Source organism: Silene latifolia, chromosome 1 (genome assembly GCF_048544455.1).
Source record: "Silene latifolia isolate original U9 population chromosome 1, ASM4854445v1, whole genome shotgun sequence".
Taxonomy (NCBI): Eukaryota; Viridiplantae; Streptophyta; class Magnoliopsida; order Caryophyllales; family Caryophyllaceae; genus Silene; species Silene latifolia.
In genome coordinates, this window is record NC_133526.1 from 154,905,359 (window position 1) to 154,977,447 (window position 72,089).

The 72,089-nt window shown below is 39.4% G+C and overlaps 1 protein-coding gene and 2 non-coding genes across 3 annotated transcripts; 1 reads left to right on the forward strand and 2 right to left on the reverse strand.

Annotated features, from left to right (window-relative positions):
- Positions 1-20,744: 20,744 nt before the first annotated feature.
- LOC141625113 (small nucleolar RNA R71) lies at positions 20,745-20,851 on the reverse strand. The gene has a single exon (XR_012534913.1). It is a non-coding gene; the product is annotated as a small nucleolar RNA R71 (small nucleolar RNA).
- A 15,930-nt stretch (positions 20,852-36,781) lies between these two features.
- LOC141620606 (small nucleolar RNA R71) lies at positions 36,782-36,888 on the reverse strand. Its single transcript, XR_012532003.1, has one exon. It is a non-coding gene; the product is annotated as a small nucleolar RNA R71 (small nucleolar RNA).
- Positions 36,889-41,420: 4,532 nt separating this feature from the next.
- LOC141658672 (uncharacterized) lies at positions 41,421-41,993 on the forward strand. Its single transcript, XM_074465561.1, has 2 exons — positions 41,421-41,792; positions 41,904-41,993. Exons 1-2 carry the CDS (start codon positions 41,421-41,423, stop codon positions 41,991-41,993), a joined length of 462 nt encoding a protein of 153 aa, XP_074321662.1.
- Positions 41,994-72,089: the final 30,096 nt, after the last annotated feature.

Sequence of the window (72,089 nt, forward strand, 5' to 3'; positions counted from 1 at the left end):
ATAGGGAAAATAGTAGCATAAACTACACAATTGAGCTCTGAAATGCGTGTGAAATGGGGTGTAAAACATCATATAAATGACACGCATCAATAGGAATGGTTGTAGGTGTTGAGGTTATAGTGGGTTATCGTTGTCATGCGGTAGTTATGAGGATTATGGGAGGTATAGCAAAGGACCTAGTATTAGTGAGTTACGAGGACGTAAAATTTATCTTACGAGGAGTAGGATGCGACAAAGAGAGTTTGATGGTTGTACATGTTATGGTACAATTGGAAGTTTGAGTGTTGGTGTAGAGTAAGGAATGGATTCATGTTGTGGTTGATTTTATTACAGTTAATGGTAATGCTTGAAGTAGTATGATGTTTAGGAGTGTGAGTAACGGATTGTGTGAGGATGTTTATGTGCGTGAGTAAACTTCGAGGACGAAGTTTGTTTTAAGGATGGTAGAATGTAACATTCCGTTTTGATGGTTGATCTTATTTTGTGGATTATCTTGGTATTGAGTTGCTAGTGAGTGTTATGGAAGTGAGACAAGGTTGGCAACATTATATTATGGTTATTCGGTAATATTATGGAGTCAGTATTAGGAGGCTATGTTGTAGTTCAGATGTTATCGTAAGCCGTGTTGTGGAAGTAAGCGTGGTTGGTGCACTTAGTGTTAGGTGTCCAGGTTTTATAGGTGTCCGCGGTTTTGATTAAAATGATTAGAGGTTATATATTATCGTTCGTCAGTTTCTAAAGCCATTTTTCTTCCAAAACATAAACTACGTTTCATTCTCTTCTAATAATCTTCATCAATTCCAAGGCAAAGGTCGTCGATTATGGGTTCTAGCATCTTATTCCGTGTCGATCGTCGTAGTAAGTGTCTTATCCTTATTGATCTATTGTCGTTCTTATAAGTTAGTAAACCCTAGTTTGGGTAATTTGGGGGTTTAGGGTTTGGTCATCATATGTGTGTTGATTGTTGAGTATCATTGTTGTAGGTGACTATGTAGTATTTGTTATGCATATTGTATGATTGATTGCGGCATAGAGGATTGTGAAAAGGTAGGGTTTCTCCTACTCAGTACTGTTAATTGATTGAGATTGCATATGTTTTATAATTGTTGTTATCTGCTGATCATCGGAGGTTGGGTGTTGTGGTGACGGTGTTGGTGTGGTTGTGTTGTGACGGTTGTGGTGTTGTGACAGCTGTGATGCTGTGTGTGTGATTGTGGTGGAGTCACTTGCGCGAGTGGCTTCACACCCTAGTTCGCCCTCCGTGGAACCCGTCACGGGAGGGGATGTGCACATTAAGGGACAGGGATTGTTAGTCGCTCATTGATGAGCCGGACTAGGTGGGGATGGGCTGCGGTCACCCACTGGCAGCGAGGATTACCTGTTACGATGGGTAATCTGGTAGGGATACATACTTCGGTGTGTAGTCGGTTACTGTGTGAGAGCGGGAGACCGGGGATGGAGGATGATCAGCTGGTTATAATGTTTGTTGTCTTATATTGATTGAGTAGTACTGATCCCGTGTTGTTGTTTTGTAAAACCTGCGGTGATCCATTCGGGGTTGGTGAGCAGATTATGATAGGTAATGGAGATGTTTAGCTTTGGGACAGTCATGGGGAGTCATCACTCCAGTCTAGCTTCCACCATCAAGAGACTTAGCTTACATTCTTTGTAGTTGTTAGACCTTTCACAGTTATACTTTGGTTTGGTTTTGGAAACATGTAATCACTAACTCTTTATACTTTAATAAAGGTTGTTTGGAATTGGTAACTTTGATATGCTAACCTCGGGAAACCGAGATGGTAACAGCCTTTCATACTAGGGTAGTCCTTGGTAAGGTACCTTGGTGTGAGGGGGTGTTACAGCAGGGGTTGACACCACTGTAGTAACAGCAGCAACAGCAGTAGTAGCCGCGGTGGTGACAGTGGCGGTGGTAACAGAAGGGACCATCGTCTGAGAAACAGACGGAGTAGTAGCAGAAGTAGAAGCGGAATTTTTTGATATACTACTATCTATCCTACAATAAAAAAACAAGTTCCAAATCAACATACAATCAACTAATTCGGATTTTTTCCCCAAATCAATTTTTCACAACCCTAATTCGCAAAAACTAAGGTAAAAATCACAATTAAACATTAAATAAAAGAGGAAGGAACTTACTTGAATAATTACTCAGCAAAAAGATCAATTAAAACTAACAAGAACACAAATTAATCGAAATAATTCAATTTTTCGTAACCCTAACTTCGCAAATAGCCTCAAATTAGTTGAAAATTAATGAAGCAAATAAGGGTGAATGACTTAATTGATGATTGAAAGTGTATTTTGGTAAATTAATTGGTAAATTTGGGGAAGAAAGTAAAATTTGAGGTTGGGGAATGGGGAATGTCGAAGGGAAATTGGGGGTGATTGAAGAAAATAAAACAAATGAACAAAAGTAAAGTAAGAATAGACCCCCTCGTGTAATATGCGTCCAAATTGCTCGATCGAGTGGTTTTAATTTGCTCGATCGAGAGCTTTTCCCTTCATTTGCTCGATCGAGAGCTTTTGTTACTCGATCGAGAGCCCCTCAAATTTGCTTGTTCGATCGAGAGCTTTAAACTATTCGATCAAGGCCTTTTTCTTGGACATTTGCTCGATCGAGCACAAAAAGTGTTCGATCGAGGGCTTTTCTTCTGGCACGCTTCCGAATGATCATAATCTTCCCAAAACCTGCATAAAACGCAAAAATACTTCCCGCAAAAATACCAAATCCACAGTACACAGTCCATATTCTGTCTTAAGCTAACTAAAACTAATTAAGCTATTACTATTGTCGAAACGCAATAAAGAAGTCTAACAAATCCAAAATACAAATTGTTTTTACAAGCCGAATAGCACTACGGCTCATCTTCCAAAACACTTGAATGGACTGAAAGAGGGCTTCTGACTGGAGGAGGTCCCCTCAGCGTTGGCGACTTCCATCTTCAACTTCCAAACAACTGATCCGTCACAATGAGAATAGCACATCTCATAGTTTGTAGCCTTCCTCTTTACTTTGTCCGGCTTCTTCCTTTCATGGCCTTTGTCTTTGGCATCATCTTTAGCATTGAGCTCAAATTTCATAGTACTCTCATCACCGGGATCTCCAATGTCCAACCCGCCAAGACCTATATCAACAGAAATGACAGAATGGTCCTCCATATTGCTCCCAATCTGGGGCGGAGGTGTTAACATCGTAGCACATGATTCTATATTGGTATTTGGAGATTCCGTATCAGGGTCTGTAGAGGGAATAACATTGCAAGGCTTGACCAACATAGGGGCTCTACGAACACTAGATTGGTAAAAGGTCAATTCCTCATCACCTACCTAAAAAGTCAAAGTCTGCCCCCGACATCTATTACTGCATGAACAGTAAATAGAAATGGTCGTCCTAAAATAATAGGAGTATACGAGTCTTCGGGGATATCTAAGACTACAAAGTCAACGGGAATGAAGAACTTCCCGATCTTGACAGTTATGTTGATGTGACTCTTAATTGCGTACATTTAGTCCCTTAATTGAAGCTATTTTGCATACTATTAGAACATTTGATGGTCATTTTATCCGTCAAATATTTTCTATTTTGCTTTCCTAGTGCATTTTATATGTCTTATAGGAAAGGAGATAATGAGGCGGAATTCCCGTCTCTCGCGCATATTTGGAAGCTTGTTGACGATCTTAGGTGGACTAAGTATGAAGAGGAGGCAAGAATGATGACCAAGGAAGTAGGAATAAAGAGTATATAGAAGCATCATAGGCCTAAAAGCAAGAAAAAGGGAAACAACAACTCAACCCGCGCGGGTCAAGCTTAAGTAGAGCGGGATACAGCTGAACCCGCTCAGGACAGAAACAACCCGCTCGGGTAGAGGCTCAGGTTGCGCGTTTTTCGCTCGGGACGAGCGGATTGTTGGACAAAATGCTTTTCCTTGCTACGTGATCCGCGCATTTCCCTCAGGACTTGCATTTCTCTACTCAACACTTAGCATTATTTACTAATCTACCCTTGCTTAACCTAATGATGTACCACTATATATACCCCATTGTATTACCTAGCTAATCACTAAGGTTTTAGATTAGATTAGGAGTAGATTAGAATAGATTTTCCTTTAATCTTTCCATAAAATTACACATTAATCTTTCCTTAATTATTGTTCAAGTTTATTATTGAGTAATTGAAGATTATTGGGTAATTGAAGATTATTGGGTTATTATTGGAGAATTGACAACTCTTCATCAATCAATCAAGTTTTCTTCTATTATTCTTTCCTTCATTATTTGGAATCATCTTCATAGGTATAATTCTCTTTACCCTTGTTTAATTATTGTTAATCACTTTCATTTATTCAGCATGTTTTGCTTTGTTAATATGATTGACAACCTTATTAGCATGTTGAACTTGATAATGAGTGAGTAGTCTTCTAGCTAGGATTAATGGGGAATTAGGGGAAACAAACATGGGGAATGATTCATGCTTAATCTAATATGTTTTCATAATTTATTTGATTGCTTGTTGTGATTTTAACTTATGCACATGTTATGTTTGATGAAATGCGAGCCTATGAATCCTTGCATTTTCTGATCCATCACCTATCTTTTCAATGAGGCTTGTAAGCATATAAACCAACTCGAGCCTCATTAGACCATGCATAATGTTGAATAGGAAGGATTAAGTCGACTTGTAGGTGTTGTATAATCTAATCGATTCGGCTCCGGGACCCAAACCTTCTTACGGATTGTAAGCTTATACACCAACTTGATCCCATCACAACAATAAGTGCTTGCATATTATTCAGAACATGTTTGTATGATCAACTCCCATGAATCCCCTATGAACCCATGATATCCTAGCATTTTTAGTCATTTGTTTACATCCTTTCTTTTGTTTCTTGTTTACTTTCCATTGCTCTTATTAGATTAGAATCATCAACCCATTTTAATTGTGACAACCCCATGCACAACTATAATTAGATTGAACAATTTGAGTACCCTCGTCCCGTGGATCGACCCCGACTTGCTTGCTATGCTAGTAGTTGGGTATAAATGTGTTTGATGGCGGACAATGATCCGCTACATCAAAATGGCGCCGTTGCCGGGGACGGTGTTGTGTATTTGAATCGTTCTTTTGTCTAGTTTTAGTTGTGCTTCTTTTTTCTTGAGTTTTATTGTACTTGTTTTATTTCATTTGATCAACATGTCTACATTCACCTTTTGGCAATATGAAAATGAGTCTTTTGATAAGTATATTACAAGATTTGAAGATCATATGACTCATGCTTGGCATCATGGTTTTACTCTTTCAAATTATGAAGCATGTTGTGTTGTTTATAATGGCATCAACTTTGAAACCCGCAACTTAGCATTTCACTTGAGTGGTGGTAGGATTTGTGAGATGAGTTGTAAGGAATTTTGGGAATTTGTTGAGTTCATGACCATCCATTGTCTTAAGAAAATTGTACATGACATCTTTGGGAGTGCCAAGGAAGGTATGAAAGCGATAAATGCCACATTTCAAAAATTTATTGAGGTAAAGTATGAAAATGAGATTTGTGAGGATGAGACACGTTCTTATAACCTTGAGCCAACCTACTATACCCACAAATTTACCCCTCCTTGGGAAGATGGAATGCTAGATGAAGAGAGTGATGATGAGGAGGAGTACATTCTTGATTGTGAAACCAATGCTTGGATACCGTCACCCTACTCTTCTTGTGTAACAATGAACCCAACTTCTATGGAATTTGATGTTAATGGGCAAAGAGAGAATGAGATGGATGTGAGCTTAAGTGAAAATTCACCCTTCGAGGATTACATTTTAGAGGGAGATAATTGTGTTGAGCTTGGTGAGCCTTGTTACGACAACCCCTTTGATAATGGACCTTGTTGGGATGAAGAATATGAGGATATTTGGGAACCGCAAATAGACACCCTTGAAATCACCTTAGATGATAATGAGAGTACTTGCATTGAATGTGGTGATTTTGACTATTTGGAGGAAGAGTTGAGTGAATTGCCAACCAACTACCCATTTCATGTTCCTACCATCCATCACATCTCTTATGATTTTTGTCATAGTATTCTTGACATGCTTGTTCGGTCTATTACTTGGGCATTATTTCATTGCATAATCTTGTGTTGTTACCCATGCCTATTTATATCTCACTCCCAAGAATTTGACCGACTTCTACGTGCTTTGAGTGCTAGTGATAATTTTCTATGAAATTGTTAATTGATAATCTTTGGTTTGATGGAGTTCCTCAATAATCATTAATTTGTATATATGCATTTAGTATAATTCTGCATTCATTCATTTAATGAATTGCATGAGAGATGAAAGGAAGGGATCTCATATTTTTAATTGAGCTTTTTGAAGGAAATTGATGAAATTGGGAAGGTAGCAAATGTAAAGAAATGAAGAAAATGGAAAATTTGGGCTTGTGAGCACCTTTGTTATCATTAAAAAGGTGTTGGGTCGAAATTTCTTGAAAACTGCGCATCCTGAGTCCAACCCGCGCGGATTGAAAGACAAGAAAAAAAAGAAAAAGCTCTCTGACCATGAATCTGCGCGGATTCTGAAGAAAACCTGCATCCTAGCCCCCAACCCGCGCGGGTTCATACCAACCCGAGCGTGTCCAGTGCCAACCCGAGCGTGTCATTTCTATCTCGAGCGGGTTCAGCTCAAGTTTGTAGAATATGTTCAGGAATCCGGGCAGATCACTTCTAACCCACTCGTGTTCAGCTACTAACCCATTATAGCCACAACTTTACTCTACACTCAAATCTCACCTACCATCTTCATCTTCTACCTTCAAGCTCAAACCCAACTCATAAAAATCACTCAAATGTCCATCAAATCCAACCAAATCACCATCAAATTTCTCTAAAAATCATTCTAATCCATTTCTACACAATAAAGACCAACTTTCCAACCTTCTACATACTCAAAATCACCCATTTGCATCACTTTAAAATTTGGAGGTCCCAAAATCCGTGAGCTGCATCTTGTCTTTCGGGTTTTATTTTTGCCTTCTAGCTTCACTTCAATGCTTCTAGTATTCTAATAAGGCATCTTCAAGGTTGTTTGGCTCTTATTTGTGAAGATTTGAAGCATTCTTGAGTAGTGATACTTGGTGGATTTTAAGACTAAAACAATGAGTTTTTGGGGCAAGAGTAAGACTACTACTAATAAGGGATCAAAGAGGAGAAAAGGAAGTAATTCTAATGCTCCACCGGAGTTCAAAATGCAAGAAGAGGAGCTAGTACCGGAGATTGAGCAACTTGATGATTTCCCGGAGGTAGTATTCATCAAAAATGAGCATAGGAGGCGATTTATGAAAGTACTAGGTAAGGAATTCGAACCTACCCGTTTCATTTGTCGTCAAATTTTGGATAAGCTTGGTATTGAAGGACAAACCGAGTCCTTCTTTAGAGGAATGGGTCTTGAGACTTTATTTAATATGCATGAGGAAACATATCTTAGCCTCACCCTGGAATTCTTGTGTCGTCTCAAAGTCTTTGAAGGAGAAAGATATGAGGTGTCTTTGGAATTTAGGTTTTGTAATGAGACCCACCAAATACATTTGGGTACCTTTCGTGAAATTTTTGGACTTGTGATACCCGAGACTGACCTTGAGAAACCCGTGGGGTTCACGGAGTCACACTTGTGGAGAGCGATCACCCGGTTGGAATTAAATGGTTTTAAGAGGTGTCATGCCTTTTACATTCATCACCCGGTTATTAGAGTGTGGCATCAATTCATAGCGGCGACTATCATTTGTAGGAGTGACACGGGAAGTATGAGTCAACTTGACATGACTTTTCTCGAGTCATATTTGAATGTCCAAGGTTTGCCAAAATACAACTTTAATCCCGCACTTGAATTACTTGTCCGGTTTCAAAATCTAGCAAAGGGTGCAACAAAGTCAAAGGGAATTGTGATGGGTGGTCTTATGACTAGGAAGGCCAATGTTTTATGTCCGGGGTTTAATGATAATGAGAGGTATGTGGCTCTACCCCGAGATACTTTCCTTGATGAGAAGGCTATCTTTAGGCATCACAAATGGTGCAAGTATAATGATTTGGGAAGCATTGATTGGTTCACAAAGGGGAGCACTACATTCACCCTTCCTTGTTGGGACCTTCCTACTACTATGCCTAGGTCGAGCTACCTTGCACCTGATACATGCATTTTATATAGTCCTTTTAGGCCTTTTTATGCACGTATTTCTATGCTATTATCGTAGTTTTATGCTACGAAATGCCCCGAATTGTCTACTTTGATTTGTCTTGTATTATTTGCAGGTATGAACCAGAAAGGAGTATAATCAAGCCTAAAACATGTCCCTATACATGCATTGTTTCTGACTGACTGGAGCGGCTATATGATCTACTGTTAAGAGCTTTGAGTTGCTTTGATTCTGACTGTCTGGAGCGGCTGTTGAAGAAAAAAAGGTTGAGCTGGGACCTGTTTAATAATGTGTCTTCTCAATCGAGTGCCCTACTTTCTCGATCGACCACTATTCTTCTTCGATCGAGCAGTTTAAGACGCCCTTTGCTTGGATTAGCTTCCTGTGACGATGTTCTGCAGCTATTGGCGACCTCCTACGTTGCTGGCTGGTTTGGGGAGGTCCCTTATTTGCGTACTCTTGTGGGTTTTCCGCATTTACTCTCTCTCTTTTAGTTTGCATTTCCTTTCCATGTTTTGGTACAATGAGGGTATTGTACGGTTTGGTTTGGGGAGGTTATGCATCCATATCTGTGTCTGCATGTTGTTTTTATTGCATTTCTGTTATCACGTTTAATTTCTGTATGCATTACATTGTTATTTCCATAAAATTCAAAAAATCTCATAAAAATTGAAAAATTAGAAAAAATTCAAAGAATTCACGTTTATTTTTGCATATAGGTTGAGTCGGAACGGTCGATTTCGATGATGAAATTGCACTATATTTGTCCTTTTGCTTAAGCCTTGCTGTAAACTAATTATCTTTTTAGCTTTGTCTTTTGCATATCTACGAGTTAATGTTAAATTTAGCCGAATGAATAGACTTGACCTGAAATTTTGGCAACCTATTTATAATTTCTAAGGAATTAGAGCCATATAAACTGGTATCATTTATGACCAGTTTCATGTAGGATTGTGAGTAGTTACTCCTTGCATAACCTGTATCATTAATTTGCACGTATATGAAATTCAATTGCTTTTTGCCTGCATACATTCGGGTTAGTGGTTGGTGTCACATGCAGGGAGGCGCTTACAATTTTCCTTTCTTTCATTTTTACCCATTTAACTCCACATTAGCCAAATTTGCCTGTTGACCCTTAGGTACATTCCAAATTTAGCCTGCCTTGCCAAGCTAGTTTAGTGTATGTTTTTGCGGTATATAATTTATCGTGCCAAGTTTGGCTTGTTTTATATTGATTCAGAGTTGGTAATTTATGAAAACAAGGAGGATGATGAAAAAAAGACGTGAAAAGAAAAAGAAGAAAAAGAAAAGAATTGAAAAAAAAAGGCGAAAAATGATGAAAGAAAGAAACCGAAAAAAAATAGAAAAAGAAAGAAAAAAAAAGATGTTGTTTGATGAGACGGTTTCTGCTCCTATGCTTTATTTAGATTTATTGAGGAGTATTTTCAGTTCGGTTTGGTGAGTTTGTGCCAAATGAAGGGCATATGCGCCTAATTCTATAATTGAGTTGGAAATGGATGTTGTCATGTGGTTTTCTTTAGGTACTAGCTTGGCCGCCTATACCTCCATATTCCCATAACATGTTTTGCCTTTTCTTCCCTTTATTATGTCTAGCTAATTTCTCTCTTCTAGGATTAGGGGATTCGATGAATGTTTGTTAATTGCTAATTAGGTTTACAGATCGTTTATTGTGGTTATGTCTATGCTGTTAATCGCTACAATTAATTGTTTCTGTCTAATTGAGTCGACGCAATTAGTCATCTTATCGTAGTAAACCTTGACCTGGACCGGAAGGTTGGAAAGGGTGAGACTCGTAGCGAACATTAGGGCACCGTAGTGAGGGCGAAAGCTAAGCTATTTGTACTTTAGGGCGAATTAAGACCGGAAGGAGATATTCACTGCCTCTTAGACCGACACATTGGCCAATCTGTGACCTTAACTGCGATTGACTGACGTTCATTGATGACCCGAAATCCGAGTTCCCTCTCTCTTTCTTGCTAATTCCTCTTATCCTTAATTCTCTTCCTTAATCTCATTTAGTTTAGTTCAAACAAATTAAAACCCCCATCCCGTGACCTTAGACAGACCGAATAGACAAGTAGATAATGACCGCCTCCCTATGGAGATCGACCCTACTTACCGCTGACTTCTGTTAGTAGTAGCTAGGTATTTATTTTTGGTACTGAAACGATGGTATCAGCACCTATGCCAAGCTACCTCCTCCCCATTGAGAGGATTGCGGCTCCACCACCTAGGAGACGTGAGGAGGCACCTTCTACTCCTTCCCATGCACCATCACCATCCCAAGGTCCAAGCCTTGGATTTCCACCGTTCCTTCATGGTGTTCGACCCTCTTATGCGGAGATACCTCCATACCCCCATGTCTACCGACCCTACTCACCTCCTCCTCCTCCTCCTCCCGGCACCCCGCCATCGGCCATGGATATCTTGATGGGTATGATGAGCAACATGGATTTTAGGATCCACTAAGGGAAACAAGACAACTATTTGGCCCTTTATCCTCAATACTACCATATGGCGCAACAAGGGTTTATTGATCCTAATGGTCCTAGGCGTTCTTGGGTGCAACCTCACCTTGTGTTCCAAAACCAAGGCTTGAATGAAGATGACCAAAGAGGAGGAAAGGAAGAAGAAGAAGAAAGTGAACATGATGATAGCCTTAATGATGAAGGCTTTGATTGAGATCGTGATTGTAAGACCCCTTCTTTCCCTATCCCTTATGTATAGTTGCATTGCATTTTAAATTACCTCGCATTTAGTTTACAACTCACTTGTATTTGTATTATATCTCATATCGCATTTACATTAGTTAGTTCATATTGTATAGTTGCATTATAATATATCTCACATGATTCGTATAGTTAGTTGCATATAGATTAGAGTTCATGCACAATCACTAATGACGAATCCTATTCTTTTCTACACTAGAAATAGTGTTTAAATCGGTTTGGGGAGGTTTGATCATAGGTGACTTAAGCATTAATCATGCATCATTTAGTGTAGTTTAGATTGCATTCATTTGTTATATATGTCATATAGAATTGCATTTAGTTAGAGCATGCATTCATTCATATCATATCATTGCATTTGTACTTCATTTCCATAAAATCAAAAATACAAAAACATGTATTTCTTTTTTTTCCTACTCCTACATGTACATTGAGGACAATGTCCAAAATAAAGTGGGAGATGGGAATTTATATTCCAAAATACAAAAAAATTGAAAAGGTTTCGAAAAATTCAAAAAATATGTTCTTTAATTTAGTAGTGTAGTTTTGTATATACTTGTGTTCTTGTTCTCTTCTCATATAGATACAACACTACATTTGAGGCATTGTCAAGGGAATGTGAAGACCGCTTGGTATGATCACTAATCTCTATTTCCCTCCATTTATTTTCATTATTCATATGGCATAATAGTTGATAGAAGCATATGAATTAGAGTTGTATATATGTTAGTTGCATCATGGCATGTAGTTGCATGGTAGAAAATTTTGTAAAATTGTCTATTTTGGAAGCTTGACAAGTGTATATAAGGCCCTTGTAGATAATTTTTCTCCTTGAGACTTTGTTTGCTAGAATACCTCTAAGACAACCTAGGATGTGTCATACTAGTATCTTTTGACCCATGGACTAAGGTCTAGTCAAGAGTACCTTGTGGTGTGATAATTCCTTGGCTACCGTTTATTCCAAGGTGACCTTTGAAGCCATGCAACCGTTAGTTCACTTCTATCATCATATTTTGTCAACAAAAAGGGAATGGGCACAAAAACATCAATTTGAGTTTAAGTATCAAAATGAAAAATCAAAAAGTTTGCAAAATGCATCATTGAAAAGAGGAGCAAAAATAGACTCTTATGCTTTAATAAAAGCACCCTCGTTACAAATTGGGGTGACTTTGAAAAATGTTCAAAAAACGCAATATTGAAAAGAATTGCCAAGTATCAAAATGCCAATCATAAAAAATGGCAAGAAATGTTCTCCAAATGTCAAATGCCACAACAAATTGGGGGGAAAAACAAATCAAAAAGCAAACTACAAATGTGAAACTCAAAACATCTTGATCCCTTTTATCCATTGATCCTATTTTGTTGCATGGTGGAAAGGGGACAACCCTACTTCTTGTCTAGGCGAAAAGGGGAATTCCGTGATCGTACAGTGTTTCTAATACCATAAGGATTTTACTCTTGACGAAAGCATTTAGCGATTGTGGACAAAGGTACCCTAGTTTGACACAACTTAGAGGTGATTTGTTGGTATCCTTTTAGACTTAGTAGCTTGGAGAAACAATATCTATGATGGAGTGTGTACCTGTGAATTGCTTCCCCCTTAGGTGATTTCCGCTACTTAGATGAGGAAAGTAGCTATTCTTTCGTAGATGCATCCATTACTTGTTTTTTGTGCTTAATGTTTGGATGTATCGCCATTTTGGCAAGCCCCACCTTGCCTTGCAAGAAGGCACCCTACCTCATGGATGTGTTGTTGTGAGTTGAAGGGGCGGAGTGAGACCCGCTAATTGCCTCACATCGGTTATATTATTAGGATAGTTTAAATAAAGGTCTAGTTCTAGTCACCTCTTTACTCGGGACGAGTAAAGGTTCGGTTTGGGGATGTTTGATGTGACTCTTAATTGCGCACATTTAGTCCCTTAATTGAACCTATTTTGCATACTATTATAACATTTCATGGCCATTTTATCCGTCAAATCCTTTCTATTTTTCTTTCCTAGTGCATTTTATATGTCTTCTAGGAAAGGAGATAATGAGGCGGAATTCCCATCTATCGCGCATATTCGGAAGCTTGTTGACGATCTTAGGTGGACTAAGTATGAAGAGGAGGTAAGAATGATGACCAAGGAAGTAGGAATAAAGAGTATATAGAAGCATCATAGGCCTAAAAGCAAGAAAAAGGGAAACAACAACTCAACCCGCGCGGGTCAAGCTTAAGTAGAGCGGGATACAGCTGAACCCGCTCAGGACAGAAACAACCCGCTCGGGTGGAGGTTCAGGTTGCGCGTTTTTCGCTCGGGACGAGCGGATTGTTGGACAAAATGCTTTTCCTTGCTACGTGATCCGCGCATTTCCCTCAGGACTTGCATTTCCCTACTCAACACTTAGCATTATTATTTACTAATCTACCCTTGCTTAACCTAATGATGTACCACTATATATACCCCATTGTATTACCTAGCTAATCACTAAGGTTTTAGATTAGATTAGGAGTAGATTAGAATAGATTTTCCTTTAATCTTTCCATAAAATTACACATTAATCTTTCCTTAATTATTGTTCAAGTTTATTATTGAGTAATTCAAGTTTATTATTGGGTAATTGTAGATTATTGGGTTATTATTGGAGAATTGACAACTCTTCATCAATCAATCAAGTTTTCTTCTATTATTATTTGCTTTATTATTTGGAATCATCTTCATAGGTATAATTCTCTTCACCCTTGTTTAATTATTGTTAATCACTTTCATTTATTCATCATGTTTTGCTTTGTTAATATGATTGACATTCTTATTAGCATGTTGAACTTGATAATGAGTGAGCAGTCTTCTAGCTAGGATTAATGGGGAATTAGGGGAAACAAACATGGGGAATGATTTATTTTCTTGCTTGTTGTGATTTTAATTTATGCACTTGTTATGTTTGATGAAATGCGAGCCTATGAATCCTTGCATTTTTTTATCCATCACCTATCTTTTCGATGAGGCTTGTAAGCATATAAACCAACTCGAGCCTCATTAGACCATGGATAATGTTGAATAGGAAGGATTAAGTCGACTTGTACGTGTTGTACAATCTAATCGATTCTGCTCCGGGACCCAAACCTTCTTAGGGATTGTAACCTTATACACAAACTCGATCCCATCACAACAATAAGTGCTTGCATCTAATTGAGAACATGTTTGTATGATCAACTCCCATGAATCCTCTATGAACCCATGATATCCTAGCATTTTTAGTCATTTGTTTACATCCTTCCTTTTGTTGCTCGTTTACTTTCCATTGCTCTTATTAGATTAGAATCATCAACCCATTTCAATTGTGACAACCCCAAGCACAACTATAATTAGATTGAACAATTTGAGTACCCCTGTCCCGTGGATCGACCCCGACTTGCTTGCTATGCTAGTAGTTGGGTATATATGTGTTTGATGGTGAACAATGACCCGCTCCATCATATTGGTAAAGTACGATCGACTATCTGTGATAAAGTACGATCGACTATCTGTACGGTCATATTGGTACAATGAAATTTTGTTAAACTAAGCCTCTTAGCAAGAGACAATGGTAAAACACTCATTCTAGCTCCCAAGTCGCATAATGCATTATCAATGAAATGGGTCCCAATGTGACATGGTAAAGAGAAACTACCCGAGTCAGACAACTTAGGTGGGGTCTTATTTTGAATAAGGACAGATCCCGCTTCAGTCAAAGCCACCGTCTCATGGTCATAAATATGCCTCCTACGCGCTAAACTGTCTTTCATAAATTTCATATAGGAGGATACCTGGTTTAGTAACTCATCAAATGGTACGGTAACATGAAGACTTTTCAAAATTTTGGCAAACTTACCGAATTGTTGCTCAATCTTCTTGTTCTGCAATCTTCTTGGAAATGGGACCGTAATTGGAATAGCTAGGCCTTCATTTTTCTTCAACAATGTATTATCGCATTCAGCATTAGAATCACTCGATCGAGCAACAGTACCTCTCGATCGAGAACTTTTCTCAGCAATAGTGCTCGATCGAGCGCTTTGATCCACTCGATCGAGATCTCTCTTTTCCTCAGTGCTCGATCGAGCACTTTCATTCCCTTGTTCGACCACTTTTTCAACAAATGTACTCAATCGATCACCAGAAATCCCTCGATCGAGTACTCCACGTGATACAGTCGTACTTTCGTCAAAAGACGCCTTTCTTTGAACAGTAGCTTCAATCCCTGAGTCAGAAAATTTAGCATTCTCCTTTGATATTTTGGGCCCCTCGTCGGAAAGACCACTCCTTAGATTGATCAGATTCACCGTCTCATGTGGTTTCTTGTCAGGTTGTGACGGTAAATGACCACGTTGTCTTGAAGCTTGATTAACAGCTAGTTGAGCCATCTGGGATTAAAGTGACTTAATAGAAGCATCTTTTGCTTGGTCACTTTTCTGCAATTGAATCGTCAGTGATTGCACCATTGACTTCAACTCGGCTATATCACTTATGACACTAGAAGAGGCACCTTGTTGCGGCGGTGGGAAAGAAGGACGCTTTTGAAAGCCTTGTTGTTGAGCTTTATGAGGTGGTACATAAGCTTGTTGTTGCTGCGGTAGAGGTGTAAGATTCAAACCATTCTAGCTAGTCCACCTCAAATTAGGATGAACTCCAGCTTGGTTGTTGTAATAGGACTCTCCTTGCCTATATTGTTGAAAGGCATAGACTTGCTCCTTCTCAGCTAAGCATTCCACTGCAGTATGACCATCAATACCACCACATCTCTCACATGAGATGGTCTCTTGTCTAGACAACAAGTGAACCGTCTGTTGATTTCCCGCGGACTGCAACTCGAACTTATCAAATCTTGCATTCATGGCTTCCAGTTGAGCCACAAGTGCACTATTATTTGTAGAGACCATTCTAGTACCACTTCTTGGATTCCCATATTCAGCACAATGGGTAGCCATCTCTTCTATAATACCCCAGCCCTTATCATCATCAATATTCTTCTGAAATCTTCCATTGGCTGCAACATCTAAAATAACCCGGTGGTCATCATATAACCCATTGTAAAACTGGTTGCACAAAAACCACTAGCCAAACCCGTGATGTGGGATAGACCTAACCAGCTTCTTAAACCTGCACCATGCTACATACAAGTTCTCAGTCGGACTTTATTTGAAACCTCTAATCTGCCCTCTCAATGCATTAGTTCTCTGTGGAGGGTAGTATCTCTTATAAAAAGCAAGGGCTAAGGTTTCCCAATCAGTAATCCCAGCTGCAGTCCTATCCAAATCAGTCGGCCACTCTCGGGCTCCATCAGTAAGGGAAAAAGGAAATAAGACTTCCTTTATCTTCTCTTGAGTCACTCCTTTAGTAGCGGAAATGGTAGAACAATAATCCGTGAAGACCTCCATATTCTTTCTCAGATCCTCACCAGCTACTCCCTGTATAGGTTTCTTTCCACCAGATTAATGTAAGAAGGCCAAATATCAAAGGTATTCCCCTCTTCATCAGTTGCAAGCTTGAAACCTTTGGGAATGGAATAAGGTGTCAGCTCGGAATGGTTCGCAATATTAGGCATCTTCGCAGATTTAGTAACTGTTGCAGAAATAGAAGTGTCTTCCTCTAATGACCGATCTTCCGCAAATGTAAAGTTTTCAAGAACAGGTTCAAGATTACTCAAGACTTCCTCTCGACGATTCTCTCTCAATAGGGCCTGTTTACGGCGAAAAGTCCGCTCTGGTTCAGGATCAGCTGATACTAATTCTGACCTGTTAGACTTAGGCATAAACAAAACTAAGAGAAGAGAATAAGAACTGTCTCAAGGAATTAGAAATCCCTTGAGACTAAGACAAACTGAAATAAACAAGCAAATAGGCTAATTGCCTCCCCGGCAACGGCGCCAAAATTTGACACGGCTGTCGCAACCCTATCAAAAATAAAACCAATCGGCTCTAACTAATGCAGCAGAGGCAAGTCGGGTATCGTACTCCACAGAGAGGCGCTCACTATCTACTTGTTATTTAAGTCTGTCACGGTCACAAATTGGGGGGTTTTATTTGATTTCTAAACTACTGAACTGAAAATAAAGCAGAGAGAGAGCAATAAAAAGGAAAAGACAAAAAAGGGACTGATCAAATAAAGAGAGAAATGTTAGGATGTCGGTTCACCATGATATCACACAATTCTGCTAAAGGTAAGGTCAGTCGGTCTAATGTGAGATAAGGGTAAAGGAAAGGTCCTTACGGTCCGCTATCCGCCCTAAAATACTACTAACTTAGCTTCCGCTCTCATTAAAGTAGTCTATTATTCATAACATGTCTGTTCATTCCAATCTTCCGATCTAGGTGTGAATTTAACCGGATTAATTAATTTAGAAGTGTGCACTCACCTAAACAACTACAATTATATTGCTATGAATCAATTCTCACATATAAACCTCCTAATCTAATTATAACATCATCGTTTTACTATCATGGCTCCCCTAATCCTAGCACGAAGGGATTTAGCTACTCATGTTCATGATGAAACTAACAACAATAGAACAAGCAATGGTAAACATGGTAAAACAATGAATTAAACGAAGTTGCATAAACTAAATAAAGATTCTAACAAACTAACAGTAATAAAAGACAAGAGAATTAAAGGAGCAAAAGAAATTAAATTGAGTTAAAGAGAGTAAAGATATTACAAAAGTTGAGATCCGGAAAATAGAGAGCAAAGTAACGTCGCAAGAGAAATGTCTACTGAATGATTAAGAGTAAAGTATGAGATAATGAAGTATATTAAACCTAATTAAGTCCCTCCTTTATATAGGCGAGATACTTATTTAACCTAAAAATAAAACTACGATATTAAGTAAATAAGATTACACGAGAAAATTTCGCATCAGATAGCAAAGTGCTTGATCGAGTACTTTCAGACTCCTCAATCGAACACTCTTCCAGCAAAACCTCTCGATCGAGTACTTAATATACTCGATCAAGGACCTCCAAAATAGCACCTCTCGATTGAGAACAGCAGGGTCTCGATCGAGGTCTTCTCTGTATCCATAAGTACTCGATTGAATAGATAGGTCAGCAAAACCTCTTGATCGAGTATATCGCTACTGAAGTCAGCTATGATCCGTTGATTTTGCATACAAAACATCTTCACGCTTCCCGAGGCAAAGGTAATCTTGCTCCAATTCTTCCATCTCCAAAAATGCAGGCTAAAGGGACAGTAAAAGGCATGATTCTGCCTTTTTGGTACATTCATGCCATAAAAGCCAAACAAACTAAAGTAGACTATTCGGGGGACATTTTTAGCATAATACTACATAAATTACATAGAAATGCGTGCAAATAAGTGATGTGACCATAATTAGCGCATATTTAGCCCCCGAATTAGCCTTGTTCCCATGCTTTTTAGTGCATATTTGGGTCATTTATTGTCTTTAGTTCTTTGTTTTGCATATTCTTTGAGGTTTTGTGTCCTTGGTAGGAAAGGGGTGCAAACCTTGCATTTTCATGGCAAAACGAGACTAAATTGATTGAATTCAATGACCAAGCATCAAGGAGAGACAAGATTAGAAGGCCTTTGTACATATTATAGTAAATGAGCAATGTTGAGGAAAGATCCTTGCATCCCCAAGGAAATTCCCAAGGATTTTATGACGAAAAGGGAAGAAAAGAAGAAGAAACAATGCTGAACAACAATCCGTGCGGATTGCCCTGAATCCGTCCGTCCCTAGCACCACAATCCGTGCGTCTTCCTTCAAAGACGCCCGGGCAGCAGCTACAGAAGACGTGCGTCTTCTCCCAAAGACGCCCGGGCAGAGCCTCACGAATACGCCCGTCCCGAGCCTAAGACGCACGGATTCCAGTCCAGCACAAATCCGTTTCTTCAAGCTTCAAAGAAAGATGCCCTTCCTTCGAAAAATACCGGCGTTTCCCTGCTCAAATCTAAAAAGTGTAATTACTAATTTAGCCTTAGTTAACCCTAATGCATCCACCTAATTTCCACTATAAATACCCCATTAGTCTAATTAGAAGAGCATGTTCTTCTTAGCAATATTTAGTGTAGTTAAAATCAATCAAATCTTTCTTTAGTTTTGTCATCAACAATTAATCAAGTTTTAATACAAGTTTTATTTCCTTAATCTCTCTTTTGTTCATCCTTTATTTTGGGTAATTGAAGATTATTTGGGTTATTATTGGGAGATTGACAACCTCTCAATCAAGCATCAAGTACTTCTTTTATTCTTGCTTTATTATTGGAATCATTAGTAGGTATAATTCTCTTAATCCCTTTTTAATTATCGTTAATTACTTTCATTTATTCATCATGTTTTACTTTGTTGGTATGATTGACAACCTTGCTAGCATAACCAACATGATAATGAGTGAGTAGTCACCTAGCTAGGGTTAATGGGTAATTAGGGGAAACCAACATGGGGAATGATTCATGCTTAAATTAATATGCTTTCATGATTTATTTGCTTGCTTGTTTTGATCTCAACTCATGCACATGTTATGTTTGATGAAATGCCAGCCTATGAATCCTTGCATTTTTTACCCATCACCTATCTTTTCAATGAGACTTGTAAGACATAAACCAACTCGAGTCTCATTAGACCATGCATGTTGTTGAGTAGGGAAGATTAAGTCGACTTGTAGGTGTTGTATAATCTAATCGATTCGGCTCCGGGACCCAAACTTTCCTAGGATTGTAAGATATAACCCAACTCAATCCATCACAACAATAATTGCTTGCTTATAATTTGAGAACATGTTTGTATGATCAATTCCCATGATTCCCCTATGACCCCATGACACCCTAGTGCTTTTTTATCAATTGTTTACAACCCTTTTAATTCATCTTGCTTGTTTACTTTCATTGCTATTTAGTTTAGTGACCTTCTACATCAACCCAAATTGTGACACCCCTAAGACACCACTAGTTGCAATAGAAATCTCATCTCAATTCCCGTCCCTTGGGATCCGACCTTTACTTGCCTCTTTACTAATTGTAGAGTTGTTTGTGAAGTTATAAATTGTGTTTTGGTCTAGGTGCTCCTAATGACAAGTTACCGAAAAGATTTAGTCCGACCAAAAAATGGCGCCGTTGCCGGGGACGGTGTTATCTTGATTTAGATTTTCTTATATTGTTATTAGTTGTGTCTTTCTTTGCCTTGGGGAAGTAAAACTCCTCAAGGTTTGTTTTAATTGTTTTCGAGTTGTTTGATATTTTGCATGTCTAGAAGGTCACAAGGTGATTTGTTACCTTTTGATCGTGAAATTGAAAGAACTTTGACAACCAATAGAAGACTTGCTAGGAGAAATTTGAGAGGTATTGGTGAGGTTGTAGATATTCAACCAACTATTGAGTTCATCAACCCTTTTGCAAGAGAAGGTGAGGAGAACCCAACACAAAATCAACCACAAAATAAACCCACAATGCCTAAGTTTTCATCACATTCCGTACCCACCGAGGAGAACCTACCCAATGGTACTCCCACACCACAACATCTAACCGGAAATTTTATTGCCAAATCCGCATTTATCCAATTAGTCGAAAGAAGCCAATTTGGGGGGATGCCTAGTGAAGACCCTCATTCTCATATGGAAACCTTTTGCGACTATTGTGATGCGATTTCTCAAACCGGTGTAACTCAAGACCAAATTCGATGGGTCTTATTTCCTTTTTCTCTAATTGGCACCGCGAAACAATGGTTGAAAGGCCTTGATAAGGCTACTCTCGGAATTGATTCTTGGAAGAAGTTGGCTCTCGCTTTCTACAAAAAGTTCTACCCACCGGAAAAGAATAACATGCTAAGAGCTCAAATTACGGGTTTTATGCAAAGGGATGAAGAATCTTTGTATGAAGCTTGGGAGCGGTTCAAGGGAATTTGTCGCTCATGTCCTCACCATGGACTTAGTGAGTGGTTCTTGGTACAACAATTTTGGAACGGTCTATATGAAGATTCAAGGAACATTCTCAACATGGGATCAAATGGAATGTTCACCGAAGTTGATGACAATCAAACATGGAACAAGATTGAGGAAATGGCGGTCCATAACTCACAATATAGTAGACCTCGCAAGGCTACTAGATGAGGAAAGCATGAAGTGGACTCCATTACTCAATTGGGTGCTCAACTTAGTGCTCACATTGACACAATCAATGTGAAGTTTGAAAAAGCTATGGCTAGACTTGAAGAAGCCTCAAAATCACCAAAGCATCATGTTAATGCCATGACGGCATCTTCATCAATCCCAAGTGGGGTATGTGAGAATTGTGGAACTTTGGGACATGACCAAAGTGAATGTAGGGGAACAAATGAACAAGTGAATGCTTTCCAAGCATACAAGAGTGGTACCCCTTATTCCAACTATTACAATGAAAACACCAAATTCCATCCAAATCTCTCATACAAAAGCCAAAATGTTCAAAACCCTCAAACAACATACACCCCACCACCCATGAGAAACCAAAATCAAAGACCCTTTTACAACCATAACCAAGGTTACCAAAATCAAACTCCATACAATCAACAAAATGACCAAGGTTTTGATGTTCAAAAAGCGGTCCTCCAAATGCAAAAGAATCAACAAGAATTTTTCACTCAAATGCAAAAAGATAGTCAAGCAAAGGAAATCACCATCAACAACATCCTAGCTCACACCAAAATGTTGGAAACCCAATTGACTCAACTAGCATCTTCAAGCTCACAAAGACAAAAGAGGCAATTATTACCTCAAAGTAATCCCCCAAGACATGAAACGGTTAGTGCCATTCACTTGAGAAGTGGTACAAGGTATGAAGCACCGAAGAAGCAAGTTGAGGATGAAGTTGTGGAAGCTAGTGACAAGGAAGAAATTGTGCAAAATTCCAAGGATGGAGAACCATCAAAAGAAGAAATTTCAAATAAAAATGAAGACAAGGTCAAGGAGAAGGAGCCCATTGTGATTAGACTTCCTTTTTCGAGTCGTCAAGCCAAGCCCAAATTTGATGACCAACTTGGAAAATTTATGGAAATTGTGAAGAATTTGGAAGTCTTGATTCCTTTCACGGAATTAATCAATCACGTGCCGGCCTATGCAAAATACATGAAAGACATCCTCACAAAGAAGAAGTCGATCCGGAAACTTGAGACTATCGCCTTCACTAAGGTGAGTAGTGCAATACTTCAAGGGAGTTCACCTCCAAAACTCAAGGATCCGGGATGCTTTTCAATACCGTGTACCATTGGCGACACCACGATCAACAAAGCCTTATGTGATCTAGGGGCTAGTGTGAGTGTTATGCCGTACTCGGTGAGTAAATGGTTGGGGATGGGAGAGCTTAAACGCACCAATATCACACTCCAAATGGCCGATAGATCGACGAAGACACCATTAGGGATATGGGAAGATGTCCCCGTATGAGTTGGGAAATTTTTCATCCCGGTGGACTTTGTCATTGTTGACATGGAAGAAGACTCCAACATTCCAATCATCCTAGGAAGACTTTTCTTACACACCGGGGGTGCGGTGATTGATGTGAAACATGGAGAGCTCACTCTAGAAGTGGGAGATGAGAGTATAACTTTTAATCTTGACAAGACTATGAGAGCTCCACGTTTGCATGAACCATGTTTTATGATTGATCATTATAGCCGGAAGAATGATAGGAAGAAGTCGGAACTCCAATGGAAGAAGAAAATTGAAGATGCTCCATTAAAAGAGCAAGTGAATTGTAACAAAGAGAGCTTGCAAAGCTCATCAAAGTCAAGCAAAGAAGAAGAGGATGGCCTCATTGGCCAAGACAAGAAATTGGGAGAGTTGTCTCTATCAACTCAAGAGATCTTTAGTAATCAAGTGGATGAAGTTTGTGGTCTTTGGGACGACGAGTTTGAAGGGATTTTCAATCCCTACATTGGCAATGCTATCGATCAAGACCGACAACAAGGGCAAAGGTTTATTGAAGAACTTTATCACAATAATGAACAAGCTTTTGATTATTTCTTCAAGGTGTTGAGCAACATCAACAACACTTTGGACATGCCCCCTTGACATCTCATCAAGAATGAGAGTTTGGTGGAGTTCTCCCTAAACCACCACTTGCAAATATTTCTAACACCCTAACTCGCATTTCAATTCTTGTATTGAATTTTTTGTTATTTTTGGATTTTTATACTTTGATCAAGATAATTGTCATGTTTGAGAGAAGTGAGGGAGGGACTAATGATTTCAATTAATGTGTAGTGCTTTAGCTTAGTGTGGGGATAGCAATTGCCTAGGCTATTCATGCCTTAGTAGTGCCCCCACAATAGAGAACACGAGAGTTTGAAGAATGGAAAAATGACAAGGGATAAGCATAGTACACGGATGGAACTGAATCCGGGTAAAAGGGGTAGAATCCGAGCGGATTCAAGAGAATCCGCCCGTCTCCAGGCAATCCGGGCATATTGGGTAGAAGACGCCCGTCCTTCATGAGCTGAATTTTTGAAATTTCTGACTGACAGCGAATCCGGGCGTCCTGAAACAGAATCTGCCCGTCTTCAGAAAGTCGCCCGTCTTCACTGAAAGACGCCCGTCTTTTTGGCTGAGGAAAATAAGAAAAATCCCTGTAAAGGAATCCGCCCGTCTTCTTTGAAAGACGCCCGTCCCGCATTTTCAAATCCGCCCGTCTTTGTTCAAATCCGCCCGTCTTTAGGCGAGATTTTTGAAACCCAGAATAGGCAGAATTCGGGCGTCCCGAAGGAAAGCCGCCCGTCTTCCCCCTGCAATTCAAATTTTTCGGGTTTATTATAAACCCCCTCCCACATTCATTTCTTCATTTCCTCATTCAAAACACTACTCATAAAACCCATAACTCCAAAACCCTCATCCTCTCCATCACAAAAACAAGATTCCTCAACAACATTCACCAAAATCAAATCAAAACATCCTTTTAACAACAAATCAATCACTCCTCTTTCAATAAAAATCAAAACCAAGCACAAAATCTTCAACCTTTGAGTCAATTTTTGAATTCATAAAGGCAAAGCCTTTCATCTTTAAATCGATTTGGGTACACTACAAATTGAAGATTTTTCACTCCTTTCTTGGTTTAATAATCAATGGCAAGGACAAAGGGAGCAACAAAAGCAATAAAGGCAAAGGCACCAAAGGCAAAGACACTTTCATCAAGGCAAAAGAGTCTTCAAGCAAAGAAAGCATTGGCTATGGTGGTAGCTAGCCCAAACTTGGAAGTGCAACAACAACAACCTCCCATGGGAGCAACAACATCTACTACTCCGGAAATTGATCAACTTTCGAACTATCCGGAGGTAATTTTCATTTCCAAATCCCATAGGGACACTTTTGCCAAGTATGCTAGAAAAGAATTTTTATCCACCAAGTTTATTTGTGAAGATGCCTTAGATAATTTGGATGTCCTTGAGCAAACTAGAGCCTTCTTTAAAGCCATGGGGTTTGAAAAATTTTTTGAGTCAAAAGAATTGACATACCCCTCCCTTACCTTAGAATTTTTGAGTTTTTTGAAAGTTAACAAGGTTGAGACTATGGAAAACATCGAGTTCCGCCTAGCTAATGTTAGTAGGCGCATCTCCTTTAAGGAAATGGGTGAAGCTTTGGGTTTTAGTGATTCACCGAGTTATTTCAAGAATGTTGGCAAGTATGACCCCGCTCCTCTTTGGGAGGCGATTTCCGGAAGGAAATTTGAGAGCTTTCATGCTAGTCGTGCTCTTTTAGTCCACCACCCGGGCATTAGAGTATGGCACAAGGTCATAGGAAACACCATCATTGCAAGAAAAGACACCAACCATTTCACCAAACTCGATTTTGTTCTTCTTGAGTCGGCTTTGAACATTGGAAGGGAACACACCAAGCCTTTCAACTCTTTAAGGCTTTTGGTGGATAGATGGCTAAACATTGATTGTGGGAAGCAAGGCACTACCGTTATTGTGAATGGCGGTCTAGTCACTATTCTAGCTAAATACTTTGATCCTAACTTCCACAACGATAACAAGTATGAGGCGAAGAAGGGTGGTCATCTCATTGATATTGATACTATGATAAACAAATACAAGTGGGTCTCTCATAACCCTTTTGACACCAAGTATGGATGGCTCACAAATGAGGCTAGATCTTTTACTTTGCCTTCGAAGATTTGTCGTTTAAGTGTCCACCGGACCAATTATCTCCTTCCCCTTTCAAAAGAGGCCGAGTATATTATCCAACAACAAAAGGGTGAAATTGAAATGCCCTCCTCTTCCATTGTCACACCACCCTATTCTTTCGAGTACCAAGAGTTCAAACCCGAAGGAGTCAAAGCAAGCAAGGATTATGTGACTCTTCTTATGCAAGAGATGCACAAGCAAGCCTTCAAGGACCGGGAAGATGCTTACTTAGCTCAATATCCACCCCTCCTACACTTAGCTAGGCAAGGACTACTTGACCCTTCATGTCCTTTGCCTAGTTGGGCGGATAGAGAAGTCTTCTTTCCGAGTGCATCTAGGGGTGAGCTTCCGGGTGACAATGAGGTTGTTGATGATGACGATGTTGATGATAACATTGATGAAGAAGCTAGTGAAGAAGGAGAAGAGGATGATGAGCAAGGTGAAGAAGAAAGTGAAGAGGAAAGTGGCAATGAGTCCACTTCTAATGAGGAAGGTGATGATAGTGATGATATGATGGAAGATTAGCAAGCTTTGGAGGCTCCTACCCTCTCGAGGTTTGTTCTACTTCTTTCTTTGTTTTAATTGTTTTTCTTGATCATTTTTGGAGTAGTCCTAGCACCATAGAGGACTCACACCTCGACCCCATTGAGGTGTTCTCATTTATTGTTCCCACCTTTCAAAATCCAAAATGACAAATTAGTTTCATGCATTGCATAGTGTGTGCATGAACTACACCCATCCTTAGGACATTAGAAATAATGTCTAACTCGGTTTGGGGAAGTCAATGCATACACAACGGGAGGTAATCTAAATTATCCTCTCCGTCATAAACAAAAAAAACATGCATCATGTAGTGTAGATTAGTGTAGTTTGCATTTAGTATAGAAATCATGCATCATGCTTGCATAATTTCCCATCATTTTGGCCATTGAGGACAATGCCCATATTAGTGTGGGGATGGGGAATTCTAACTTAACTTCTTATTCAAAAATCCAAAAAAAAAAAAAAAAATTTGAAAAATTTCGAAAAAGCATAAAAATTTGAAAAATTGAAAAAGCCAAAAACAAGTTTATTCCCTTTGTAGTGTAGTCTTGTATATATTCTTGTATATATTGTGTTTGTTCTATCCTTGTTCACATTGATCGACTACGCCACATCCGAGACATGAGGATATTGAAGACCGCATGGTATGATCTTTCCAATCTCCTTTTTCCTCTTTATGTTAATGACTATGTGGCTTTATTTTGATTGATGTGGTATACCAATGTGAATTTAGAACTTGCATTTAGTTTATATGTCATATTAGTTGGTAGAATCACTTGCATTGGGATGTTTATAATAGTTGCATCATGGCATATAGTTGCATTTAGATGAAATGTTTTGAAAAGTGCCTAATTAGGAACTTTGACAAGAGCAACTAAGCCATTACAAATACCTTTTCAACTTAAGACTTTGCCTACTAGAATGGTTGTAAAACATCCTAGATTGTGTCATACTAGTGTCTTTTGACCCATGACCCAAAGCCTAGTCAAGGTTTTGGATGTGAGTCACCTATCCAACCCCGTGATGCGATGTGGACTTGGTTAACTTGTCTAGGTGACCTTGATTGACCTTGTGGTAAGGCAACCCAAAAATACTTTCTATCAATAAGTTTGAAGTGCTCATTTCGAAAATTTTGTTATGTGGAAGTAATTTATTGCTAAGGAAACCTCAAATGTTATGAAATGTTGAAATGTTGAGAATTTTAGTTGTTTTGATGGAGGCATACCACTTCGATGTGCTTTGGAGAGGGATCCATTGAATTGGGCCCCCACACGGTTGTGAATTCAATCGCCCAGAGACAGAGTGACTATCACCCCGAAAAGCTATTGTCTAGAGGTTAACCGGTTGCCTAATAAGCGATTGGCGAAAACAAAGGACACTAGCCCATAAGGGACAAACCCCATCTTAAATTTTTGAAATGTGAAAGTTGAATGAGGTCAATTTTTGAATACTAGTCATATCCACCTTTGTTTACAACGATTTGAGCATTTCATTCCCAAAAAGCCTTTTTGTCAAGCCACTTTGTCGAGCTTGGGACGATCCATGACCTTTACTTTTGTAGAGAATTCGAGACTTGTCATGTCATATGCTACTAGCATCATAGGGATCATCATTTCATAACCATCCGATCGCTCTTGACGAAAGCATTTGGAAATTGAGGACGAAAGTAGTCTAGTTTAACACCATTTGGAGGTGATTTAGTGCCATCCTCTTAACCTTAGTAATTTGTTGAACTAGTATTTGTGAAGTATTATATGCTCTTAAATTTGTTCCTTTTTAGTTGACTCCGCCACTTGATGAGGAAGTGGCTATTCTTTTTGTAGATGCATCCATTATTTGATTTTGTGTGCTTAAAGTTTGGATGTGTCGCCATTTTGGCAAGACCCACCTTGCCTTGCAAGAAGGCATCCTACCTCATGGTTGTCTTGTTGTGAGTTGAAGGGGCGGAGTGAGACCCGCTAATTGTCTCATATCGGCTATGTTATTAGGTTAGTTTAAATAATGGTCCTAGTCTTTGTCACCTCTTTACTCGGGACGAGCAAATGTTCGGTTTGGGGATATTTGATGTGACCATAACTAGCGCATATTTAGCCCCCGAATTAGCCTTGTTCCCATGCTTTTTAGTGCATATTTGGGTCATTTATTGTCTTTAGTTCTTTGTTTTGCATATTCTTTGAGGTTTTGTGTCCTTGGTAGGAAAGGAGTGCAAACCTTGCATTTTCATGGCAAAACGAGACTAAATTGATTGAATTCAATGACCAAGCATCAAGGAGAGACAAGATTAGAATGCCTTTGTACATATTATAGTAGATGAGCAATGTTGAGGAAAGATCCTTGCATCCCCAAGGAAATCCCCAAGGATTTTATGAAGAAAAGGGAAGAAAAGAAGAAGAAACAATGCTGAACAACAATCCGTGCGGATTGCCCTGAATCCGTCCGTCCCCAGCACCACAATCCGTGCGTCTTCCTTCAAAGACGCACGGGCAGCAGCTACAGAAGACGTGCGTCTTCTCCCAAAGACGCCCGGGCAGAGCCTCACGAATCCGCCCGTCCCGAGCCTAAGACGCACGGATTCCAGTCCAGCACAAATCCGTTTCTTCAAGCTTCAAAGAAAGATGCCCTTCCTTCGAAAAATACCGGCGTTTCCCTGCTCAAATCTAAAAAGTGTAATTACTAATTTAACCTTAGTTAACCCTAATGCATCCACCTAATTTCCACTATAAATACCCCAGTAGTCTAATTAGAAGAGCATGTTCTTCTTAGAAATATTTAGTGTAGTTAAAATCAATCAAATCTCTCTTTAGTTTTGTAATCAACAATTAATCAAGTTTTAATACAAGTTTTATTTCCTTAATCTCTCTTTTGTTCATCCTTTATTTTGGGTAATTGAAGATTATTTGGGTTATTATTGGGAGATTGACAACCTCTCAATCAAGCATCAAGTACTTCTTTTATTCTTGCTTTATTATTGGAATCATTAGTAGATATAATTCTCTTAATCCCTTTTTAATTATCGTTAATTACTTTCATTTATTCATCATGTTTTACTTTGTTGGTATGATTGACAACCTTGCTAGCATAACCAACATGATAATGAGTGAGTAGTCACCTAGCTAGGGTTAATGGGTAATTAGGGGAAACCAACATGGGGAATGATTCATGCTTAAATTAATATGATTTCATGATTTATTTGCTTGCTTGTTTTGATCTCAACTCATGCACATGTTATGTTTGATGAAATGCGAGCCTATGAATCCTTGCATTTTTTACCCATCACCTATCTTTTCAATGAGACTTGTAAGACATAAACCAACTCGAGTCTCATTAGACCATGCATGTTGTTGAGTAGGGAAGATTAAGTCGACTTGTAGGTGTTGTACAATCTAATCGATTCGGCTTCGGGACCCAAACTTTCCTAGGATTGTAAGATATAACCCAACTCAATCCATCACAATAATAATTGCTTGCTTATAATTTGAGAACATGTTTGTATGATCAATTCTCATGATTCCCCTATGACCCCATGACACCCTAGTGCTTTTTTATCAATTGTTTACAACCCTTTTAATTCATCTTGCTTGTTTACTTTCATTGCTATTTAGTTTAGTGACCTTCTACATCAACCCAAATTGTGACACCCCTAAGACACCACTAGTTGCAATAGAAATCTCATCTCAATTCCTGTCCCTTGGGATCCGACCTTTACTTGCCTCTTTACTAATTGTAGAGTTGTTTGTGAAGTTATAAATTGTGTTTTGGTCTAGGTTCTCCTAACGACAAGTTACCGAAAAGATTTAGTCCGACCAATAAGGCTTAGAAAGACTATGTAAAATGAACGCATCAAATTGCATGGCTTGAATGGCACGTCCAGGGATGCCAAATGATCTCTAAATGATTCCAAGTATGTGAGCATCAGAAAACAAGAAAAGGAGACCCTAACATGTTATCAAAAGCAGTTTACTTTTGAGGGAACACAATGAAAGTGACAGCTTGTCCTCTTCTTCCCTTTATCTCCTTTTTTCTGTTCTCTACTGTCCATAGCAGCTTTGGGCCATATTAAAAGACAATAAGACAGCTCCTAATTGGCCTTAATAGTTGACATTCAGATCCTATCAATTTGTCCTCTTACTTAATTCAAAATCAACCCTTAGATTAAAGTAGTTTTACATTAATGGTTAGATTTCTTCTTAGGGTTTTATTTTGCAGCATTTTTAAGCTCTATATAAACAGCCATTTTTTTTGGTGAACTGTGAATATATTATATAGATAATCATTCAAGGATTACATCAAAATCACCACCATTACTGACATACACCTTACAAGCAAATAAAAGATCTAAATTGCAAGTAACTGACATGCCCAAACAGATTTTTGCACCGGCTTAATCTTGATAGGTGTTCGAAAATGTGCTTGTAGCTCTACATTGAGTTGTTTAAGTACTGCCCATGGTGCTAGAAGCCTTGCCTCTATTCTACAAATATTACGAGCAATCCAAATGTGATAGATCAGACCAACTATAGCTGCAGCAATGATCTGCTTCTGGATGAAGGTCTTGCATCTCCACCTCCTAAACCAGTCACACAAACCATTCAAGGGAAACTTGTAACCTAGCCAATCCTAGAGCAGTGACCAGCAATGCCTACTGAAACCACACTTAAACAACATGTGTTCATGGTCCTCCATATGACCTTGACATAGCTCACACTGCCCATCAGTCTGAATATCAAATAAGCCCAATCTGTCCTTTGTTAGCAGCCGTCCTTGCATAGAAATCCATCCAATATAAGCATTTTTAGGAACAACTGAAGCATTCCAGATAAGTGGATACCATGTTACCTTAGAGTGCTCAATCTGTAACCATGAATACCCATCTGCAACAGTGTATCTCCCCTGATTCCTACACCAATTCCCAGTAGTAAAGCCTTCCCTAAGCTGCTCTTTTACTTGACATATTTTCCTCCATGTCCAACTTGTATTTGTGGTAGGTTTTTAATCCATCCAGGGCTGATTCTTAATATAAATATGATTAACCCACCTAATCCATAAGTGATCAGCCTTATCAGCTATCCACCACACATACTTCCCAAGCATAGCAATGTTCCACTTCCTGCAATTCACCACTCCTAAACCTCCACATTTTTTCTCTTGGCAAACCGTCTCCCAATCCACTGCAGGAACTCTCAAATAAAGTTCAGACCCAGACCATAAATAGCTCCTACAAATCCTTTCCACCCTGTCAATTACAGTTAAGGGAATGATAAAGATTCTGGTCCAATAAGAATGAAGTTGTGTGAGAACACTCTGAACTAATACCAACCTCCCAGCATAGCTCAGTTTTCTAGCTCCCCAGCTTCTGATTCTACCTATAATCTTTTCCACCAACCTGGTACAATATCCTATAGCCATCCTTTTATAGGAAATAGGCACACCAAGGCACCTAAAAGGAAAGCTCCTAATTTTAACCCCAGATATGCTGAGCACATAATCAATCTCCTCCTGCCTCATACCATTGAAATAGATATCAGACTTATCACAGTTCATCTCAAGCCCAGATGCATCAAAAAATGTGGCAAAGGCTCTTAATAAGATAACAATTGATTGCCTATCACCCCTACAAAACAATGAGAGGTCATCTGCAAAACATAGATGGCTCAACTTCAAGGGTTTGTATAAGGGATGATAATTAAAGTCCATAGTCTGTGTCACCTCACATAAAACCCTACTCAAGTATTCCATACAGATAGTAAAGATCAGAGGGAACATTGGGTCCCCCTGTCTTATCCCCCTCCTCCACTGAAAATAACCAAAAGAAGCACCATTAAGACTAAGAGTATACCAAGGGGTAGAGACACACTGCATTATCCAATGAACCATTTGATCTGGGAACCCCAATGCCTGCAACATTTGCTTGATGAAAGGCCATTCAATGGAATCATAGGCCTTTTTAAGGTCAATCTTCATAATACTCCTAGGAGAACAAGCCCTCCTATTATACAATCTCACTAGGTCATGACAAATCAATATGTTATCCACTATATCCCTCCCTCTAATAAATGCACTTTGACTTGCACTAATTATTTCAGGGAGGATACCAGCAAGTCTATTGCAAATAACCTTTGAGATAGTCTTATAAAGTACGTTGCAACAGGCAATGGGTCTAAAATCTACCACACTAACAAGTCTGGTTTTCTTAGGAATTAGAGTAAGAGTAGTAGAATTGACCTGTTTTAACAGCTTGCTAGACTGAAAAAATTCAAGAACAGCACTTACAATATCCTCTCCAATGATATAAAGAGCCATTATCCATTGTAATATTCAGATTATGTTGAAATGAAAAACTGAGAGTTTTCTCAAAATTGAATCTCTTTAACTTGTGCATCTTGCTTAGTTAAGAGTCAGGCTTAGTGACACCTTGTGCTTGCTTAGGTATTGATTAAGGACCTGGTGGTATGTCTTAGACAATCCTGTGCTTGTTGTGGTTTGTTTGAGTCACATTGTGTCTAAATTTGTCATAGCCTGTGCTTGTTGTGGTTGTGTCAAGTTTAGATTTCCAAATTGTTAAACTAATCTCATGTGCTTACTGTGGTTATTAGTTTGATAATTATACCCCCCTTATTTTTATTGCAAATTAATCAAAAAATTGTCTCACAAAAACAGCCTTAATTTCCTTTGATTGTCTAAGAATTTATTCCTTATTTAAAGTGTTGCCACTCTAATTGTGAATAGCCATATAGGGTGTTGGTTTCATCTTTGAATCCCTCAAAATATAAGAGACCCCCAACCATTACACTGCAAATTGGCATCAAGAGCCAGGTTATAACACAATTCTATCTTGTGTTAGTCTTGGGTAGATTCAAGCCTTTGTGAGTTCATTATATTCCCTAACTACTTTACAAATACAAAAACAGCCCATTGAGTGAATAGAGATTATCAAAACTTTCATTTTTTTCTTGAAAAATCTAATTTACTTGAGTTGTAGTCATTCTGATTTTTCATGGGAAAATCAGTAGCTATTGGTGTTGTTCCTTTTGTTCCATGCTCAAAGATGAAGTCTTGTGACCTTGGTTCCATTTCCAAGTCCTTAGAAGCTGACATGGGAAGGTTAGAAGCCTTAAGAAGAGGGTATGATAGTGGAGTATACACAAAGAAGGCAACCAACAGCCATGGAGTTCCAAGAGAACCAAAGCCACCTGATTTGTACCAAGGAGAGCACCACCTGCTCCTTAACTGTTCTAAGTGCTCTCCTACCCTTAGAGGCAAAGGTAACACACCGTTACTTCTTTCCTTTAATGGTGAAAATAATAGAGCATTTGTGTCTTGGTTATTTGATGTTCAATGCTATTTTGAGAACAAGTGTTTTTCTGATGAAGAGAAGTGTGAACTGGTTGTGTCTTGTTTAAAGGGTGTTTCTTTTTTGTGGTATAATACTCTTAATTTTTCAAGGAGAATGGAAGGGAAGGGTAGGATAAGATCTTGGTTTAAATTGAAATGAACATGAGATTAAAGTTCTTACCTTATTCTATCTTGGATAAATTATGGGCTGAACTTAAAACCCTTAAGCAAAATTCTTTAAGTGTTGTTGAATATGCTAAGAGGGCTTTTGGTTGGAGGTTTATAAGAAAGGGAAAGAGAAATAAAGTTATTGATTTCCTTTGTTGCTGTTTGTTTGACAAAAACAAAGAGAATGAAATGCCCTTCCTTACCTCTCAATTCATCTAATTCCTTACCCCCGCCCCACCTAAGGTATGAGATTTCATTACCCTTGTTACCCTTCAACCAGTTTATTTACCTACCACCACACTTGCGACTCTCACCACACCAGTCACCATCAAGACGCCATCGCCACCGCCACCACCACCACCACCAACAAAACCACCGCCACAGCCACCCCACATAAACTACCACTATAACACCACCGCCACAACCACCATGATGCCACCACCACCATCACCACCACCACAACCACCCCACCTAAACTACCACCTGCACACCAAAACAAACCACAACCCATCACACTTTATTTTCTTGATGTAAATAAACAACTAGTTAAGTTTTAGGTAATCCCTTATCTTTCCCTCTCTTACCCTTTCTAATTCTCTTTCCCTTTCCCTTTATCTAACCAAATGCCCCCAAAGTTGTTTGAGGATTTTAATTTGTGTGTGACGAAGAAGTTGATTTTGTCCAAGAGGGAATCAGATTTTATCTTGGCTTGAAATCTGAAATTGCTAGGAGAATTAACTTGGAAATGATGCATTCATATAGTGAATTGCATGAGTTGGCTTTGTGTGTGGAAAAGAGTTTAGCAAGGCCTAGGAAACATGACGTCTTAGCTGAAATAGAGCGCTTAGGGGCCATCAAAACAGTTGGGAAGGAAAAGGGTTTAGACCAAATGGTTGCTAAGCCATGCTTGGATATTGTTCACCATGAGCCTAAATGCATTGAGCCTAAAGTTATGGTTGCTTGTACTAAAATGAAAAGCTCTTATACTACTATTTTGAAAAGCCAATGTTTTGAGGTTAAAACCACACTCAACACCACATTTGAGACTACCAATCATGAGGAGGAGCAAGCCTACACCAAACTTGTCCTTCTTCATAATGAAAGCAAAGACCAGGTTACTGATTTGGGTCCTTTAGAGCTGGTTGTGAACCAAGGGGTGCCTGATGATATATGATTTATTTACACCATTTCCCCTCTTTATTTTCGTGCATTTCGACTCCGTCTGAGTCGGCTTTGTGTATCTTACCTTGCATTTTGTACCTCGGTTCCCTAGTCTATAATATTATGTAAATCTTACAGGTTTTAGGGCGGAAATAGAAAAATCGGAGCAAGGGAGACGGTTCGAGGAGCTATGCATGAAAAGAAGGGGATAGAAATATGAGAAGAGGTTCCCAGCCGGTGGGCCGGCAGCCGGTCAGCCGGATGGGACTCCCCCTTTACACTTTCCCATGAAAAAGGTGGAAATGTTACAGCGAACTCCTAGCCGGGCAGGCCACCGACAGCCAGTCAGCCGGCTGGGAGTACAAGAAGAAGGAAGAAAAGAGCCAAAGGTTACAGAGAACTCATAGCCGGGCAGCTTGCCGGCAACCGGTCAGCCGGCTGGGAGTGAAAGAAGAGGGACGAAAGTCAAGATAAGAGTGAAGAGTCAAGCGAGCTCCCAGCAGGTGGACCACCGGCAGCCGGTCCACCAGTGAAGCACACCCGATGACTTGTTTTTGTCCTAAATTCTTACAGAGAGCTCCAAACCGGGCAGAACACCGGTGGCCGGTCCACCGGCTGGGACTCCCGTTCCGCATTTTAACTTTGCTTGTAACTTCCAACCTAATTTTCGTGTAAACTATAAATACCCCCTCCCTTAATAATTTGTACACACAACCCTAGATATGATATTATTTCCCTAATTTTATGCAAACTCTCTTAAGCAAGCTTTAATCTTTCCTTAATCAAACCTTAATTACTTGATAAATTAGCTTAGAATTAGTTGTTCTCAATTGTTTACATTAGTATTGGGTTGTAAATTGAAGATTGTTGAAGATTATTCTTGTATTTAATCCAAGATTACAACTTTGTCTTCCATTTGGTATAATTCTTATCTTATTATTGTTCATCTTTCAATTGTTTAAATTTTAAGTTACTTGATTAGTTTATCTCACAAACATGATTTTCTCTACCTGTTTCATGCCAAAGTCTCCATCTTTTGTGTTTGTTATTACAAGTATGTGTGAGTAGTGCCTTACTAGGATGGAGGAGGATCTCTTGTAGAATTGTAAGGAAGGATTAAGACATAGGAAGAGTGAAACTATTGAGTTTATGCTTGTTGATTTTGTCATGCACACAACGTGTTTGTGAGATTGCTTGAGTGAGAATTTGAGCATTTAATCTATCTTTCTATTCGTTGGGTGAGAGCTTGACTAGTAATTAGGAAACACATGTTAAAATTAAGGTTCGGTTAATTAGGTGAGAGCTTAATCAATCTTATTTTAGGGGTTAGTCTCGCATCGAGAGATCGTGTCTTCCTCTTGCATATGCTCTTGGTTTTAACTTTCTATGTTCTTGTCCCCCCTTCCCTACATGAGTGAACCCGATATCCTAGTTCTATTAACCATGATCTTTTACCATCTTAAGCTTTTAGTCGTCTTTCTATTGTTTTAGTCTAGTTTCTTAGTTAGCTGAAATCAACCCACATCCTATTATTGAACTAAACTAGTAGCTTAAACAAATAATCTTAGAGCCATAATTCCGTCCCTTGTGTTCGACCTTTGCAAGCTACATCGTTCATTCGTACACTTGCGGAGCTATTACAAATAAAAAGCATAACAAGTTTTAGGTGTCGTTACCGGGGACGACGATATTAGATAGGATTATTTGTTTTCATCTAGGCTCAGTTCTTTTATTTGTTGTTTGTTTTCTCCTTTTGTCCTAGTGCAATCTTTGCATTAGGACTATTTGATCTTTTATCGAGTGCATTAATAGGTGCTATATCGGACCTCTTCTCCCACTTCATCGTGAGATCAAGAAAACATTTCGGGGAAGAAGAATATAAGCTCTATCGGTAATACGTGGATCTCCATCTCTTGTTAACCCACCAATCAGCCAATCTTCCACAATTGAGCACCCAAATATACCACCCTCTTCTTCCACCCTATCACTTCTCCACATTCCACACAACTCTCCACCAAACAACTCTCCAATCAATTCTCCACAAAACTCACCAACACATTCACAATACTCCATTCACACCAACCACACCGAATCTCCAGGAAATAACCTAGTAAACGGCGGTATGGCGGACCAACCTATGGGATACTATAATAGGCCGGATCCCAACCGGGCTTGTTCGGCAATTGACTATGGAGCCCTTGCTCCCAACACTTTTGAGCTTCGACACCCATGTGATAAATTACATGCAACAAGATGTGTTCCATGGGGATGAAAAGTGAGGATGCCCATCAACATCTCACAACATTCAAAGAGAAAGCGGGTTCTATCAAGCACAATGGTGTAACCGAAGAGCAAATACTCCTAATGCTCTTCCCTATCACCTTGAAAGACAATGCTAAGAAGTGGTTGAATTCTCATGAGCCGGGTACATTTACCACTTGGGAGGCTTTATCCAAAGCTTTCATCAACAAGTTCTACCCACCATCTAAAACCGCAATAATTCGCCATGAGATTCAAACCTTCAAACAAAGACCGATGAAAACTCTAAGTGAAGCTTGGGAACGCTTTAGGGATGTCCTCACATCTTGCCCACACCATGGTATCCCAAAATGGATGACCACCCAAACCTTTTTCCAAACTCTTGAACAAAGGTTCCGGGACATGATCATGGCGGCATCCAGTGACAACTTTGACAACATGAACAATGCTCAAATTACGGAAATGATCCAAAATATTTCTGAGATGGAGAGTAGCTATGCAAGAGATGTGGAGTATAAGAGTGATGGGCCTTCTAGGATAGAAGCGGAATACAAGGCTAAGTTGGATGACTTGACCAAGAAGTTTGAGGAGTTCAAGATGGAAAATAAGCAAGGGGAATTAAAGCAAGTCCAAGAGGGCTGACCTAGTCATTCCAAGGTCTATTATGTCCAAGAACCTAGGTTCCCTCCTAGACACTATCCACCCCAAATGAAATATGAATATTGTGGCGGTGTGGAGCATACAATTGAATATTGCTCATCTATTCCACAAGATGACCACCAAGAATGCTTTGCTCTTCAAGGACAAGGTGCACCACGGGTCTCTTACCAACGCCATGAGACCTTCTACAGTGCCTTCCCTAACCAAGATCCAAAACTTTCTTATGCGGGGCAACCATTGGACCCCAAGTATCAACAACCACAATATATGCCTCCACCAAAGCCCGATCATTCTAGACAATACAATCAAAACCAAGGCCAAGGCTCCAACTATCGGGGTCAAAGACAACATGACAACACCAATTACATCCCACCTCATCAAAGAGACAATTACCGCAACCAACAACAAAACCCTCCATACCAACAACAAGGATACCAACAACAAGGGTACCACCAACAACAAAATCCACCATTTCAACAACCTTTCAACCAACAACAAGGGTATCAACAACAACAAAACTCTTACCTACCTCCACAAAACCAACAATAATACATTGAACCACCAAACCCCAACTCCTCTCTTGAGAAATTGTTAAGGGAAATAGATGCAAAGGCTGAGAGAAGAGAGGCTCAAGTGGACCAATAATTCAAAAGCTTGAAGACCGAGCTCTCAAATGTCCAAGCACATCAAAGGACATTTGACTCATATATGGCCAACCAAATTCCCTCTTCCTCACAAAGAGCTCCACATTCATTGCCTCCTCAAGGTTCTCATACTATAGATGGACCACCACCACACCAACAAGCTCATGTGGTAACCTTGAGGAGCGGGAAAGATTTAGAGGATCCTTACAAGGATTATGAACCAAAGAGAAAGAGAGATGTGATGAAAGATGGTGGGGAGAGTCCACCTCCCTCACCCACAAGTAGAGTTGACAACACTAAGAATGAGAAGGTGAGTGAATACCTTGAAGATGATGAGAACTTTGTGTTGGAGGAAATAATGTTTGAAAGAGACCAAGAAAGAGTGGTTGAAAGAGACCAAGGGAAAGTAAAAGAATCAAATGAAGTGGTTAACACCAAGCAAGCCTCCACTTCCGAAAAGACCAACAACCCTCCAATACCATTTCCTAATAGAAGTAGAGTAATGAATGAGGAGAGTAAATTCTCCAAATTCTTGGATATGTTGAAGAAACTTGAAGTCTCATTACCTTTCACCGAGGTAATGACACAAATGCCACTCTACACCAAATTCTTGAAGGATGTGTTGACAAAGAAGAGGAGTATTGGAGGAGATGGTATAGTGGCTCTTAGGGGGCATGTAGCACGGTCTTACTCATTCCCATGCCGGAAAAACTGCAAGATCCGGGTAGTTTTTCCATTCCATGCATGGTGGGTAACATGAGTATCAAGAAGGCACTTTGTGATCTTGGTGCTAGTGTTAGCATACTTCCACTCCCTATTGCAAGGAAGGTTAGTTTACATGACATGATTCCTACTTCTATGACCTTGCAACTAGCCGATAAATCGGTATAAAGACCAATGGGTGTTATTGAAGATGTTCCAGTTAAATTGGGCAATTTCTATATTCCGGCGGACTTTGTGGTTCTAGATATTTTGAAAGACCAACAAACTTCTATTATCCTTGGGAGACCCTTCTTGGCAACCGGGGATGTCAACATAAGTGTCAAAGAAGGGAAGCTCACTTTCAAGGTGGGAGGAAATGTGGTTGAATTCTCTTTGATCGGAGCAATGTCACAACCAATGTTTGAGAGTGTCTATTCCATAGACATGTTAGAAGAAGCAATTGAAGATGCAAAGGATAAATGCTCGGAGGAGCATTTGGAGGAAGATTATGAAGTTTTACCACCAATTCTTGATGAAGATGAGGGTAAGAACCTTCCAAAGGTAGACCTTAAACCTTTACCCCCTCCCTTGAGTATGCTTACCTTGATGAGGCAAACTCCTTCCCCGTTATCATCAATGCAAACCCAGTGGCATCTCAAAAGGAAAAACTTTTAAATGTCCTCAAAGAAAACAAGAAAGCCATTGGGCATAGCCTTGATGATCTCACGGGAATTGATCCTCGAATATGCATGCACCGCGTGAGGATGGATTCACTCGTTTCGCTCAACCCATGAGGAGGTTGAATGAGAAATTAAAGGAGGTGGTAAGGAAGGAAGTCGATAAGTTGCTTGAGGCCAGAATTATATACTCCATCTCGGGAAGCGATTGGGTAAAGCCCGGTTCAAATCGTTCCCAAAAAGGGTGGTATGACCATGGTTGAGAATGAGGAAGGTGAAGTCATCTCCATCCGACCGGTCACGGGATGGAGAATGTGTATTGATTATCGAAAACTCAATTCTGCCTCAATCATAGATCACTTTCCGTTGCCATTCATCAATCAAATGCTCGAGAGTCTTGCAAACCATGAGTATTTTTGCTTTCTTGACGGGTACTCCGGGTTCCTTCAAATGCCCATACACCTGGTTGATCAAGGAAAGACTACCTTTACTTATCCTTGCGGCGTCTTCGCCTATCGGAGAATATCGTTTGGACTTTGCAATGCTCCCGGGACGTTACAACTGGCTATGATGTCTATCTTTTCCAATTATATTGAGAAGTCTATGAAGGTGTTTATGGACGACTTTAGTGTCCATGGCACCTCATTTGATGATTATTTGAAGAACCTCTCCCAAGTGCTCCAAACTTGCATCCAATACAACCTTAAGTTGAATTGGAAAAATGCCATTTCATGGTGCAAGAGGGAGTGGTTCTTGGTCATGTCATTTCTAAGAAAGGGATCCAAGTGGACAAGGCCAAAGTTGAGGTGATTGAGAAACTTCCCCCACCCACCAATGTCAAGAGTGTGAGGAGTTTCTTGGGTCATGCGGGGTTTTAATTTATCGACGGTTTATCAAAGATTTTGCAAAAATTGCCAAGCCCCTCATCTCATTTCTTGCCAAGGACACTCCCTTCATATTTGATGGATCTTGTGTTGAGAGCTTTTGTAGGCTCAAGGAAGCATTGATATCGGCTCCAATTGTGCAACCACCCAATTGGGACCTCGACTTCGAGTTGATGTGTGATGCAAGTGACTTTGCATTAGGGGCGGTCTTGGGTCAAAGACAAGACAAGAAACTCCATGTGATAGCCTATATAAGCAAAACCTTGGACAATGCTCAATGCAATTACACTACCACGGAGAAAAAAATGTTGACGGTGGTGTATGCTTTTGAGAAGTTCCGGGCTTACCTACTATGTTCCAAATTTATTATCTACACAGATCACACCGCTATCAAGCAACTTATGGTCAAGAAGGATGCTAAGCCGAGGTTGATTTGTTGAGTATTTCGCCATAAGAGTTCGATGTCACAATCAAAGATAAACCGGGATCCGAAAATCTTGTTACGGATCACTTGTCAAGGTTGACTAAACAAGCCCGTGGAGATGTTGATGATGGGATACCCATTGATGAATGGCTACCCAATGACTCTATTTTAGCTATCACGCACTCCGACCCTTGGTATGCGGATATTGCAAACTACTTGAGCTCTAGCGTTATCCCGGAAGAACTTGACAACCAAGCTAGGAAGAAGTTGAGATATGAGTCGAGTAGGTATGTGTGGGAAGATCCTTTCCTATATAGGAGATGCAATGATGGAATTAATAGAAGATGTGTCACTCATGAAGAAGGGAAAGCAATCCTTCAAACTTGCCATGCTACAACATATGGAGGCCATTTGTCCACCTCTAGGACCCAAGCTTGGGTCCTTCATTGTGGATTTTATTGGCCCTCTCTATTTAAGGATGCTTATGCTTTGGTCCACTCATGTGATTCTTTCCAAAGAAGAGGTAACATTGGGAGGCGAGATGAGATGCCTTTGAACAATATCTTGGAAGTTAAACTCTTCGACGTATGAGGTGTGGACTTTATGGGGCCGTTTCCGTCATCATTTAGCAACCAATATATTTTGGTTGCGGCAAACTACGTGTCTAAGTGGATAGAAGCAATCGCCGCCCCTACTAACGATTCACGAGTGGTCTCCAAACTTTTCAAGGAATATATATTCCCCCGCTTGGGAGTACCTTAGACCGTCATTAGCGAGGGTGTGTCACACTTCATCAACTGAACCATTTATGCTCTACTCAAGAAATACGGCGTCCGACATAAAGTGGCTCTTGTCTACCACCCCCAAACCAATGGGCAAGTGAAGATGTCAAATCAGCAAATTAAAGCTATTTTAGAGCGCGTGGTGAATAGGTCTAAGAAGGATTGGAGCACCAAACTGAATGATGTGCTATGGGCTTTAAGGACCGCCTACAAGACTCCGATAGGCACCACTCCCTATCGATTGGTCTTTGGCAAGTCTTGTCATCTACCTCTCGAGTTGGAACACCGGGCAAGATGGGTTCTAAAGGAGCAAAACTATGACTTAGATGTTACGGGAAACAAGCAGTTCCTCCAACTCAATGAGCTAGGTGAGTTGAGGTTGGATGCTTATGAGAACGCCAAACTCTATAAGGAGCGGACTAAGCAATGGCACGATTCCAAGATCATAAGAAAAGAAATAGGCGTGGGAGACAAGGTCTTACTCTTAAACTCCCGATTTCAATTGTTCCCCGGGAAGTTGAGATCCCGATGGTCGGGACCCTTTGAGGTAGTGACCGTGTTTCCCTATGGCTCCTTTGAATTGCAGAACAACAAGGGTGAGTGCGTCAAGGTGAATGGACAACGAGTGAAATTCTTCTATGAGGGTCAACCTATTGAGACCCAAGGTGAAATTTAGTTGTAAGAACCCTCATCCTTGGGGGATGTGTAATCTCAATCATGAACAAGAAATGGTTTGGTGGAGTTCCACAAGAACCACCATTTGTACATAGCATGCATTTAAATAGGTAATGGGAATTTTGGAACATTTATACTTGTCAAGTTGGATTGATGACGGAATGTCCTTTGGAAGAAGACCAAGGCTCCATGGAGAACAAGAGCATAACCTTCAATTGGCCGAATCCCGATTTGATGAGTCGGCTAAGAAAGAGGAAAATACGCAATTCATGGCCAATTGAAGAATAGTTAAAACTGAAGGGAAATGAACAAAGCACGAAGTAATGTACACCCAACCTGTGGGCAGGCGGCCTACACTTGCACAGGCTGGGAAGTTTCTGACTTTGTTTTGATTAAAAGGAAGGGAATTTAGAGCAAGTGTACTCCCAACCTGCCCACCGGCCGCCAGTGCATGTACCTACTGGGAAGTTTCCGCCTAATTCAAGGAAAAAGTTGAGGTAATACTGTGAAGGGTCTCCCAATCGGCAAGCCAGCAGCCGGCCAACCGGCTGGGAAAGAAGACTTGGGAAAAGAAGAAAAAAATGACGTGGGTGGGAGTTTGAGCTGGTAGGCCGGCAGCCGGTCCACCTGCTGGGAACACCCCCTTTGAGGAGAAAAGGAGGAAAGACGAGGAAGGGCAGCTCCCTGCCGGTTAGCCGACAGCCTGTCCACCGGCTGGGAGAGCAATTGAGAAGAAAAGTGTGCTGAGGTGTACTACCAACTGGGGCACCGGCGGCTGGTCCTTGGACCGGCTAGGAGTTTTCTAACCTTTTTTGAGATTTTTTTTTAAATACCCGTACTCTCAGCCGGGGCACCAGCGGTCGGTCCTTGGACCGGCTGGCAGTACTCTGATGGGATTAAAACACCAAAAATAACACAAAATCAAACGCAAAATCGCGACACTCCCTCCCTCTAAACCACCACTTTCTCTCTCAAAACTCCACCAAACACCACCAATCCACTACCCACTCCGTCCCTTTCCGTAACCCTCTCATCCAATCAACCATGGCACCAAAGAAGAGAGTCCGAAAGGGTGATTTGGCGCTTCAATAAGCCGAACCAGTGGCGGCCTCGGCTATTGACATGAGTCCCGATCCGGCTTTTACGGGACTCCAATTCAGTTTCGTCACCATAAAAAGTTAGTTTGTACTATTCAAACAACGTCCCCTTCACCCGACTCGATTTATTGATCACCAATCGATGAGATACTTAGGGTTAGATTGTGTCACCCTTGAATTATTTGATGCAGTTGGAATGAAACAAATGTATGATTTACATGAGAAGATTTATTCTAGACTCACTTGGGAATTCCTTAGTTCCCTTAGGATAGATAAGCACCGTCAAAATCAAAAGGTTTCATTCTTGCATTTCTGTCATATGAACAAAGACTTCTCATTGACCTTACCGACCTTTGCTGTGCATTTTGGGCTAGACTTGAGCCCACCTTACAAAGCGCCGAAATTTTTTGATCACGGACTCCTTTGGAAGGCTATAGCCGGCCTTGATGACAACCCGAGAGTGAAGAGAGCGGCAAACACTTGTCATAATACCGCCATCCAAATTTGGCATAGATACATGGGTTGGACAGTTTTCGGGCGAGATAAAAATCACAACTTCCGAACGGAGGAATTGGAAATTCTCGGCTCCTACCTTTGCTCCGACCCTTCAACCTTCAAAATTTGCGTGGCTCATCATATGGCCCTCCACCTTCACTGATTAAGCAATTCACTGGGACAACCGACCCCAATTATTGTGGGTGGCCTTATTACCCACCTTGCTAAGCGCCTTTTCCGTAAGTTGAACTTGAACGGGATGAATTTCATTTCGGGGAGACTATGCTCGCCAAGGATTATATCCAATATACTCTCAATTGGATAAAGAAGAACCCCCAAGACCGGCAAAACTATTGGCAAATACGGGTAAACGGAGTGGATAAGAATTCTATTCCACTCCCTAACCCGAACAAAATGAAATTGTGCCGAATTCACCGCACTACTTACTTGAGATTAAGGCGGATGAAGACGCAAAACCCAAACCTCTTCTATGCGCATGAGCGCCCGGTCACCACTGAACCCTCTTTGCGGTGCACAATTCTTACCTCTCCTTTCTTCCCTAAACCGTTCCAATAAAGGGAAGGATCATCCAGCCAAACACCCCAACCACTCCCGCTCCATCCTCAACTTATAGAATTTATGGAAAACATGAATTTGGGAATGTAAACGGCCGCAAGTGAGAGGCTTGGTTTGCAAAAAAGAATGGACCGTCTCTACTTTGACTAATCGGTCGGGCAATTCCCCGTGTACAATGACTACATGAGGAGGCAATACAAGCACTCCTCCGGCCTTCACCCTTCCTACTACCTTGCTCCGGACAGTGGGCATCCTATTGACGACACTTTTATCTACGGCACCATCTACATGCACCCGGATTATTTTAGTGCTCCGGTGTTCCCCACTCCGGCCGCTAATCAAGGGGAGGGGCATGACACCCAGTGGTTCGGGGGAACCCTTTCCATCTTCGGTGGAGGAGAAAATTTTAGTGGCTCGGGAACGAGACATGAGGTGGATATCGACTTGACAGTAGAGGGGTATGATATGGGTGGCCCAACGACCATGAACACGGATGATTTTATCCGTGAATTCGAGTTTGGTATCGGGAATGATGAGATGATGATGACGGTGTAGACACCGACACCGAGGAGGCCTAGTAATGACGACCATCCTCCTTTCCATTCAATCCAAATGCCAAGTATGATCCCTTTAATCCAAATCTCCCATTCATATTTCATTTCTGTATGCATTTAGTTAGTTGTAAAATATGTAGAATTGTATGTCATATAGTTGCATTTCATATAGTTGCATTACATTTAAATATTTTAAAAAAATGTCACATATAGGATTGCATTCATATAGGCTACCTTGCATCGTATTTCAATTTGTGCATTTAGTTAAAGCATGCATTGCATTTTATTCAAAAATACAAAAAAATGAAAAAATTGAAAAATCACACAAAAATACGTTTTTCCTTTTCAAAATGCCTCATATCCACACTTCATCCATCACCGGGTGTTGTATATAATAAGTGTGGGGAGGAGGCAAAAAAAAAAAAACAAGTTATTTGCTTTCAAAAAAGTCACAAAAATACCAAAAATATGTTTTTCATTTTGAAAATTTCAAAAATATAAAAATATGTTTTTCTTTTTCGTTCTCTCCTTATACTTTGTTCCATTGAGGACAATGTAAATCTTAAGTGTGGGGAGGGAAATATCCACTTTGTGCATATTGTTAATAATTGTATATATCCTTTTGTAAATAAGTTGTAAATTTGATAAAACTTCAAAATTTAAAAAAAAAAAATAGAAAAACCTTCAAAAATAAAAAAATATTACATTGTATATATATGTTTGTCTAATAAGTGGCGCAGGCACATACGGAATATTTGTAGCAAAAGGAGACTAGAAGACCGCTGGGTATAACCGTTCCTATTTTTTTCTCCTTTACTATTCTTTTCCTTTATCGTTGTATATATGGAGGAGGATGAGATTTTGCTGCCGAGGATGTTCCCTTGAGGAACTGTTGGTTTTGTGTTGATGTGCTGCTAGGATTTAGACATTTGTTGCATTTTTCCATTCATGTTATTTTCATTTCTCGCATGCATTTGTTCCACATGTATATATATGTTGTGTTTCCATCTTTTTGCATTGAGTTTGTATATAAATTTTTGAACAAAATGTGGTATAGGAAGGGAGCATGATACCCTCTGATACGTGCATTTTATATAGTCTTTTTAGCCTATTTTATGCACGCATCTCTATGCTTTTACCGTGGTTTTATGCTACGAAATGCCCCGAATATGCTACTTTGGGTTATTTTGTCTTATTTGCAGGAATGAACCCGAAAGTAGTGAAATCAAGCCTTTTACCGCTCATTTAGCATGCATTTAGAGGAAAAGTAGATTTGGAGCGGGATTTATTGCTGTCTTGGGATGCGTGAAGGTGTTTCGGGAGCTAAAAGGACAAGTCAAGTCAAACTAACGAGAATGATGAGCTGCTGAAGTCAAGTTTCACTTGATCGAGTGATTTATTAGTCGATCGAGTGGTTTAGGAGTCAATAATAAGTCGATCGAGTGGTTAGCTTACTCGATCGAGCACATTCTTAGTCGATCGAGCAGGTTTTGAGTCAAGTTCACTCGATCGAGTGATTTAGCTACTCGATCGAGTGGATTTCGCTGACGGGTTGGGCTTTTGAGCTTTAATTCGTTATTAGGTTTTATAAACTCGCTTTTCCTATAAATAGGAAGACGAGAGATGAGATTAGGGGGCTTCTTCTCTCTAATTACTTTCCTTCTGTTACTTTTACACTGCTACTTTTGCTACTGTTCTTTTAATTCCGGATTAATTTCAGTAATTCTTCTTCCCTTATTCTCTTTTAATGCTTATTTCTTCTTTAATTATTGTTATTGCTTATTTTATTATGAGTAGCTAATTCCCCGTAGTATGTTAGGATTAGGGAAGCCGTGGTAGCGATGTTTTAACTGACTTGAATAGGTTAGACTTGCGATAGGAATTGTATTAGGTAATTTAACTGTTATCCGGTAGAATGAATGCATGCAGGAGACCATAAATTTAGTTAACCCCGACCTAGATCGAAAGATTGGAAGGGAAGGCTTGCTTAATTACAATAGGGTATTGCAGTGAGGGCGAAAGTTAAGCTGTTTACGCTCTAGGGCGGTTTAAGGACCGAAAGGTGACGACCATAGCTCTTCTTATCAATAGTCTAATCGCCTTAGTATTCCCGATAGTATAAGATCTGATAGCTGCCACGGTGGACCGACTCTTAGCATACTTCCTTCTCTTACTGTTAATTCTCTTATTCATTTCCCTTGCCTTAATCTCTAGTTTAGTTAAATCAATCAAAACCCCCAATTGTGACATTTAGACAGATAAATAGACAAATAGATAGTATACCGCCTCCCTGTGGAGATCGACCCTACTTACTTACCGACTTCGTTAGTTGTACTTAGGTATTTTATTTTTGGTACGAAACGACAAAGATCAAATTTTGGCGCCGTTGTTGGGAGGCAATCTATTTATTTATTTGTTTAAATTTTATCTGTTTTTAGCCTCGGGGATTTTTCCCTTGAGGTCGTTCGATCTTTTTCCTTGAGTCTTTGTTTTGATAGGCCTTACAGGTACTACCTAGACAGTTCTAGGTGAAAGACCGTCAAAGGGAAGGCTTGAGTACCTTTGACCCGTCACCGATGTCCCATTATATGGAACAGCCGGTGATCTGCTGCGGGAGATGTGGTCCTGCTGAGCACAATGCAGCTGTAGTTGTGCCGCCACATCCATCCTATCAATGGCCACCGCAACAAGATCCTCCTGAGATACAAGAAGAAGAGATTGCAGAGCTGAAATCCTTGATGGAGACACTTGCATTCCAAGCGCAAGAATACTTCTCGCGAATTGATAAGCTCGAGTCTGTAGTTGCTCAGTTAGCAGCTGAGATGGAGATAGAAGAGATCGCGGAGCTGACATATTCAATGGTAACGCTTGTATCACAAATGCAAGAGTGCAACAAAAATATGGACGCTCGATTCCATGAGCTCGAGGCTGTAGTTGCTCAGTTAGCAGCTGAGATGCAAGAAGAAGAGGTATACCTTGCTGAGAGCGGTTTTTCCCCGAAGAAACCGTGTTGCCCAATGCTGAGGATGACTTCTATGATTCGGACGACGAGTTCCTATCATATTTCACTGCCCCACGCGAAGATTTCAGCCCTGTACAGGAGGAATCACTCGATAGAGTGACTTATATAGGTCGATCGAGTGATTTGCCAGGAGAAACTGCTCGATCGAGTGATATCACTGCTCGATCGAGTGGAATTCAGGAGGATATCGGTCGATCGAGTGACTATTTTGCTCGATCGACTGAGTTGGCCATTGGGAGCTATGATTCGTCATATGGGTTTGATTTAGATGACGATTTTGATGATGATAATGGATACGGTGAATCTCCCCTATTCAAAGCCGAGTTGGATGCACTTGAGGCTGCGATTTACGGGCTGAATTCCACTAAGAAGGGTGACAAAGAGGTAGCTGAGTCGGTAATCACTCCTAGCGCGGATGAGGTAATAAATTCTTTTATCTACGATTCCGTCATTGAGAGCGATCAACCTGAGGTAGTGAACAATAATTTAATTATTGTTTGTTTAAATAGTAAATTGCCTCGTTTGACTTATGCTTTGCATTCTAATGCTTTGCCCCTTCCTAGTAGGTCTTACAACTTAACGAATTTTCACCATCCTTATCATTATAAAATTGTTTATCTGAATTGGAGCCCTATATTGTAACACCCCGGTTTATAAAAGAAGTCCTCGTCAAGACATTCTCTAATAAAACGGACTGTTACCATCTCGGTTTCCCGAGGTAGTGAATAACAGATTAAACTCCAAGGCAATTTATATAATATTTTAACTTAATTATAAAAAAATCCTCTTTTCAACTCAAATTACAAAAAACTGACATAAATAAAAGTGAAAGACTTCTAGATGATGATCTAGCTACTAAGTCGTCTGATCCAATGTCTCACGCCCATCCAGCTCCCGTTCTATCTCTTAAACCTGTCAAGTCTGCTCCCCATAAAACGGTTCATCACAGGTGTTCACGAATACACAGGGTCAACCACGAGGTTGAGTAGGGAAAACAATAAAACAATAAAATATGATATGCATGATACTCCGTCACCTCCATCTCCATCTCAACTCGTCACACACATCTCATACCCCGAACGCCCACCATACCGATCCCCTAGACTATAAATATCGACCAAGTCGATCCGCCACTCAACACCGAGGACACCAGGGCAAGTCCTGCGAGAACCCGCCTGGGCCTTATCATAACATCACATCGTATCTCAACATCGTCACCACCACATCCTCCTCCAACTCCAATGCATATGAAATGCTCAACAGTAATTAACGCAATGCAATATGTATATAAATCACTGAACTGATAAATCATAAAGTCATGCCAGTTACCCGATGTGATATCATACGCAATACGATCAAATCAGTCAATCACCTTTCCGAATATAAATGATAACGTAAATCAACAACCAGGAATCCAGTCAACACAATTCAACAACGTTAATAGAGTAAGTGTATTTCCCTACCTCAAAGTGCCAGCAAATCCAATTAATCAGTTCAAGCAGTCCCGAAAATAAAGCAATGAATTTGATTATCGATCCTTCACGAATCCGTCACCTAAACGAATTATAATATTTATTATTACTAACTACTAAATACAGAATTTCCCAAAATAGAAACTTTCCCGAAATAGTAACTTTCCACTTTAATCAGTCCCGACTCAAAACCCGACTTGAATTATTTAACCGACTCGGGAATTAAATTAAATAACTAATATGATAGATAAAATATTGAACGAATTAAACGTTTTAAGAAAACCCGACTCAAACATAAAACAATTCAACAACCCGACTTAAACCCGTCTTTCATTAATTAAATAACTCGGAATTAAATTAATTAGTTAAACATACGACCCATTAACGAATTATAACGATTAACTATGAAAACCCGTTTCAAAAATAACTTGAATAACCCGTCATCAACCCCCGTCCCTTCACACACGCACACACTCCTCACGCGCCACCTACACCACCACGACAACCACCTGACCTGCTGCCCACTTCGTCCCCACCACCAACCACCAACCCCAAGGAGGTCGACCGTCGCCGGCGAGTCGAACCAGGGCCGCCACTTGGCCTGGTTCACCGCCAATCCTCACCAAACACCCCTTTTTCGCGACTCACCACCACCGCAGCTGACACTTAGCCCCTGCCAAACCACCACCGCCTTTCTCGCCATCAGACCACGAACCCAGATGTCATGGCACCACTGTTTCGACCTCCCCCGAGTCCACAGTGGTGCCACCCCAACCTACCCGTCACAAACACCCTGAAAACCCAGATTATAAACTCGTTTGACCACCCATATCGCTGCCGCCCTTTACTGTTACTAACACCACCAAGAACCACCCTAACCACCACCACGACACTCGCCACTCACCATACTACTCTTATAACCTGACAACAACCATTAACAAAGCCTCAACAGGGCACGGACAACCCCCAAAAACCCGACTGAAATTCGAAAAACAGAGGAGGAGGAGTTGTGCTTACCTTTTCCTGCCACCACAACGGCCACCAGGGCCACCCGCGGTCGTCGACATTCGTCCCTATCCCTTCCTTGCTGTTCCGTTAATGCCCACGACCACTCTCTCTCTCTCTCTATGCGTGTGGCTGAAGCTTTGGTGTTGGTGAAGGAGGGAGGCGGGTTGAGTGAATGAGAGGAGGGAGGCGGGTTAGGGGGGCTGTTAGGGTTAGGGTTAGGCACTATTTAGGGTTAGGGTTTAGGGTTAAGGGATAAATGGGCTTTAGGGTTTAATGGGCTGAACATATATTGGGCCAATTTAAATGGGTCAGCTCACAATTCGTATTTCTTATAAAACCCGTCTTAATTAACTTGTACCGATACGACGCGAGTTAAATAAAATAACTTAACATAATTATCGACTCAACAATTTACCCGACATAATTGTAATATAAAATGTATAATAATTAATATAAAATAATATCCGTTTAATTAATTATATTATATAAAAATACGGGGTATTACAGTCTTCCCCCCTTAAAATGAACTTCGTCCCGAAGTTCGCTCCCGTACCCAAACCTCCGAAGGGTATTGCATATCGTACCTACGGACGTCACGCATTTCTAACACGGTTAACACACGCTTTGACACCTTAATTTAACATAACAAATACGGAATGTTACATTCTGTCCTCCTAAAAATAAACTTCGTCCCGAAGTTTAACTCATCATTATTTAACCCAACTGACTACGACTAATAACTACCTGAGAACACATCTGTATAACAACTAAATAATCACCTGAGAACATCGTCATTTTCCATCTAATTTCCGATCTGAAACTCAATTAACTCAATAACCATGGTCGCACTGGACCGCAAACATCACTCCCGTAATCATCACTCGGCTCATAGGCCAACTCATAACTCGTTACCAGTAGTTTAACTACACTCTTTTTACACATCAACCAACTACCAGAAGTAGGAACAACATATAGAACTCATTTGCATAGGTACCCTACAACTAAACATCAACTTGGTCAACTAAAATCTACAAACAAGCGCAAATTAAGCATCAAGATTTTACAATCCTCCCCAACTAAAAACATGGTTACGTCCCCGTAACCTTCATTATTATAACAAGGTTCTCAAGCTACTGCTAACAACTGAAAGATGATAAAATATTCACAGCTCACGCTCAAGTTAACTAATCCTTACCAAAGACAATCAATATACAAGCTCTCTCAAGGAAACTACCGTTACCAGTAAAATTATTAGTAATTATTCATTTCACCAATCATTGTAATCGCGTACCTTAGAAACGTAGGGGATCAATCATCATAAGAAAGGAATTAGGCTCGCAACTTAATAAATTGATTTACGAAAATTTATAATCTACTAGGTCCAGTCTGACTTTCCTTTACTTAATTGTACCGATTTAGGTCAAGACATAGAATCACCATTAAAATGAAGACAACTCGTTCGCAGTATTTATCATCCCAAAGAATATTTTTAGTCCTTATAACCAAGGGTTTGGGATTTATTCACGAATGACGCATGCACATTGATTGGCAAATTTTATAAACTTATTGGTCGAGTCAAGCCAAATTAAACAAATGATATTGGAAAGTTAACATGCAAGACTATCATACATAAAATTTCGTTCTTGGTGTAATTATATTTAGACTGTACCCAACACAATGACATAAAGATTAGATGTATTTAACTATACCAATTTCACAATATTCATTACATGTTATGCTAATATCAACGTACCATGTTAACACATAACTCCTTTAAATCGTCACTTCATTTCCCGTTCTGACATTCGTAACTAACCACAACCCACCAATTCGCTACATGAATGAACAATATGACTAAATTAACCCACTACTTGTGACTCCGTTCTAGTTTCATTCCCCCCGACTAGCAAAATTATGAACCAAGCAACCAGACACTGGCTGGAAATCTCATTCCGAATTTATACTTACATGATAACATTTAACTTCAATTTCAAAACTTTTACTTTCCTACTGGATGGTGAATAATTTTCTTAACATAATCTTATAACAGGGCCGTCATAGAATCCATTTATAGCTTACTACGAAACTCAAAATCAGATAAACTTAATTTAATTCAATTCCTTTAACCAAACAAGTTTAGGGGTCGACTCATATATCGAAATCTACAGGTTCGTCTTATTCATTTCAGTCCTATCTTTACTAATGAACGACTATTGCCTCAACAACAGGATTTTGTTGCACTTCTTTACTCAGTTATATTCATGGCTCAATTAAGCGTAGCTTTAACGACTATCATTTAAACCAGCGCATATCATGTGAATCCTAAAAGGGTTATCCATTATAATTGCCAATATAGTTATCATAAACAATCTTTATTAAAATATAATTGATAGTAACGACTCGAGAATATAGATATGTCAAATGTCGTGTTATATCAAACAGTTTCCTTTATATCACACCCATACAATTGCAAGAATCACTTTAGCATTTTATGATAATATAATAACGAACATATTCAATAATGAATAACGACACTGTTTATTATCATGTTATAGGTTTTAGGTTCATCTGAAATAATTTAATGCAATGAAATCAATAGGTATGACTATAGGTACACAGACTCACATAAAGGACCTTAGAACTCAGATGACTTCCTACATGTGGGAACATTTAGACATAATTATTACTACCATCCATGTATAAACTTTTAAACATAACTATTATAATTTTCATGCGAGTATATTAGAAAAATCAAATTAACTTTTAACGTCATCAATTTACACGAATATGACAATATGGTTTTATATTTATATATATATTCGACCACTATGCAAATATGATGCACACACCAGCGATATTACAACATACCAAACGTATAAAAAATATGCAAGCAACTGGACTCATATAAAATATTTCACCCTCGATAAAAATCAAATTAAGCTATCCAATTTTACTCATACTGTCATGCCAACCATGTTATCAACTAAGTTTTAAATTTTTATCACTTGTTAAGATACATAATTACTGAACATGTGTGCTACTATCGCCATATGAAACATTATAAATTCTCATTACTAAAGCTCATGACTTAACCAAACAATTGTATGAAATTTTAACATAGAACGCACATTTTAAATGTTTTGATTTACGTTGTACCTTCCAAAAATCACGAATAAATAACTGTTTGATTAAAACTTGATTCATATTACTTTTATAAAACATGGTGGGTTCAAAACACAGGGAAAAAGAATTAGGTTTAAAGCACAAGAATTAAATTTTTAAAGAATTTTACAACTCAGTTGGTCCAATAAACATGTGACAGCAATTGGTCTGAAATTTGGGTCAGTTTGCAAAACTTATTATTTAATATAGAGACATCATGATTTTTCGTGGCTTATCAATTTGAACACATATGTAAAATTTACGATCGATGGAGTTGGAATTATGCGAAAATTATTAATACCATTTAAATGAGGATTTTATAAAATCATTGGTCAAACATCACTGCACCGAAACTTCCTAACCACAGCTTACTAAAATATTTATTACTCCTAATCCGTATATCCTATAAGCATGAAACCAACGTCAAATGAACACTAACTCACGAGGCTATCTCTCATAAAATTTTCATCGATGGGTAATAAAATGAAAAGAAATGGCGATGTAAGGTCAATTAAAGAGTAACATCAACCAAAACAAGTGTCATCACTAAGTCTTTCATTTCCTATGTCCCAATTCTTACAACTATGCTATCGATACTAACCCATACCAACTTAGATCTCACACTGTACTATTCGTAACCTCTACCCCACAGAATCCCTTCGCATCTCGATCTACTCCGTACATCTAATCACGATTGCTATGACTATAAACGTGCAATTCAATAGTGTTTCTAATTACTATCACAATACTATACTAGCATGGCTTTGGGATCACATAACCGCATATTACTAGATATAGTAGTACTACCAACACATCATTCATACAAAATACTTACCGTAGCGTTGTCCTGCAATAACTAATGTATCAATCAATTAACACTTAGGCAACGATAGATGAATTTCCTGTTCAACCTCAAGCACTATTCTACCCTTTCTCTCGTATACACTCATGGTTTCCGGTTCAACTGAGAGGACCACAGGTTCGGTGTGAGGGGGCCCCTAACTCATACCTTACCTTAGTGTGCTCCTAACAGTTCTATCCCGGGGTTCATTTTAATTAGACACATCCTATGTTCATTGGGCTCATTGGTTTAGGCCTGAGGATCGTTCGCTCTGATACCACTTTGTAACACCCCGGTTTATAAAAGAAGTCCTCGTCAAGACATTCTCTAATAAAACGGACTGTTACCATCTCGGTTTCCCGAGGTAGTGAATAACAGATTAAACTCCAAGGCAATTTATATAATATTTTAACTTAATTATAAAAAAATCCTCTTTTCAACTCAAATTACAAAAAACTGACATAAATAAAAGTGAAAGACTTCTAGATGATGATCTAGCTACTAAGTCGTCTGATCCAATGTCTCACGCCCATCCAGCTCCCGTTCTATCTCTTAAACCTGTCAAGTCTGCTCCCCATAAAACGGTTCATCACAGGTGTTCACGAATACACAGGGTCAACCACGAGGTTGAGTAGGGAAAACAATAAAACAATAAAATATGATATGCATGATACTCCGTCACCTCCATCTCCATCTCAACTCATCACACACATCTCATACCCCGGAACGCCCAGGCCATACCCATCCCCGGTAGACTATATATATCGACCGAAGTCGATCTGCCAGCTCAACAGCTGAGGACACCAGGGCAAGTCCTGCAGAACCCGCCTGGGCCTTATCATAACATCACATCGTATCTCAACATCGTCACCACCACATCCTCCTCCAACTCCAATGCATATGAAATGCTCAACAGTAATTAACGCAATGCAATATGTATATAAATCACTGAACTGATAAATCATAAAGTCATGCCAGTTACCCGATGTGATATCATACGCAATACGATCAAATCAGTCAATCACCTTTCCGGATATAAATGATAACGTAAATCAACAACCAGGAATCCAGTCAACACAATTCAACAACGTTAATAGAGTAAGTGTATTTCCCTACCTCAAAGTGCCAGCAAATCCAATTAATCAGTTCAAGCAGTCCCGAAAATAAAGCAATGAATTTGATTATCGATCCTTCACGAATCCGTCACCTAAACGAATTATAATATTTATTATTACTAACTACTAAATACAGAATTTCCCAAAATAGAAACTTTCCCGAAATAGTAACTTTCCACTTTAATCAGTCCCGACTCAAAACCCGACTTGAATTATTTAACCGACTCGGGAATTAAATTAAATAACTAATATGATAGATAAAATATTGAACGAATTAAACGTTTTAAGAAAACCCGACTCAAACATAAAACAATTCAACAACCCGACTTAAACCCGTCTTTCATTAATTAAATAACTCGGAATTAAATTAATTAGTTAAACATACGACCCATTAACGAATTATAACGATTAACTATGAAAACCCGTTTCAAAAACAACTTGAATAACCCGTCATCAACCCCCGTCCCTTCACACACGCACACACTCCTCACGCGCCACCTACACCACCACGACAACCACCTGACCTGCTGCCCACTTCGTCCCCACCACCAACCACCAACCCCAAGGAGGTCGACCGTCGCCGGCGAGTCGAACCAGGGCCGCCACTTGGCCTGGTTCACCGCCAATCCTCACCAAACACCCCTTTTTCGCGACTCACCACCACCGCAGCTGACACTTAGCCCCTGCCAAACCACCACCGCCTTTCTCGCCATCAGACCACGAACCCAGATGTCATGGCACCACTGTTTCGACCTCCCCGAGTCCACAAAGTGGTGCCACCCCAACCTACCCGTCACAAACACCCCGAAACCCGTTTATAAACTCGTTTGACCACCCATATCGCTGCCGCCCTTTACATTACTAACACCACCAAGAACCACCCTAACCACCACCACGACACTCGCCACTCACCATACTACTCTTATAACCCGACAACAACCATTAACAAAGCCTCAACAGGCACGGACAACCCCCAAAAACCCGACTGAAATTCGAAAAACAGAGGAGGAGGAGTTGTGCTTACCTTTTCCTGCCACCACAACGGCCACCAGGGCCACCCGCGGTCGTCGACATTCGTCCCTATCCCTTCCTTGCTGTTCCGTTAATGCCCACGACCACTCTCTCTCTCTCTCTATGCGTGTGGCTGAAGCTTTGGTGTTGGTGAAGGAGGGAGGCGGGTTGAGTGAATGAGAGGAGGGAGGCGGGTTAGGGGGGCTGTTAGGGTTAGGGTTAGGCACTATTTAGGGTTAGGGTTTAGGGTTAAGGGATAAATGGGCTTTAGGGTTTAATGGGCTGAACATATATTGGGCCAATTTAAATGGGTCAGCTCACAATTCGTATTTCTTATAAAACCCGTCTTAATTAACTTGTACCGATACGACGCGAGTTAAATAAAATAACTTAACATAATTATCGACTCAACAATTTACCCGACATAATTGTAATATAAAATGTATAATAATTAATATAAAATAATATCCGTTTAATTAATTATATTATATAAAAATACGGGGTATTACATATATTATCGTCAATTGCTCCGCCGCTCCTTTATTTTGTGGATAAATTTAGGAGCTCACATAGGAAATATGTGCGGCTTAAAATGTTAAACATTTTTATTTCCTACTTCTCTGTTCCACTTTGGTGCTACTTACTCTTTTGTGTAGCACATGCGCAGCTTTTTTGAAAAAGTTCTTTGCGCGCTTTGAGCTGTTTTGATTGTGACTAATTAGAGAGGCTCGAAGAAAAAGAAGGTCGAGCTGGGACCTGACTGAAGCTAGCGCTACCCGGGAGGCAACCCGGCGATTTTATTTTGCTTTTATTTAATTTCAGTTGTAATAAATGGTTTTTATACCATAGACTATCTCGATGCTTGTTTTTGTCGATTGCGGGCTGTTTTTCATTGCATTTTTGCAGAATACGCGAGGATCACTCGATCGAGTACCTGTTGTACTCGATCGAGCACTTTTGCTGCCAAATCCATTCGATCGAGCATTTCCTCTACTCGATCGACCACCTGCAAAAGGAGAACCACTCGATCGACCTAGTTACCTTTCGGTCGAGCAGTTTTTGAATGCCCAGTTCACTCGATCAGCTACTATTCCTCTTGATCGAGTGTTATTGACTTGGATTAGCTTCCTGAGACGGTTTTCCAGGCCCTTAGCAACCTCCCATTTCATGGTCGGTTTGGGGAGGCCCCCTTATTCGCGCTATTTTGTGAGTCTTTCCGCATTTACTCTCTTTCTCCTTCAGTTTGCATTTCCTTTCCATGTTTTGGTACAATGGGGGCATTGTACGGTTTGGTTTGGGGAGGTTATGCATCCATATCTGTGTCTGCATGTTGTTTTTACTGCATTTCAGTTATCACATTTAATTTATGTTTGCATTGTTGTTTATTTTCGTTAAAATTCAAAAAAATTCAATAAAAATCAGAAAATTGTTAAAATTCAAAAAAATTCATGTTTATTTTAGCATATAGGTTGAGTCGGAACGGTAGATTTCAATGATGACATTGCACTGCGTTTGTCTTTTTGCTTAAGCCTTGCATTGAACTGTTATCTTTTAGCTTTGTCTTATTGCATATCTACGAGTTGATGTTAAATTTAGCTGAACATATAGACTTGACCTGAAATTTTGGCAAGCTACTTATAAATTCTAAGGGATTAGAGCCTTATAAACTGGTGTCATTTGTGACCAGTTTCATGTAGGATTGTGAGTAGTTACTCCTTGCATAACATGTATCATCAATTTGCACGTATATGAAATTCAATTGCTTTTTGCCTTCATACATTCGGGTTAGTGGTTGGTGTCACATGCAGGGAGGTGCTTACATTCCCTTTCTTTCATTTTTACCCATTTAAACTCCACATTAGCCAAATTTGCCAGTTGACCCTTAGCTACATTCCAAATTTAGCCTGCCCTGTCAAGCTAGTTTAGTGTATGTTTTGCGGTATATATTTCATTGTATCGAATTTTGGCTTGTATCTGTTGACTTGGAGTTGGTAACTTAAGAAGGAAATGAGGATGATGGAAAAAAGAAATGAAAAAGAAAAATAAGACGTGAGATGAAAAAAAAAGAAGTTGAAGAAAAAAAAAGAATCGAAAAAAATGAAAAACGTGAAGAAATTGAAAATTCGAAAAAGAAAGAAAAAAAAAGATGTTGTTGGTTGACGGTTTCTACTCCTATGTTCTATCTTACATAATTTGAGGAGTATGTTTGGTTTGGTTTGGTGAGTTTTATGCCAAGTGAAGGGCATGTGTTTATTTCATAATTGAGTTGGAAATGGATGTTGATATATGGTTCTGTTTAGGTACTAGCTTGATCACCTATACCTCCACATTCCCATAAATGTTTTGCCTTTTCCTACCCATTGCCTCACTTTACCATATTTTTGTAAGCCCTCGGCTGTGACAGGACCTTTTTGGTTGGAATGTATGTTCGGTAGTTAGAATTGTCTATCATATTAGTTGCATGCATGTTTATGTGGGTCGTAGTTTAGGTGAGCGACTATTTTTTCTTTCTCTCTTATACATATATATGCTTACCCTTTGCTTCATGAGAGAAAGAGTGATCCGTGAGAGTCCATTATTAAAGGTCTTGCAAGGTCGACGGTTCAGCTTTATTTATAAACATCTTATAACTCGTTTGCATTTGACTGTCTGCTATAAGTGTTAGTTTGCTTGCATTAAATTGGCTTAAGTGGGCATTTGTAGCTGGCTCTGAGTTATCTTTTTCCGTTCCTCTAGTTGCATTTTAGTTTACTCGGGGACGAGTAAAGGTTTGGTTTGGGGAGATTTGATACGTGCATTTTATATAGTCTTTTTAGCCTATTTTATGCACGCATATCTATGCTTTTACCGTGGTTTTATGCTACGAAATGCCCCGAATATGCTACTTTGGGTTATTTTGTCTTATTTGCAGGAATGAACCCGAAAGTAGTGAAATCAAGCCTTTTACCGCTCATTTAGCATGCATTTGGAGGAAGAGTAGATTTGGAGCGGGATTTATTGCTGTCTTGGGATGCGTGAAGGTGTTTCGAGAGCTAAAAGGACAAGTCAAGTCAAACTAACGAGAATGATGAGCTGCTGAAGTCAAGTTTCACTTGATCGAGTGATTTATTAGTCGATCGAGTGGTTTAGGAGTCAATAATAAGTCGATCGAGTGGTTAGCTTACTCGATCGAGCACATTCTTAGTCGATCGAGCAGGTTTTGAGTCAAGTTCACTCGATCGAGTGATTTAGCTACTCGATCGAGTGGATTTCGCTTTGTGGGTTGGGCTTTTGAGCTTTAATTCGTTATTAGGTTTTATAAACTCGCTTTTCCTATAAATAGGAAGACGAGAGATGAGATTAGGGGGCTTCTTCTCTCTAATTACTTTCCTTCTGTTACTTTTACACTGCTACTTTTGCTACTGTTCTTTTAATTCCGGATTAATTTCAGTAATTCTTCTTCCCTTATTCTCTTTTAATGCTTATTTCTTCTTTAATTATTGTTATTGCTTATTTTATTATGAGTAGCTAATTCCCCGTAGTATGTTAGGATTAGGGAAGCCGTGGTAGCGATGTTTTAACTGACTTGAATAGGTTAGACTTGCGATAGGAATTGTATTAGGTAATTTAACTGTTATCCGGTCGAATGAATGCATGCAGGAGACCATAAATTTAGTTAACCCCGACCTAGATCGAAAGATTGGAAGGGAAGGCTTGCTTAATTACAATAGGGTATTGCAGTGAGGGCGAAAGTTAAGCTGTTTACGCTCTAGGGCGGTTTAAGGACCGAAAGGTGACGACCATAGCTCTTCTTATCAATAGTCTAATCGCCTTAGTATTCCCGATAGTATAAGATCTGATAGCTGCCACGGTGGACCGACTCTTAGCATACTTCCTTCTCTTACTGTTAATTCTCTTATTCATTTCCCTTGCCTTAATCTCTAGTTTAGTTAAATCAATCAAAACCCCCAATTGTGACATTTAGACAGATAAATAGACAAATAGATAGTATACCGCCTCCCTGTGGAGATCGACCCTACTTACCGCTGACTTCTGTTAGTTGTACTTAGGTATTTTATTTTTGGTACGAAACGACAGTATCAAATTTTGGTCATATTGTCTTGGCCGTGTCTTCCCCCTCATAGTGGCTTGCACCTTATGACCTCCTTGTTAGGGTATTTGTTTGCAAATACCCGGGAAATGAGGCTTAATCGGAGAGTGTTGACTACCCTGTGAGACCAAAGACAGTAGGCTAGGCCTAGACTTCGACATAGCCACTTACAGGTGCGATTATGAGCCTCATTGGGACCAGTGCATCCATACCCGGTCTCCCTTAGGTTGTGAGTAAGCTCCTTGCGTGGCATGTCACATCACAACGCATAAGCATGGCTTCCTTTCCTTTTTGACCATGAGATGTTCATTTTTGTGCATAATTTGAAACAATTTGTTGCATATCATTTTTTGAGCCTCACATTGCCAAATAAACCTAATTTTTGAACCTTTAGACTAGGACCGATTTTGCTTACCCCTTTTAAGCCTTAACCTTTCATTTGGCATACCTACTATACTAACTACAACCCAAAAACAACCGACCTTGATCAAGAAAGTTGTCTATGAGTTTGTGGTGGTATGAAGAAGGGGATTTGAGTCTTGGTTTAGTGGATGTGCACAATCCATTTGGGTCAGAAATAATAACCTTCATTTGGCTAGTTTTGAATAATGAGGTTTTAAAAAAAGGAAAAGAAATGAAAATAAAAAAGAACAAAATTTGAAAAGAACAAAATTACTTCCCATGTATTTGTGTTATGTTGATGAGAAAAAGTTGTGCAACACTCCTTAGTCGTCTTTAAGGGAGTAGAAAAAGGCATTGCGAAATAAAGGGGCAAATGATGTTTTTCCAAATGAGTCGGATTTTCCAATTTTTGTGTGATTTAGCAACTAATATCATGTTCTTTTTTATTCATTCATTTTTTGTAATAAGTTGGGAGGAAATGGAGAAAGAATGAAGGGAGAGAAAAGCTCTAAAAACAGATTTATCTAGGTTTCAGCATGACCGTCATGAAGTTTACACCAAATCGTTTCTCGCCATTATCGTCAGCTGCAAAAAATTCACAAACTAATCCTAAAACTATATTAATAAATCCTAATCATGCTTCTAGCTCAACCAACAGTAGTAAAGGTGGAACCTTTCGAGGTCCTGTTACAGAGGATGCTCGAAAAACAAAATCTCTTAGGGAGATGAATGGTATCCCTGTACTTGATTTGAGTGCTGAGGCTGAGGAGCATGAAGAGGAAGGGTGGACGTTGCGAAAAGGAGGCAAGAGCATCCCAGTTCTGTCAACAATAGAGGAAGAGAAGGATCTTACTGGTCTACTTCAGTTTACACCTGAGGATGTCAAAACGGAGGTAGAATTCTGGAATAATGCTGTTGTTTGCTATATTATGGGGGCTAACCCTCCATGGGAGATTGTTGAAGGTTATGTTTATCGTGTATGGGAGGAATTTGGTATTGATAGATTATCTTTTCTGGATAATGGGTTGTTTATTGTTAGATTTCAGAAGTCTGCAGGTAGGGATGCGTTATTGAAGGCTGGTTATTATCTCTTTGATAATAAGCCAGTCATTACAAAACGCTGATCTGTGGATATGGAGTTAGTTAAGGAAAAGGTAGATATTGTTCCTGTGTGGGTCAAGTTGTCTGGCATTCCCTTGAAATTTTGGGGGAAGTGCTTGCCATCTATAGCAGGTCTGGTTGGAAAGTTTGTCCAAACTGATAGGGATACATTTGATAAGGTTCGTCTCTCTTATGCTCGTGTCCTGATAGAATTGAAAATGAATCAAACTTTGCCTGAAAAAGTGAAATTTGTGGATGAGAATGGGTCTGTGGTGAGTGTTTCAGTGGAATATGAATGGAGGCCTGTCTCTTGTGCTAGTTGCAAAGGGTTGGGTCATGATGCTGAACACTGCAGAAAACCAGGGAAACTTGAGGGGAGGAGGCAGACACAGGTTCCTAAACAGCAGCAGAAGAAAGTTTGGAGACCTAAACAGAAAGCTCCACCTGCTACCAAGGAGACTGTACCTTCACCAATTATAGTCACTCCTGCTGTTTTTCCTCCTCTGTCACAGGTTAGGGCTACGCCTGTTAGAGCTACCCCAGCAAATCTTCTTATGAGAATGATTAGGCAGGAGGGTATTGAGGGAGTAAGATTATCAAGCAAATTTAGCCCTTATACATTCAAGGATGCATTGATACAATCTACTATACCCGGGGGTAATGTGATTGAAAGTGGTAAGGATCCCCCAACTGTTTGTCATGCATAGCTTAGGCTTTTGGAATGTCCGGGGTCTCAATGACCTTAATAAACAGAAGGTAGTAAAGTGGTTTATGCATAATCATGGAGTAGGATTGTTTGGTTTATTGGAAACTAAACTTAAACCAAGTACTTTACTTAAAAAAGATACCTGTATTTGTGAAGGATGGAGTATTTCTACTAATTGTAGTAAGCATAAAGGGGGGAGAATTTGGGTGTTTTGGAAGCCTCATTGGTTTGACATTAATTTGTTATCTTATGGCCCTCAACACATTCATATGTTTGTCCACTCTAGAGTTGATTAGAAGCAGTTTTACTTAACAATGATATATGCCTTCAATGACTTGTATGATAGAAATACTCTTTGGGATTTTTTGAAGGAGACTGCTACTACTTGTACTGATCCCTGGTTATGGATGGGGGATTTTAATGCTGTTTTGTCTCCTATTGAACGGCTAGGGGGTAATACAACTGAAGCAGAGATGAAATTTTTTCAGGAGTGTGTTTCATTGTGTGGCATGGAGGATATAAAAGCTACAGGTGCCCTATATACTTGGTCTAATAAGCAGACACCTGCTGATAGGGTTTATAGCAGGCTTGATAGGGCCATGGGCAACCAGGAATGGATGGAGTTGTATGGTGATTATATGGCCCATTTCCACCCTGAGGGCATGTTTAATCACTGTCCAAGTACTGTAGTGGATAGGAATATTAAGTTTGGTGGGAGGAGAAGTTTTAAGTATTTTAATATGTGGGGTAAAGTTGACTCTTTTATAAGTGAAGTAGCTGCTGTTTGGAGTAGGTCTTACAGTGGGACTAAGATGTTTAGCCTCATTAAGAAATTGAAAGCTTTAAAACCAGTGCTCAAGGGTTTGAACAGGTCCTGTTTCTCTGATATTGAGAATAGTACCAGTATTGCAAGCACTTTATGGGATAACATTCAGAAACAGATTGTGGATGAGCCTGGAAATTTGGAACTTATTCAACAGGAAATGGAGTTGTCTGCTGAGTTAAAGGAACTAATTTCAGCTAGGGATAGTTTCTTGACTCAGAAAGCTAAAATTCAGTGGTCTATAGAAGGTGACCTGAATACTTCTTATTTCCATCAAGCTATAAGAAAGAGGATAATGATGAATAAAGTTTTGCAGATAGAGGATATGCATGGAAAGTTATGTGTTTTAGGTGATGATATCCAGAATGCATTCTTATCTTATTATCAGGAACTGTTTGGGGCTAATACTATCAATGAACCTGTCAGTATGCATGTGGTTAGAAGGGGTTCATGCTATACAGCTGAACATTGGGATATTTTGAATAGGCCAGTTACAGTTGAGGAAATCAAACGGAGTATTTTTAGCATACCCAAGAGCAAATCCCCAGGACCTGATGGCTTTAATAGCCAATTTTATAGGGATGCTTGGGACATTGTGGATGAGGAGGTCTGTGTAGCTATTGCTGATTTTTTTTTTAACTGGAAAGCTTTTGAATCAGATTAATTCTACTGTGATCACATTGATCCCTAAGGTGGATAGACCCACAAGTGTTAAGCATTTCAGGCCAATTTCTTGCTGCAATGTGATTTATAAATCAATTTCAAAGATTCTTTGTTCTAGACTAGCCTTAATTCTGCCTGATATAATTAGCAGGAACCAAGGTGCTTTTGTTAAAGGGAGGAGTATACTTGAAAATATTCTTATCTGTCAAGACCTTGTGAGACTTTATTCTAGAGGAATGGCTTCTCCTAGATGTATGTTCAAGTTGGACTTGCAAAAGGCCTATGATACTATTAAATGGCCTTTTGTGGATCAAATGTTGGAGGCCTTAAATTTCCCTATTAAGTTTAGGGCTATGGTGATGACTTGCATTTCTACTACTTCTTATTCTCTTAATCTTAATGGGGCACACTTTGGGTATTTTAAAGGAAGAAGAGGGTTGAGGCAAGGGGACCCTATTTCTCCTCTTGTCTTTTGTATTTGCATGGAATATCTTTCTAGGGTTCTGGTGTATGCAACTGATAAGTGGGTTTTCAGATACCACCCACTCTATAAGAGCCTCAAGCTGACCCACTTGTTATTTGCTGATGACTTGTTGATGTTCTGCAAAGGAGATGTGCAATCAATTATGCTTCTGCTAAGGGCTCTGGCTACATTTTCTGCTACCTCAGGACTTAGGGTTAATGCAGCTAAGTATGAGGTGGTGTTTAATGGTGTGACACCCGGTCTGAAACAGGATATTACTGAGATTTCTGGTTTTACTGAAGATAAGCTCCCATTTAAATACTTTGGTGTTCCTATCCAGGCTGGGAGATTAACTAAGACTGACTGCAATGTGCTGATTGAGAAGATTGTTTTAAGGGTCAGGAGTATTGGTGCCAGGAAAATGAGTTATGCAGGGAGACTGGTGTTTATTAACTCAGTATTCAATACTTTACATAACTACTGGTCTTCTATTTTTTTGATCCCCAAAGGAGTGGTTAAGAGAATTGAGGCAATCTGTAGGAATTTTTTATGGAATGGGGACACTGAGTACCACAGATCTCCTCTTGTGGCCTGGCATTATGTTTGCTGCAGCAAAAAAGAGGGGGGATTGGGAATCAAAGAAGCTAGGGTGTGGAATGTGGCCACTGTTGGCAAATTAGTCAATTGGATTTACACAAAGGCAGACAGACTTTGGGTCTTATGGATAGACCATGTTTATATAAAAGGCCTTGATTGGGAAAATTATCATCCTCCTCAAGATTCCAATTGGAATTGGAGGAATATTTGCAAGGTACGTGGACTTCTCTCTGGTGGTTTTCAAGGTAATCAATGGGTAGCTGACCCTAAGGGCTACTCTATAAGCCCTGGGTACCAATGGTTGCAGGGTTCACACCCCCCTGTCCCTTAGTACAAGGATGTTTGAAATTGTTGGAATGTTCCCAAACAGGCTTTCATTGCTTGGATGATTTGCAGGAAAGCTTTGAATACAAGAGTGAAATTGTTTCAGTTGGAAGTGACTGTTAATGATAACTGTGTCCTGTGTGAAGGGGGGGCCTGAAACTCATTGTCATTTGTTTGCTGACTGCCTTTATAGTCAGCAAATTCTTACAGGCTTAGAAAACATGTTACAAAAGAAGTTGCTAGTCAGTACAAGTAATTGTTCCAAGCTGTAGTCTCAAGTGGTCAGGCTTACCAGAACTATGTACTAGTATACTATATGGATGGAAAGGAATGATTGCAGGCTGGAGCTCAAACTCAGATGTCCTGCTCAGGTGATCAGGTCAATACAGCAGCAGGTCTAGGGGAGAGTGAAGCAGAAACTGAAGGAGGTTGTGCAACCAAGAGACACGCAGTGGCTAGCTAGCATTGACATTATTGTGTAGTGTAGATGCTATGTACTGGTTTTAATGTTGCAAAATTTGGACAATATTGTATTGTTTATGATTAATTAATATAAAAGCTCACATTTCACCAAAAAAAAAAAGTTGGGAGGAAATGGAATTTTGGCTACTTCTTGATTTGTAACTCCATATTATCCAATACGGTGCTTGCACCATTCCCGTTTCGGCCCATCACCTAGCCCCGTTACAACCCTTGTTTCCCTTTATGCACATTTCCGTTTTTGCATCTCATGTATGGCCATGTAGGAGGAGTAGATTCCATGTTATATTGCGGGCATGTCTGACGAGTCGAGTAGTTGAGTGATTTTGGTTACTTTTTGGCACAAAAAATCACCCATTCTTCAAATGAGTGACAAGTGAAAACCGTGAAGAGTCGGTAGTGTAAGTCCTCTTAGTCATGGGTCAATTTGGTCGAATCTTGAGTTGTCATGTCAATCTTGAAGGTTAGGGTTTGTTTCCCCCTTTCCCGCCTTTGAATTTGTTTCCTAGGCATTTGGTTGTCACACTTAGGTCGCTTGAGCCATCACTAGGGGGTTGATACCCCACTAAGACTATGAGACGGTATCTCCCGACCGAAACCTTTAGTTTTCAAAACAAAACCCTCCGCTTAGATGAGGAAAGCGGTTGACTTTTTTATTGATGCATCCTATGCTTGATTATGTGCTTGAATGTTGGATATGTCTAGTTTTTCCGCAAGCCCCCACTTGCCTTGCAAAGGAGCGTATACCTCATTACGTTTCATTGTGAGTTGAAGGGACGAAGGAGGCCCGTTAATTGCCTTCCATCGGATATTATTAGTATATTTAGACTATAGATGAATAAGGGTCTCATTTTTGCTCACTTACTCGGGAACGAGTAATGATCAAGTGTAGGGAGGTTTGATATATAATTTATTTAAACCATTTCTCCTCTTTATTTTCATGCATTTCGACTGCGTTTGAGTCGGTTTTGTGTATCTTACCTTGTATTTTGTACCCCGATTCCCTAGTCTATGATATTATATCTGTCTTGCAGGTTTTGGGGCGGAAATAGAGGAATCGGAGAAAGGGAGACGGTTCGAGTAGCTAACCATGAAGAGAAGAGGATGGAATGCTGAGAAGAGGTTCCCAGCCGGTGGGCCGGCTGGGACTCCCCCCTTACACTTACCCAAGAAAAAGGTGGAAATGTTACAGCGAACTCCCAGCCCGGCAGGCCACTAGCAGCTGGGCAGTCGGCTGGGAGTACAAGAAGAAGGAAGAAAAGAGCCAAAGGTTACAGACAACTCCCAGCCGGGCAGCCTGGGCAGCCAGTCAGCCGGCTGGGAGTGCAAGAAGAAGGACGAAAGGCAAGTTAAGTGTGAAGAGTCAAGCGAGCTCCCACTCGGTGGACCACCGGCAACCGGTCCACTGGCCAAGCACACCTGATGACTTGTTTTTGTCCTAAATTCTTACAGAGAACTCCCAGCCGGGTAGACCACCGGCGGCCGGTCCACCGGCTGGGACTCCCCTTCCGCATTTTGATTTTGCTTGTAATTTCCAACCTAATTTCCATGTAAACTATAAATACCCCCTCCCTTAATCATTTGTACACACAAACCCAGATCTGAAATTATTTTCCTAATTTTATGGAAACTCTCTTAAGCAAGCTTTAATCTTTCCTTAATCAAACCTTAATTACTTGATAAATTAGCTTAGAATTAGTTGTTCTCAATTGTTTACATTTAGTATTGGGTTGTAAATTGAAGATTGGTGAAGATTATTATTCTATTTAATCCAAAATTGCAACTTTGTCTTCGATTTGGTATTATTCTTCTCTTATTATTGTCCATCTTTCAATTGTTTACATTTTAAGTTACTTGATTAGTTTATCTCATAAACATGATTTTCTCTACTTGTTTCATGCCAAAGTTTCCATCTTTTGTGTTTGTTATTACAAGTATGTGTGAGTAGTGCCTTACTAGGATGGAGGGGGATCTCTTGTAGAATTGTAGGGGAGGATTAAGACATAGAAAGTGTGAAACTATTGAGTTTATGCTTGTTGATTTTGTCATGAACACAAGGTGTTTGTGAGATTGCTTGAGTGAGAATTTAAGCATTTAATCTATCTTTCTACTTGTTGGGTGAGAGCTTGACTAGTAATTAGGAAACACATGTTAAAATCAAGGTTGGGTTAATTAGGTGAGAGCTAAATCAAACTTATTTTAGGGGTTATTCTCACATTGAGAGATCGAGTCTTCCTCTTGCATATTCTCTTGGTTTTACATTTCTATGTTCTTTGATGGTTCAAGTTAAACCTCGCAAGTGAACGATGTGTTGCACTAGTAAGGGTCGAACACGAGGAGTTTGGGAGACTACTAATTGTTGTTATTCTTAAGTTTAGCTAAGTCAAAGGAAAAGGATTGATTGGTGAAAACACTATGTAGGCTACACTAAATGACTAACAATTTAAACTAAATAAGCAACAACTAAATTCAAAAAAAAACTAAAAGGAAAGATGTGTTACTCAAGATATAAAAAGACTAGGGCACGATTAGCCTACAAACATTCATGATTACCATGCTAATTCCGGCAAGAAGTCATCTTGTGTACACAAGGCGGGGGAAAACGTCTCTAACTCGCCTATTGACTCCCTCCCGGGCTCACAATAGGACACTAGACCTACCGACTCAACTCCCTCCCGGGCTCATGACTCGGAATCTCCTATACAACATTCTAAGACCCTAGGAACGCGCGCCATCCCCAAGGTAATCGATTTATGCTAGGAGTCACTAAGTATACGATAAATTCCCGGCCTTCCCAACCCTTTTCCCAAAGGTGAAGGTCAAATCGGTCCCCAAAGGCACCCTCTTTAGGCTCTCCCTCCCCGGTTCAACCCAAATAAGCAAAGGATGTAAGAGGGGGGGGGGGGTCAACTTAGGACCTAACCAATTCCCATTGGTGGACAAGGGTCATCAATCAACCAAAATCCCAAATCACAACATTAACAAAATAAATCCTAAGGTAAACCCCACCAATTTCCCCTTAATGACTATTTAAATGGAATCAAGCATTTTAATCACTCATGTAAGTGCCTAATCGCACCCTAGTAAGGGTACTACTCACTAATCATGGTCAATTTATCAAGACAAGCAATAAAGGAGGATACTTTAGCAATAAACATGGTGATATTATGAATTTTATGATAGAGCATGTAAAGGCGATAAGAGATGATGGAAATCAACTAAAAGGCTAAGAGTAAATGAATCAACTCAAAAGACCCAAGCTTTATCAAATCTATCAAAGTCTCAAGCTTTATGTGAACAACTCCAATCAAAAGCATGAACAACAAACAAGAGAGAGAGAGATTTTGACTAAACTATCAACAAACAACAAGTCTCAACAAATTCCAACAAAAAGAAATCCAACAATAACAAACAACAATGGAAAACAATTGAAGAACAAGGGAGACAAGAGAAAAAAGGAAAGAAGCAATACCAACTATTGAAAGGATGAACAATAAGGAAGAACAAGGTAAGAACAATAATAATAATCTTTGATTGATGAAGAATGATTGCCAAGTTACAAAGGATTTGAGTTTCTCCTTTCTAAACCTCACAAATTTCCTCTCAAACTAGGATTAGATCCCTAATTTTCTGGGAAATCAAGTATTTATATCCCTTACAAAAAGTTAGGTGAGAGTACAAGAGAAGACGAAAACAACTGCAGTCGAGGGAGTAAATTGTACCTGGGAGGGTACAATTATGCCCGGGCGAGTACAATTATGCCCGGGCCAGTACAATTATGCCCTCCCGGGTAAAATGTCAAAATGGGCTAAAAAAACGCTAGAAACACCAAATGGGCGACAGGTACCCGACCGGGTAAAGTTGTGCCCGGTCGGGTAAAGTTGACTCCCTCGGCTGTAATTCCTCATAGTTGCTTCCATTCTTTGAGTAAATTCCGCTCCAAGTTCCGTCCCTCTTACATCTTCGAGCGTGGTACCTACAAAAGGCTTCATAAGTACGGGAAAAATGCTCAAAAGAGGTCTTACATCTTCGAGCGTGGTACCTACAAAAGGCTTCATGAGGGAAAAGAACTCGGACTAGGCTAATACTAACTAAATGAGTTCATAATGCTTGATTTATCATGACAAAATGGGTCCGGGACATCAAAATATGGGGGTTAAATGTTGGAATATGTGTCCTCCGACAATAATGCGATCACGACTGTTGATCATGATGATCACATGTTTAAGTCTCATTAAAATGAATACAATTGGGAAGTAATATTGTTACTGTCAACTGGTCAACATATATCGGTAATGATTGGTGACTAGAGTTTGACATTACTTGTCGTGTGACGGTGGTGATCGATTGACCCCTAGGTCATACCTAAAGGGCAATACTCTTAATTGATTATTTAATTAATCGTATAATGTTACGAGTTAATTAAATTACTTGAAAATTGACGGACGATTTTGGAAGTAAAATTTACGTATCATATTGAAATGTGATTAAATAAGGTACGGTCTGAGTAATTGAATTGTATCATTACTCGGATGAAATAATTGTTTAATGTAACAATTAAATTGAATGAATTGATATAAATACAATATGTTGTGATTTATAAATTGGTAAAATTTTTGGCACAAGTAATTATGAAATTACTAAGTCGATTTTGTATATGACGTATTTTTATTAATACGTTGATTTTTAATATGATAAAAATACATAAACAAATATATGTGACATGTGACATGTAACATATAGACAATTGACAAAAATAATATGGACACCATATTATGCAAAGGGCCGAAAATTAGAAGGTGTTTAGCTAATTATAAGTTGTTTGTAATTAGTGGAAAACACAATGATTAAAAGGAAACCTAGCCATGCAAGCCTATTGTTCCTTGTGAAGAACAATTTCTCCATGCATTGGCTCCCATTTTTCTCTCCTCTTACACGGTTTTGGGGAAGCAAATGCCATCATTGTTTTTCTTATAATTTTACCTAATAACACTAAAATGTTTTAGTGTATTCATTCTATCTTCACTCATCCAAAAATACAAGTTTTAGAGAGAATAAAATCCTCCTCATCATCTCTCTAAAAACCGAAAATAATAAAAGAGTTTATAAATATTTTTGGTTCCATTTTTCTACCATTGATTAATATTATAACTAGTATTTGTAATATTAATTATAATTAAGAGAAGCCTTGGGTATAAAGCATAGGGAGAGATCTTACACTTAGATCTTTGTTCTTCCATTGGAATAGCTCAAGAACAAGAAGAGATAGGTGATCTCTCTTGTGCCCTAATAGCCGAAATCCATTTTGTAAGGACGTGATTTCTCCTCTATTTATATTATTGTTTGCATGCATAAGATCCGTTTTAATTTTATGACAAATTAATTTAGACATATAAGAGTATGTTAATATGTATATGAATCTACATTTCCTTCAATCGGTATCAAGAGCCACGGTTGTTTGCATGCAAATTGGTTAAAAGTTTTTCCGAGTTATATGAATAACAAATAAAACTTGTAAAATTTGTGTTATTATGATATATCACGAAATTATTACATGCATGTTAATATTTCTGGTCCTAAAGTGTTTTAGGATATTTTGGTTAATTTTTCGGATTTTTATTGTTCATAATTTACAATAATGGCATTTAAATGTGATTTTATGAGTAAAAATGTCATTTTTGGTCTAAAAATAGCTATACTTCGAATTTTCACTTGGTTTTTGGATATGTTGTTACATATATTATTTTGAGATAACCTGTAAATTTTCATAATTTTTGCACTTGTTATGCTCGAAAAATGAATTTTTCATTATTAAATTCGGATTTAAGAGAAAAATAGGTTAATATGAGTTAAATTTCGAATCTGGTCATAGAAAATTTATATGTTGTCACATGCAATGTTACAAGATGTGTGTAAAATAATTGGCTATAAAGAAGTCTTTTAGCATGATTTATGAATTTTTGAAGAAAAATGACATAAATAGTGACATTATTAGTGAAAATTAATAAAATATAATCTATGACTTAGGAAAAACGTATAATGTTGCATTTTATTATCTTTTTCAGATCTAAAATTGAAAAGTTAGTGAAAATAAT

Excerpts from the sequence above, each read along its gene's own strand:
- LOC141658672 (XM_074465561.1), top strand. The coding sequence starts at position 41,421 with ATGTCAAATCAGCAAATTAAAGCTATTTTAGAGCGCGTGGTGAATAGG. Across the intron at positions 41,793-41,903 it reads AAATAGGCGTGGGAGACAAG|AACAACAAGGGTGAGTGCGT; the intron begins GTCTTACTCTTA and ends TTTGAATTGCAG.